This window comes from Schistocerca piceifrons, chromosome 2 (assembly GCF_021461385.2).
Source record: "Schistocerca piceifrons isolate TAMUIC-IGC-003096 chromosome 2, iqSchPice1.1, whole genome shotgun sequence".
Classification (NCBI taxonomy): Eukaryota; Metazoa; Arthropoda; class Insecta; order Orthoptera; family Acrididae; genus Schistocerca; species Schistocerca piceifrons.
In genome coordinates, this window is record NC_060139.1 from 63,685,542 (window position 1) to 63,757,630 (window position 72,089).

Consider the following 72,089-nt stretch of genomic DNA (forward strand, 5'->3'; position numbering starts at 1 on the left):
TCTTAATGCCCACAGCACAGCAGAAGTACGTATTAAAGCAACAACATATCTGAGAAACGTTATAGATAGATACGATGTTCCTATTTTGACGACACTAAACTCAGGTAGACATATTACGCCTCCAACTTTGACATCTAGTTTGCAAAAAGGTACATCTTTTTGTAGCTTCACAGCTGGATGAAGTACTGACTACAGCACATCTGAAAAACTGAGGAGTAACATAGAACATAAGCACCTTCACGGGTCATGCAGTCCTCGCGCGGTCCTGATGTTTTCTTTCTTACAATAATTATATCATGAATACGCTGATAATTTTTATCTTTACTGAGGTATTAACTGGAACAATGCGTGTTCGGCTGTTTCAGGCAACGTAATTCCCATACACTTGGTATCAAACGCAGCGGGAAACCAAAATTAAATACTATTCCTCAGTAACTTTATCAGCGTTTCCACAAAGCAACATCTTCCTTTCAGTTTTCCTTACCTCAGTCAATAAAAAGGAAACTGTTGTGACTTGGCAAGACAGCCGAAAGGCACGCGTATAAGCTCACGCAGGCTGACATGAGGTCTGGAACCGTTAAAGGAGTTGAGTCTAGTAAAAAAGGTACGTAGCTTCTGGAATACTTAACTTTAATCCGTAATTGGTGAACATCGGTCTGACGGTACATGCATCACAAGATAAATAGCAAATGATAATGGCGCCTTGCTAGGTCGTAGCAAATGACGTAGCTGAAGGCTATGCTAACTAGCGTCTTGGCAAATGAGAGCGTAATTTGTCAGTGAACCATCGCTAGCAAAGTCGGCTGTACAACTAGGTCGAGTGCTAGGACGTTTCTCTAGACCTGCCGTGTGGCGGCGCTCGGTCTGCAGTCACTGACCGTGGCGACACGCGGGTCCGACGTATAGTAACGGACCGCGGCCGATTTATAGGCTACCACCTAGCAAGTGTGGTGTCTGGCGGTGACACCACATTCCTCCCCCGCAAATCGGCGTACGGTTGTGGTATAAGGCTTCCGCCCGCCGTGGGACGGACCCCATGTTGACGTATGCGACGAGGTGGGGAGCCTAACAACAGGCAAGGCTGTGCCACCCGCACCCGGCCATTCGGTCCGAGGGGAGCTAGGAAACGCCTGAAAACCTAGTCCAGGGTGCACGCCAACACGCGGTGTACGCGCCCGTAGAGAGAGAGGAGGGGCCGAAGGGTCGACCTCCATCGGGTCGGGGCACCCGACGGGCGAAGACGACAGATGGTCCGGAGCGGGCAAGAGGTCCATGGCGGAGGAGAACTGGTCACGGGAAGCGATCGGCGGCGCGTGACCCATGGAGGCGCCCGGCGGGTGCAGCGACGCGTCCACTGCGGGTGTCGCCGGCGGGAGAACAGGCAGCGGCGGCGGCGGCGGCGCGTCGCCATGGGGCAAAAGGGAAGGCATCGTCGGTAACACCTGGGGATGAGGCGAGCCAGTAGATGGGTCCCCAGGGCGCTGACCGGACGGCACCGTCGCTGAAAGCAGACGGGGAGCGGCAGAACCCGTGCGACGACAGAGGCGCAGCTGATTGAGATGCCGACGCACCTCACCAGAGGCCCCCAAAACCAGATACATAGCGCGGCCGAGGCAGCGAAGAATGCGTCCTGCGAGCCAACGCCGTTAACCTCGATAGTTGCGATAGTATACAACGTCGCCTGGGGCAACAGCAGGTGTCTGCCGCTGCACAGGAACCTGATGCGGCGGATGTAGCAATGACATCAAGGTTCGATGAGGGCGACCGTGAAGCAACTCAGCCGGCAAACGACCATCTCGGGGCTGAGAGCGATACGAGGACAAAAAGAGCAATAACGCGTTCTCCCGAGAATGCGACTCTTTCAGCTTCAACATCTGTGACTTCAAAGTCCTGACCAATCGTTCAGCGGCACCGTTTGGCTGTGGCGAAAACGGCGCGGACGTCAGATGTTGAATACCATTGGCCTTGCAGAATGACTGAAATTCTGCGGACATGAATTGCAGGCCATTGGCGGAAACAATAGTCTGTGGAAGACCTTCAATGCGAAAGATAGCGGATAACGCTTGGATGGTTGCAGATGACGTCGTGGAAGACATCCGGACAACAAAAGGAAAATTACTGAATGAATCTACCACAACCAACCATCGAGCATTCCAGAATGGACCAGCAAAATCGATGTGTAAGCGTTGCCAAGGGGAAGTGGCTTTTGGCCATGCAAAGAATTTCCGCAGTGGTGCGGATTGTTGTTCGGCACACGCCATGAAGAACACATATTCGTAATCGCAGCATCGATTCCGAACCAAGTACAGTGCTGACGAGCAAGTTGTTTCGTTCGCACTATACCCCAATGTCCTTGGTGGAGAAGCCGTAAGACAGAGGACTGTAACGAACGTGGGACCACGACTCTGGACTGATCATTATCAGAACGCAACAGCAAAACACCACGTCGTACAAATAGTCTCTCCTTGTGAGCAAAAAATCGGCGAACCAACGGATCCTCGATCCGTGAAGTTGACAAGGGCCATTTCGTAGCAACAAAACGCAGAACGGTAGCAAGGACAGGGTCGGCAGCTGTGGCTGTAGCTACACGACGAAAATTAATCGGAAACGATTCGACCACGTCATCGGTTTCCGAATCAATGAACATGCAAGCAAGTTCGGAAGAATCGAATGCTCTATCCTCAGCAACAGGTAAACGGGACAACGCATCGGCGTTTCCGTGCTTAGGAGTGGACCGATACAAGATATCGTAGCGGTACTGCCAGAGGAAAATTGACCAGCGAATGAATTTCTGCGTTGTACGTGGAGGTACAGGCTCGTTCGGATGAAAAAGCGATGTCAAAGGTTTGTGGTCTGTGATGATGGTAAAGTGACGACCATACAAGAAATCACGAAACTTAGTAACACCAAATACGAGAGCCAAAGCGTCTTCCTCGATCTGTGAATAATTTCTTTGCGCAGACGAGAGCAATTTGGACGCAAAGGCAATAGGGCGATCGTGCGAACCATCTTTGTGCGCAAGCACAGCACCGATCCCGAAATCCGATGCATCCACCTTCAACAAAAGGGGTTTCTGGGGATAGAACGGCGTAAGGCAAGTATTGGAAAGCAACGCGGATTTCACCTGGAGAAAGGCGCGTTCGCATTCCGTCGTCCAGACGAACGGAACACCTTTACGGCGTAAGCGATGAAGCGGAGCTGAAATGGAAGAGGCGTGGCGCACATATTTATGATAGTAATTGATTTTTCCAACCACACTCTGTAACTGCTTGAAATTCTGCGGCGAAGGCAAGTCTTGTATGGCACGGAGGTGCTCTGGACTGGGATGTATTCCTTGGGCATTGAGTACATGGCCCAGATAGGGTAAGTCACGAGCAAAGAACACACATTTGTCCTTCCGCAAGCGAAGACCATTTTGTCGCAAGACCTGAAATAATGTTCTGAGATTGGCTAAATGTTCTTCTTCCGTCTTTCCGGAGATCACAATATCGTCCAGATAGTTTCCTGCAGTAGGGACCGACGCACAAACAGTTTGGAGATATTGCTGAAACAATACAGGGGCGGATGCACACCCGTATGGCAGTCGTTTGAATCGGTACAAACCAAGATGCGTGTTAACCACCAACACGCGCTGGGAATCTTCGTCCACCGGTATTTGCAAGTACGCATCTGCTATGTCCAACTTCGAAAAATATGTACCCGGGCACAGTTTGTCAAAAAGATCTTCCGGCCGGGGTAAAGGAAAAGTTGCAATCACTAGTTGTAGATTCACTGTTGCCTTGAAGTCCACACAAAGTCTCAATTTTCCGGAAGGTTTTGTCAAAATTACTAAGGGTGATGCCCAGAGAGAAGCCTGCACACGTTCAATCACACCTTGGGATTCCAAATCGTATAATGTTCTTGCGACCTCATCACGCAATGCGTGGGGAACATTGCACGCTCTGAAAAATTTCGGTTGCGTGTTTACTTTCAGTTACAAATGTGCGTTATAGTTCTTAGCGCAACCAAGGCCCAGTGCAAAAATGTCTGCAAACTCTTCACATAGACGAGAAACACTGTCTGAAGGCACAGTCTGGTTCACCGATAGGACCTTATTGACTATAGACAAGTTAAACAACTGAAATAAATCTAAACCATACAAGTTCACTGCAGAAGAAGAACGAAGGACGTACAATGACACAATTTTTTTTGTCCTTTGTATGTTGCAAGAAGGCTGCACTGTACTAACACAGGGATAGCTTGTCCTGAATAACTACTTAACATTTGCGACATGCAACGAAGGTGTGCCCAGCTGTTTGTACGTGTCCTGATTGATCAGTGAAACTGCAGCTCCGGTATCGAGCTGGAATGGTATCACGTTGCCATTAATGTCCAAGTCTACAAAAAGTTTATTGTCCTGCTGACGACAAGAGCGACTGTCTCGTGCAAGTTGAACTGACACTGGTACAGAATCACTTGCGACTTGATGGGATTTCCGGCCATGTCGACGCACACTATTTGTGGGACGAACACAGTCACTGTTAGAGAGAGTGGCACTGGGCGGAGTGGAATAACTACATGAATGTCCATGGGCGAAGGTTCACGTGCCTGAGTAGCCTAGGTTCGATTCCGATTCCGGCGCGAAGCAAAGGGCCTGGAATGGTTGTGAGTGTCCGATCGGAGCTTTTTCTGGCAAACACTTTGAACATGTCCTTTTTTATTACAGAAAAAGCAAATAGCCTGGCGTGACAGGCAATTCTCACGCGAATGTCTAGTAGCACACTGCGGGCATGATTTTAGCACTGCATTTGCTTGCTGGCGCGGTACACATGGCCGAGAGCCTGGTGGCTGCTGCGCTGATGGGCGCGAGGGCAGTTTACTGTTCCGTGCAGCGCGCCCGGCGGGCCAGTTAACCTGACACACGGATGGCGAAGTTGCAAATGATTCCTGAGCAAAGTCAAGTGTGTCCTGCAGATCCAATATGTCTATCACTTGTTGAAGGGAGGGATTGACTAGTTTCAAAATCTGTTCCCGTATACGAACATCAGCAATGTTCTGTGCAATTGCATCATGTACCATAGTATCTGAATAAGGGAGGCCACATTGACACTCAAAAGCACAATCCCTCGTAAGGCCTTGCAAGGTTGCAACCCACTCCCGATTAGTCTGACCGGCCGTACGTTTTGTACGAAAGAAGTATACCGTTTGGCAACTACATTGACTGATTCTTTGAAATATGCATCTAATGCAGACAAAATTTCGTCATAGGACAGAGTTGCTACGTCACGTCGGGGAAACAATTTGACTAACACAAGGTACCTGGACACGCCGACACACGATAATAAGAAAGGCTGCCGCTCGTTACCTTGAATTCTGTAGGTGGCGAGATGGAATCCAAATTGGCGTGACCACTCTGTCCAGCTTTCCAGTGCCGCATCAAAAGGACGAAAAGGTGGTGCAACTGCGTGTTGTGGCTGCGTGAGCGGTGGAGCGGCGGCCGCCGCATCGTTTTGCAGTGCCCGTTGACCCTGGACGAGCTGTCCAAGGGCATCCAGTAAGGCCTGCGTCTGCTGATTCTGTAAGCGATAAAATTCGGGCGGTACATCTGGAGATTGTGGCGAAGCCATTACACAAGTAAACCAGTCTGTAGAGATACGAACGCAAAATCCTCGTCGTCAAACTGTTGTGACTTGGCAAGACAGCCAAGCCACTATCAGACAGCCGAAAGGCACACGTTTAAGCTCACGCAGGCTGACGTGAGGTCTGGAACAGTTAAAGGAGTTGAGTCTAGTAAAAAAGGTACGTAGCTTCTGGAATACTTAACTTTAATCCGTAATTGGTGAACATCGGTCTGACGGTACATGCATCACAAGATAAATAGCAAATGATAATGGCGCCTTGCTAGGTCGTAGCAAATGACGTAGCTGAAGGCTATGCTAACTAGCGTCTCGGCAAATGAGAGCTTAATTTGTCAGTGAACCATCGCTAGCAAAGTCGGCTGTACAACTAGGTCGAGTGCTAGGACGTCTCTCTAGACCTGCCGTGTAGCGGCGCTCGGTCTGCAGTCACTGACAGTGGCGACACGCGGGTCCGACGTATACTAACGGACCGCGGCCGATTTAAAGGCTACGACCTAGCAAGTGTGGTGTCTGGCGGTGACACCACAGAAACATTTCTAGAATCACTTTGTTCTCTGTCTGCCTTGTTTGTTTGTCTGTCTCTCTGTCTGTCCGTCCGACTGTTCAGAATCATTTTTCTTAGAAGCGGGTAAACGTATCAAGTCCAAATTTATGTCACATACTAAGGTCTATGGTCCCTTAGAAGTGCAAAAAGTGTAAGCACCTAAATAAATGCAGTCAACAATACTGCATGTTACACACCCTGATACTCGCTAACTCACTCCTAAAAATCTATAGGATATTTTCTGTTGCATAGAACCATGAAATTTGACAAGAAGCAACGTTTCATTGTACAAGGAAAAGAAAAATGTGAAAAATGTTAATTTTAATTGTCTACATCTACATCGACGTCTACGTCTACGTGATTATTCTGCTATTCACAATAAAGTGCCTGGCAGAGGGTTCAATGAACCGCCTTCAAGCTGTCTCTCTACCGATCCACTCTCGGGCGGCGCGCGGGAAAAACGAGCACTTAAATTTTTCTGTGCGAGCCCTGATTTCTCTTATTTTATCGTGATGATCATTTCTCCCTCTGTAGGTGGGTGCCAACGATTTGATATTGCAATCGGAGGAGAAAACTGGTGATTGAAATTTCATGAGAAGGTCAAGCCGCAACGAAAAACGCCTTAGCTTTAATGATTGCCACTCCAATTCACGGATCATGTCTGTGGCACTATCTCCCCTATTTTGCGATAATACAAAACGAGGCGCCCTTCTTTGATCGTTTTCGATGTCATCCTACAGTCCCGCCCGATGCGGATCACACCCCGCACAGCAATACTCCAGAATAGGGCGGCTGGTTCAAATGGCTCTGAGCACTATGGGGCTTTACATCTGATGTCATCAGTCCCCTAGAACTTAGAACTACTTAAACCTTAGTAACCTAAGGACATCACACAGATCCATGCCCCAGGCAAAATTCGAACCTGCGACCGAGGCGGTCGCACGGTTCCGGACTGAAACGCCTAGAACCACTCGGCCACCGCGGCCGGCAGAGTAGGGCGGATAAGAGTGGTGTAAGCATTCTCATTAGTAGACCTGTTGCACCTTCTAAGTGTTCTGAAATTGAATGGCAGTCTTTGGTTTGCTCTACCCACAACATTATCTATGTGATGGTTCCAATCTAGGTTACTTGTATCTAAATGATTTTGCAATTCGTTTTGGTCATCTGATGACTTTACAAGACGGTCAGTGACACCATCATCTGCAAACAATCTAAGACGGCTACTCAGTTTGTCACCTATGTCGTTCATATAGAGCAGGAACAATAGAGGACCTATGACACTTCCTTGGGGAAGGCCGGATACTTTTTCTGTTTTACTCGATGACTTTCCGTCTATTACTACGAACTGTGACCTTTCTAACAGGAAATCACGAATCCAGTGCGACAAGTGACGCGATACTCCGTAGGCACGCAGTTTGGTTAGAATACGCTTGTGAGGAACGGTGTCGAAAGCCTTCTGGAAAACTAAAAATATGGAATCAATGTGACATTGCCTGTCGACAGCGGTCATTACTTCATGAGTATAAAGAGCTAGTTGCGTTTCACAAGAACGATGTTTTCTGAATCCGTGCTGACTATGTGTCAATACATCGCTTTCTGCGAGGTAATTCACAATGTTCGAACACAGTATATGTTCCAATACCCTACTGCAACTCGACGTTAGTGATATGGGCTTATAATTCAGCGGATTACTCCTATTTCCCTTTTTGGGTATTGGTGTGACTTGAGAAATTTTCTAGTCCTTAGGTACGGAACTTTCCGTGTGCGAGCGGTTGTATATACTTGCAAAAGATGGGGCTACTGTACTAGCATACTCTGAGAGGAACCTGACTGATATGCAATCTGGACAGGAAGTCTTGCCTTTATTAAGTGATTTAAGCTGCTGTGCGACACCGAGGATATCTATTTCTATGTTTCTCATCTTGGCAGTTGTTATTGATTGGAATTCAGGACTATTTACTTCGTCTTCTTTGGCGAAGGAGTTTCGGAGAACGTGTCTAATAACTCTGCTTTAGTGACACTGTAGTCAGTGACTTCATCGTTGTTATCGTGCAGTGCAGCTATTGATTGCATCTTACCACTGGTGAGCTTTATGTACGACCAGAATCTCTTTGGGTTTTCTCCCAGATTCCGAGACAGAGTTTCGTTGTGGAAATAATTAAAAGCATCTTGCAATGAAGTACGTACTATATTTCGAACTACTGCAAAACTTTACCAATCTTGGGGATTCTGCGTTCTTTTAAATTTGGCATGCTTCTTTCGTTGCTTCTGCAAAAGCCCTCTGACCCGTTTTGTTTGCCATGGGGGATTATTGCCATAACTTACGCTCGCCCGATTAGCTGTGCGGTCTAACACACTGCTTTACGGGCGGGAAGTCGCACAGGTCCCCGGCATGAATCCACCCGGCGGATTAGGGTACAGTTCCGGTGTGCCGGTCAGTATGTGCATGTTTTTTAAAGCGGTTTTCCATCTACCTCGGCGAATGCGGGCTGGTCCCCCTTATTCCGCCTCAGTTACTCTGTGTCGGCGATTGCTGCGCAATCTCTGTCTCCACGTAGACGTACACCACAATTACTCTATCACGCAAACTTTTGGGGTTACACTCGTCTGGTGTGAGAGGCTTCCTGGGGGTCCACTGGGGCCGAACCACACAATAACCCTGGGTTCGGTGCTGGGCGGCGGTGGGGTGAGTGGACTGCTGTAGCCTGTTGCGGGGTTGTGAACCACTGAGGGCTACTGTGGGGACGAAATCTCTCCGTCGTTTATAGGTCCCCAGATCAATAGAATAGAATACCATCACTTATTAATTTATGTGACATATATCTCTGAATTACTGTCGATGCTTTCTTTTTGAAATCATTCCACATCTTTTTTGATCAGATCGGAAGGAGTGGAGACTGTCTCTTAAAAAGGCGTTAAGAACATTTTTATCAGCTTTTTTAAATAGATGTTCTTTGCGTTTCTTTTTGATGGTAGTGGGTGTTACGGTATTCATCCTAGCAGCAACTGCCTTGTGGTCGCTATCCGTGTATTCGTCATGATACTCCCTATTTGTCCACGATTATTTGTTGCTAAGAGGTTGGGTACGCTTTCGCAAACATTTACGCTTAGAGTGGGCTCATGAAATAATTGTTCAAAACAATTTTCTGAGAAAGCATTCAGTACAATTTCGGATGATGTTTTATACCTGCCACCGACTTTAATCGTATAATTTTTTCAGCATATCGTGGGTTGATTGAGGTCACCACAGACTATAATTGTATGAGTGGGGTATCTATTTGAAACGAGACTCAAGTTTTCTTTCAACCGTTCAGCAATTAAATCTTCTGAGTCGGGCGGTCGGTAAAACGATAAAATTAACAGTTTTGTCCGATTGTCAAGTATAGCCTCTACCCATGCTATTTCGCAGGAACTTCAATTTCACTACAAGGTAAACTGCTTCTGACAGCAATAAATACTCCACCACCAACTGTATTTAATCTATCCTTTCTGAACACTGTTAGGTCGTTTGAAAAAATTTCGGCTGAACTTATTTCCGGCTTTAGCCAGCTTTCCTAACCTACAACTATTTGATCTTCAGTGCTTACTGTTAGGGTTCCTAGTTCTGGTTCTTTCCCAACACAGCTATGACAATTTACAACTCCAATACCTATCGTTCATACAACTAACGTACTGTGTTTTACCTGCCCCCTTTTAGACGAACGCCTTCCTGTGGTTTCCTGAGACCCTGTAACGTAAAAACAAAAAAAAAAAAAACAAAAAAAAAACCGTCCTGTCCATTCCACACAGCCTCCGCTACCCGTGTAACAGCTTCCTGTGTGTAGTGGGTTCCTGACCTATTAAGCGGAGCCTGGAAACCCACCACCCGATGGCGCAAGTCAAGGAATCTGCAGCCTACACGGTCAGACAACCGCCTGAGCCTCTGGTTCAGACCCTCCACTCGGCTCTGCACCAAAGGACCACAGGCGGTTCTGTCGATGATGCTGCAGATGGAGAGCTCTGCCTTAATCTCGCAAGCAAAACTGGCAGTCTTCACCATTCCAGCTAGCAGCCCGAAACCAGAGAGAATCTACTCCGATCCTAGGCGACACACGTCGTTGGTACCGACGTGAGCCACCACCTGCAGTTGGGTGCACTCTGTACTCTTCACGGCATCCGGAACCACTCTTCCCACATCCAAAATGACCCACCCCCGTATGCACACAGAGTGCACTCTGGCTTCCTTCCCCTCCTTGGCAGCCATGTTCCTAAGGGGCCCCATTACGCACCCAACATTGGAGCTCCCAACTACCAGCAAATATGTAAAAATATGTAATAAACGAACAGCGTACTCGCCTTATTATCATCAGGAACTCGCATTACTCTCTCACTGACGGTTTGACCGACACTCTGATTGTCGTTTTTTATCTGACTTTCTGTCCATCTGTTAATATTCCCCATATTCAGAAATTACAAAAGCAAGTGTGGAATTGCATAAAAAATTTAGACCTAAAATTAAACGATTCTAAAGTTGCAATTTCTGAGACCTATATCTTGCCAGTATTGATATCGATAATACGCAAAAATTGTAGATATTCTCGTTTCCCAGATGAATGAACTATCGACTACATAATTAAGTTTGTAAGGAAACGTGAGAACGCGAGTCCTAGTCGCACTTCGCAGGTTTTTAAATAATAACAAATCCTCTTGAAGTTCACAATTTACTATTGAATCAGCGATCTTGATAGGCGAAAACGCAAATTCTGTCAGTGAAGGAATTCACTCACCACACTGAACAACATGTTGTGTACATATTATCTGCAATAGTAAAACAGAAAATTGTCTAGTTATTAGGTTTGACGAATCTCTTCAGTTCCGTTGAATAGTTCCAGACAAGTATTGAAAACTCTGGTTATGACAGCTAAAGTAGACATCTCAGTGAAATGCATGAGCATGTCAGTATCTTTTAATGTCCATACTAGGCCTATGACAAGGAAACCGACGTGATTTCCTCTCTCTCTGTCTTCTTCATCAGTATATGAACCTCTGAACGTCGGATCATATTTCGCCAGGGATCATAGTTCTAGAGACGATCTATTCAGCATGTAATCTGCCGGTTCGTATCGTGCAGTTGTAATAAGACTGACTGAATTTCCTGATTGGATCTGGAAAAGACTCCGTTTGTGTTTTACATTTCTTTAGAACTACGAGTGAAAATCATTCAGTTCTTATACACATTAGATCGACAGAGCACTTGTAATATGCTGAGGTATTCTGAGGTTGTAGGTGACGAGGGAGAAGGGACCGGGAGGTGTAAGGCAGCGTTTTTCTCTGGATCGTGTTTTGATTAGTCTACAGCTGCTCGACATTAGTCAGTGGTATTTTTCATGAGATTGTTTAACTTCTTTTCCTGATGCTAAAGAGAAGTTAATTTACTCCACACCTGCAACTGAAGGAACTCTGTTTTCCATAATTGCAATTTGTTATGCGATCGGAAAGCAATCCATCAATTTATCATATTATTAGGAATACACGTTTATGTGTGACTTCGACGTACTGTGAATTAATAATGTCCAAATTTAGTTGTTTTTTTATTTGTCATGTTCTCATACAACTATATACCTGAACATCATCATCTCAGTTTTGAAGTCATTTCATTCGAAGTGACGCGTCCAGAAAACCGAGAACATTTCTGTTTGATAATGCACAAACTGTAAACGGCAAACTTACGGGCAAAGCTTCGTGACACCAATAGCACAAAACAAATCAGTCAGTGTTTTCCTCTGAATAGCTAAGTAACTGTTGGCTACATTTTTAAAAGGACATATCACATTTCCCAAGAGCATCTCCTTGGCCTTGTTCAATCCGGCTGGGACGACGACATCGAGGACTTTGTTGAGGAGGTCTCCAAAAGGGCCATCACCGATTAGACCTTCCAGATGAAACTGCAAAATAATAAAGCAAAATCTCATGACTGTCGGTATTCTTCTCTATGAAGAATACAAAAAGTAGTAAAAACAAATAATTTTTTGGTATACTGGCTCCATCTTAAATTCATATTTTTGAAAATGAAAACGTGGCCCAAGTAGGCCGTATTCTGCTTGTTATCCGTGTGATAGTCTAATTTCAATCATGGGTCGTTTTCAAGCACATATCTTAAGCTTCGTGCTTTATTTAAAGATCAAATACCTCGCAGGTACATGTAGACAGCTACACAACGTATTTCTGTGTATATGTGGCACAAAATTAATACAATAATGTGTATGATTACATCCATGATTATGTCTCATCAGTCAATATGCCAACAAATAGACGTAATCATGCACACTATTGTATTTTTGTGTGACACATATCGACAGAAGTACGATATATACGTGTCCACATACACCAGCGATTTGTCAGAATGTGGTTGTTGTTGTTGTGGTCTTCAGTCCAGCCGGCCGGAGTGACCGAGCGGTTCTAGGCGCCACAGTCTGGAACCGCGCGACCGCTACGGTTGCACGTTCGAATCCTGTCTCGGGCGTGGATGTGTGTGATGTCCTAAGGTTAGTTAGGTTTAAGTAGTTCTAAGTTCTAGGGGACTGATGACCACAACAGTTAAGTCCCATAGTGCTCAGAGCCATTTGAACCATTTTTTCTTCAGTCCAGTGACTGGTTTGATGCAGCTCTCCATGCTACTCCATCCTGTGCAAGCTTCTTCATCTCCCAGTACCTACTGCAACCTACACCCGTCTGAATCTGCTTATTGTATTCATGTCTTGGTCTCCCTCTACGATTTTTACCCTCCACGCTGCCCTCCAATACTAAATTGGTGATCCTTTGATGCCTGAGAATACGTCCTACCAACCGATCCCTTCTTCTAGTGAAGTTGTGTCACAAATTTCTCTTCTCCCCAATTCTATTCAGTACCTCCTCATTAGTTATGTGATCTACCCATCTAATCTTCAGCATTCTTCTGTAGCACCACATTTCGAAAGCTTCTGTTTTCTTCTTGTCTAGACTATTTGTCACCCACATTTCACTTCCATACGTGGCTACACTCCATACAAATACTTTCAGAAGCGACTTCCTGACGCTTAAATCTATACTCGATGTTAACAAATTTCTTTTCTTCAGAAGCGCTTTCCTTGCCATTGCCAGTCTACATTTTATATCCTCTCCACTTCGAACATCAAATAGCAAAACTCACTTACTACCTTAAGTGTCTCATTTCCTAATCTAACTCCCTTAACATCACCCGACTAATTCGACTACATTCTATTATCCTCGTTCTGAATGTGGTATGAAGTGTGAAGCTTTTATATATGTGCTAAAAAATAACTTGGCTGAAATCGGTCAACTGCACGAATAATAAACAGAATACAGCCTACTTGGCCCATGTTTTCATTTTCAAACCAGTTGATGCTGTAAGCATCCGCAAAAATAAAATATCAAATTCATTATTTGGAAAAAAACGAAATTAACGCCAATATTCATCAAAATGGTTTCGAATCATCATAAACTTAAACGTCCTTCGATGAAATTTTACACCACTGAGCGCAAAGAAGCTGTTTTAGTTTATTAGATTTGCTGGACAGTTGTTCCAAATGTGCATCAACGGCTCAACAGTATGCTCTTACAATCAGTTTACCGAACATGTACTGTCATTGAACGTCCGGCCCCGTGAAAGGGAAACATCGTCACGTGATGTAACATTCCTGCGCACATGAAAGAACATGAAAATGATTTCGCAGATCTTAACAGTTACTTTCCCCTTCGGTATGACATAAATGCCATTGGAAACTACATGACCACCAAGGCAACTGCATAATCTCCATTAAATTTTTATTTTTGAAGAAGATCATCGTTTGTTCACACATCATCATGTTTTGCAGCACGGGAAAACTGAAAATTAAACTCACAGGAGCCAAGTTAGGTGATTAGGTTGTAGGGATTCCAGTACTAAAACTACTGAAATGTTTTCTCTTAACTCACATGATTTACGACAACAATTCTGTCACAGATGTCTTATTTAAGCTTTCTGTATTGAGATATTCTCGTTGCCATTGTTAAGCCTAGCCAATATGAACCTTTGCTGTCGTTTTCGTAGCAGTGATCTTCTCATTAAAATCAGTGATTCTGTTCATTGCGCTCTAGTCTCAGTCAGTAAGTATAGTTTTTCCTCCACTAGCCGACAAGTTTTCCCCACGAACTTCAGATTCTGCCCTTTGAATTCTTGCCACCTACCTCGTTTAATGAGAATTCCTGGTGTAATAACTTGCGTCTTATAGTTTCCATTTCTTAACATATAAGGTATAATTTGTTATCATTTCATTATCCTGTTAGTTGCATAATATGGGAATTATTTCTGGCCTCTCACCATTCCGTAGACGTTTTCTGAAATTGCAGCTTTCCCAAGCACGCGAAAAACAGAAATGATCTGATGACAGTATGCTGATCGAGTACACGTCGAAAAAGTTTCTTTACGTCTAATCCAGACAACCTAAGTAGCACGTGCGTCTATTCATGAACTGAAAGATAACAAACTGCAGCTGAAACATATACGAGTCTTAGTTAACGTTCACTCTGTGTAGTGATTTTGCGTTACGGTAATTATAAATACATGATATCCTTTTCAGGAATTGGTTCATTTAGGCTCTGTATGCCCATCTTTTTAGAGGTGGTTGCGGGATTCGGCTGTTCGATAGAGGATGTCAAATTAAATACTTTTCAGCCATCAATTTTCAACTTTACTTTGTTTGGCAACCAGTTTCAGGGTTTTACTATGCTATCTTCAGGCCGCTGACCAACGTGTAGGAAGAATCTACCTCGGTTGTGACCAAAATAGGGGCGAGCAATATTAGTATTAGCAGATATTTGCTACAGTGAACCCTTCAACCATTGTTTAGTTCATTTAGTTTATTCACTCGAGTCTTGAACGGCTCTCTGTATGGAATGAGTCGCTACCCTTCTATGGGACTGCAAGAACTGTCGTTAAGTGGACCGTTCGGATTTCCGTCTCTTGGCGAACCGTTATGTGAGCTGCAGTGGAGCTTGTGTACTTGATTCTGAACTCTGCTGTTTCTCAGCGCGGCTGATTCACAATGATTCAAATCAGTAGACTTAACGTACTCCACCATCTTTCGTAAGTTTAAAAATTGTTCTTCGTTATCAGCGAAATGGAGAGCAATTAATAAAATTGAAGTAAAAATTCAGCGCTCATAGATTTGTAACGCGCCGTTTGTTACGTCCAGATGCCTTCGTTCCAAAAGAATTTGCGGATGTTGTCATGGATGCATCAGTAAAGTGGGGTACACACCATCTGCGACGACCGTACATCTCGTAGAGCTGACGAGACTGTAACACAACGCCACGATCACGACACACTAGTGCCGCAGAAGTCGTCCAAAGTTACCATGGGCGTCCGCAGAAATTTGTCGAAGAGGGAGAAAAATTCTAAAATTACCTTTTTTCGACAAATTAGAAAACAGCTCGTGCCCCAAGCACTAAATTTGACAGGTAGTATACAGAACTAATTAGATGTCAAACTGTAATGTCCCCTTAGAAAAATTTATGAATGACTGTGCTGATGAACCTCTTACATTATTTGATTTTCAAACAGCTGAGCAGAACTGAACGTACTCAGACATTTCTGTCTTATTCTCATCATCACTAAACACACAATATTTTTAGCGCAACACAATCCGACTTTCAATAATCCCTACAAAAGAATGGCCCTGACTAACTTTAACCTATACCTTTCACAAATCACTTACATCACAAAAATCTTCGTTACTCGAAGTACTGCAATACAGCGAGCGCCACTACTGCCAGCTAAATAAAAGATTTAAACTACTGAAGGGACTAACTACTGATAGGCATAGTTAGCAAACGAAAGATTTTGATAGCGAACAAACAATGTATTTACCTTAATAGTGTTCAAAAGTCATAATATATCTATCAGTCCATGATATCCAATATTACAAATTTACTCTTTCAGATGGACACACGTCCAGATCGTTCGCTCTCAAAATTCTGCCATCTCTCTCCCCACATCCACCACTGCTGGCGGCTCACCTCCAACTGCGCAACGCTATGCGCTGTTAACGGCCAACTGCCCAACGCTACAATAGCCAACAACAATGCAAACCAGCCACAGACTGCACACAGCCCAGCCAGTGATTTTCATACAGAGCGCTACGTGGCGTTACCAATATAAAAACCCAAACAGCCTACTTACAAAACGAATGATAAGTATCAGTCTAGCTCTTTTAACGTAGATTAATTTCATACCTAAACGGTGTGCATATTTCAGTAATGTACGAAATTTTTTAGTATTCTTGATATACATATTGTGCCGTTTGATGTGACGTGTGATCTTTGGCTCTGTACAGTGGCGCCTCCTGTGTGCAAAGCAGAGGAGATAGCGAAGAGTGGCCGCGAGCGGCGTCGGTCGTGAATCTACGAACAGGAAGGACCTGAGGTAACAGCAAACCGACTGATACAGTTGGCGTGTTATTGCACTGTACACGACGTGGGATGGTGCAGTGACATCACTGTTTACAATGGTACTTGCAGCAGACAGTTGGTTTCCATCCGTTCCGGAATTCGGATTATCGCCAGCATTCTCAACAGGACCCTGGCGCATCTATCTGAGAATACTCGAATTTTCAGGAGCGAATGTGTTGTCCGTAGATGCTCTCTACTCAACGAATCATAGAATGCGAGCTGTACTTTCTTACTGTTATCAACTGTGGACTCCTTATTTGTAGACTGTGTTTCGGGTGGCTTAACTCCCCGCAGATTATGGACTTGGACTTGGAACTGTCATTGTGTTCCGAAGTTTAGTTTCTAGACTCCTGGTGTTTTGGCTCGGGCAAGTGAACTAGAGCGGGTCGCAGCCAGTTCCATTTTGACTTGGTTACAGTCGCTGCTGACGCTACTAAGTGGCCACTGGGGTCAGTGCCGATGGAGCTTGTTCCTGCTGTGAGTAGGACGTGGCCCATTTGTAGAAAGAGGTATGTTGGCCGGACATTTATAGGGGTGGTCTGTACGTGTTACAGTGTTACATTACTTTTTAATCTGAACAAGTATTTGTTGTTATTACTATACGTGACAGGTTATATAACACTGATGTTGTCTTGGAGTTTTGAAGGTTAAGTGGAGTTCCATATGTTATTTTATATAGTGTTACCTTGGGTTGATTTACTTCTACATGCCAGGTAAGCCTTAAACTCTGAGCTAGGAGGGTGTTCTTTAAAGCCTTGTTCTCAAGCACATTCTCATCATTTTATGAAGTATGATTTGGTTAATCACTAGCCTGCTGTCTTTCCTTAAAACTCCGAACATGGAGTATGTTATTGAGATAAGAACTTCTTTAATTATGTGGCTAGGAGGAATTTTACTGTCAAATGTGCGAAAGCGTAGTGGGTCTACGGATTATAACCTTTTGTCGTATCCAAATTCTAATGTGACCTAGTTTGTAGGTCATCAGAATATCCGTTATGTGTAATGTTTTGTGAATGGTTACGAACGACTCTAAGTATTGGCTGAAAGAAAGTGCTTTCAAAGGACTGAAACAAGCCATTGTTGCAGACAATTCATTAAATATGCCACTGCAAAATTTTAATTACTTAATGTTAAGCACTTATTCTGCACTTTATTAACCCAGTTCTCACTCCAGCTGCCAAACTGTGGTACAGTATAGATGCTACGTTTTCTTTTTAACAGTCTACTACTTTTATTATCGTATTATTAAGCTTACTGTTATACTGCTTGACAAAAAATGAAGCACCCAGAAGGGGAGAAACACACGAAATGAAACTTTACTGTTAGGGAGTGTATGTGATATTATTGCAGTTATTTAAAAATCGACTCAAATTTGCAAAGAACTTGGCAGCATGAGCACACTCATTAATATGACGTTACATCTTCTCTGGATTGGATGCATTTTGGGGAATGATGACAGGCACTTACACTGCTGCCACATTTGTGTTGTTCTGAGAGTTCAAATAATTTTCCTCTTATTTACGTAAAGATATTATTTCACATCGCTGCGGTTTAGTGTGCTCAGAGGAGCTAAAATAATGCTTTAACTAGATGTTTATTGATGCTTGATGTATTATTTTGGAACATTTGTTAAGTGAAATGTTTCTCTATTTTCTGATTCTTCTAACAGTCCCTCAATTCCTGTTATACTTTGTTGAATTGATTTTGAGACAGAGCCACGTGATTTTTGTCAGGGTGTACGCAGTGTTACAATTGAAATCTCATTAATATTCATCAAATTTGAAATGCTAAACGTTTATTCCTCATTATCTTGTACTGTCATAAATATTTTTGATTCGTATGAGTTTTTGAAATTTAACGTATTTAAAAAATTCGGAATAACCATGGGAAATAACAAGCAAACCTGGTGTTCCACATATACGAGCACGTCTGTAAAAAGGATTTAGGAAATATGTGTGTTTATGAGGGAGCTAACTGTATTTTGTCCTACCCCTGTGCTTTAAATACACTCAACTGGCGTTACAGACTGGCACCCGATTTGATCGACGTAAAATGCGTGCCTAGAGTTGGTGTGTTTGTGTTTTGATTGAATTTGAAGTCACTGGTGATATACTGAAATGCGGCGCCGCCGAATAGCTTACTTATATATATATATATATATATATATATATATATATATATATTGTTTCACCAGTACTAGTCCGGTTTTTTTCTAGCCACACCTCGTATATATCAACATCAACAGTGCTATATATATATATATATATATATATATATATATATATATATATATATAGCTATTCGGTGGCGCTTGGAGCACTGTTGATGTTGATATATACGAGGTGTGGCTAGAAAAAAACCGGACTAGTACTGGTGAAACAATAAAACGAATGCAATAAGGCTGAAAGTCGCGTGGCCTGTCACGTGACTCTCGCTCCGCCTACTGCTCGAGTTTCATCTGCCTCCTGCACTCAGTCTGCCCGTGGCGTCTGTTTTAAGTAGTTGACGTTTTGTCTGTGCGTCGGAAAATGTTGAGTGTACAGAAAGAACAGCGTGTTAACATCAAATTTTTGTTTCAAACTAGGAAAATCTGCAAGTGAAACGTTTGTAATGTTACAACAAGTGTACGGCGATGATTGTTTATCGCGAACACAAGTGTTTGAGTGGTTTAAAAGATTTAAAGATGGCCGCGAAGACACCAGTGATGACACTCGCACTGGCAGACCATTGTCGGCAAAAACTGATGCAAACATTGAAAAATCGGTAAACTTGTTCGACAAGATCGCCGTTTAACAATCAGAGTAGTGTCTGAGTTAACAGGAGTTGACAAGGAAAGTATTAGGCAGATTCTTCATGAAAGTTTCAACATGAACAAAGTGTGTTCAAAAATGATTCCAATGTGTCTCACAATTGAACAGAAGGAACGCCGAAGAATGATTTGTTTTGACATCCTGGAAAACATTGAAAGTGATCCCACCTTCTTACAAAATGTTATTACTTACGATGAATCGTGGTTTTTTACTTACGATCCCGAAACTAAACGCCATTTGATGCATTGGAAAACTCCTGGTTCTCCACGACAAAAAAAAGCACGAATGTCAAAATCGAAATTCAAGGCAATGATGATTGTTTTTTTTGACATCAAAGGGATTGTGCACATTGATTGGGTACCAGAGGGACAAACAGTGAATCAGCATTATTACATTAGCGTCCTGGCTACCCTACGTGAGCGAGTCCGGAGAAAACGGAACGATTTGTGGAGAAAAAAGTCATGGATCCTTCACCAAGACAATGCCCAAGCTCACAGTGCGTTGTCAGTGAAGACGTTTTTGGCAAAACTCAACATTCCCATCTTAGATCATCCACCCTACTCACCTGATTTGGCCCCTGTGACTTTTTTCTTTTCTCTAAAGTCAAGTCAGCTTTGAAAGGAACTAGATTTGAGACTGTTGAAGCAGTAAAAGAAAAAGCGACGGAAGTAATGTATGGACTTACCGAAAATGATCTGCAGCATTGCTATGAACAGTGGAAAATTCGTATGGAGCGGTGTAGAGACCGAGGGGGAGAGTACATTGAAGGAGATAACATGAAATTGTAAATAATTGTAAATAAATGTTTTTTCCAGCATCAGTCCGGTTTTTTTCTAGCCGCACCTCGTATAAAAGAAAAAGATTTCTCAGTGTCTTCACGCAACAGACGGATCAACATCAACAGTGCTCCAAGCGCTCACTCTTTTCGCTCTTGCAGAGAATAGGGTATTTAATCCATGACACTGACATATTACCTAGTGCAGCGTATCCCTCTTTCTATATTTCTGCTACCCTTGCCGCCTAGATTAAGCTGAGGAAAGACTCTCGCATCGCCAGGATTTTACGCAGCTGCCACCTTACGTGACACTTACCTCAGCACCGCCAACATTGTAGTCAAGGGCAACACACTCCAAAAAGAGTGTAGAGTCATTGTGGACACCAGCATCCAATTCCAGGTATATAGATGTGTCGAGAAGAGAAAATCTGAAAAAGATACACCAAAAACCTATTATACCCTTGTTTACTGATGTCAGTCAGACGAACTGTGATGTTCTTCAAACATTTAGCAACAGTGTGTCGTAGATCAGTACAGCTTACAATGCTGCACTCTAGTTTTAGCAACATAGCAATTTGAAAGATTTCTTTTAGGCAGACCCTTATTCATTTAACTGGGGTAGCTTGCAGATAATGAGTTAAGATCGCAGCAATACATTTTAATGAATCATTAGCGTTCTGAATGTCAGATGTTCGCCGCTTTACCTCTGAAGATGTCTCCCGCAGTCCGAGATGAAACGTTAGGGGAAAGTTTTATGCATTAACCACTGCCTCAGCCCGGAAGTTTTAAGTGAAAACATATAATTTCACGTTGTTTTGCTCACTCTTCATGTTAACACTTCGTATTGGAGAATTATTTTAAAAGTAGTTTCAGAATATGTAACTCTTTACGAATAGATGTAGCAAGTCAATATAAGCAGTTTATTTCTTTGTTTCTTTGTGTAAGTTCATGTGGCCTGAATGAGGGCATGTTACTGTCGTGCACTGTATAAATGATTACAGTCTTTCATCTAAAATATTATGTGACATTTGTGCCATAACGCAAAATTCATTGATATGCTTAGTGAGCACGCGAATAAGTTCTTTGTCTCAGTACTTCATATGTATGAAGGCCTTGAGAAATTTAATTCCGAGAGCAAAAATGGTTCTCTTTCGGAGTGCGTAAGGGGGTCTCTCGTGCTTTCAAGCCAACCTACGAATAATTTTTACTTAAGTAATTGTGGGAGAAATGGTAGCTGTTTATTACCCACGTGCGTAATGCGACGTAATCAAGTCTAATTCATATTAGAAACCCTTAGATACAGGAGGGCATCTATCACTTCATTTATAAAAAAATAACAATTTAAATCGTTTCTTATGTCAGAGATATATTCTGTGAATTACTGATTTCATTTGATATGATTTTAACAATCCTGCAAAAACTACGAATATGTTACCTTTATAAAGTTATTTACAATCACCTTTCCACAAAATTTAGAAATATTTACATAAAACTGGTGTAAATTAGAATTGAATACTTCCTTCACTAGTAATGAAAATGCTATGACTATTGGTTTATAATTGTGATATATCTGTTCTTCAGCTTCATACTTGGCGAGAAGAGATGTGTTATTAGTGAGTCATGTGGAGTTGTCTGTAAGAGAGAGACATGTTAGTGCAATCGTAGGGAGTTGTATTTCTGTGAAAGGTGGTTTAGAATTGCGAAACCGTTTGCTTGTTTACTATGAAAACTACAGAAGACAAAAACTTATGGAAATACTTATTATTTACGAGCAGCAACCACTTTGATTATCCACATTAGACTTGTAGGTATTTGCATCGAACTAGTAAAACGTGTGCCAATAATCATGCCTCCAAAGAGACAACAAAGTCAACATAAAGCTAGTTAAGTATCCGATTTTCAAACTTATAAGCTGTGGTTATGACTGCTTTCAATTTTACGCAAATTGACAAATAAGCTGATTCGTCATTGGAAAGACAGCCTCTATTGAAAGAGTATATCACAGTAAATAGCACCTGTATTTGGGGAGACACCTTTAGGTATAGTTTATTTGTAGATATACATTTAATTTTTATACTATAATTGACAAATTTATTCTAATTTGCGGTTACTGTATAATTAAATGGAAATGGAAATCTGGAGACATATGTTTCAGTACTACAGATGACTGATGCGGTTTTGTTTTAGCCAGTATTCGTGTATTGCTTTCAGCCTACTGTTCCAGGCTAGCAAGATTAGAAGTAAGTAGTGAATTATCCTCATATTCTCCATAATTGTTATGAGATTTCACATGTGGTCGGATATGAAACAATTAAAGCAGAAACAGGGAAGAGTCTGACGTTGTCTGGTATTTGGTTTGGTTACAGAGTAGCGGAAGAATTCAGTTGTAACTCAAAGTTTTATGATTAACCATATCTGGAAGACCGCATGATAATTTTTTTCGGTGGTAAAGAGCGTATATTACATTGTGCACAGTTGTGTAGTGTATAAATTATCAGCTGAATTTTGATGTTAAATTATTTCTGGAGATAGAAATGTGTTTCCTGATGCCGTTAGCTGTTTGACGAATAGTGCAGTAGGTTAAATTTCTTTAAAGGATTCAGATTGGATTCCAGATAGAAGATCTTTTAGTCAGCTGCAACATTAAGTATTAGTTAGGTGGAACACAGAAGTATTATATCAGATGCAATGTCAATTAACAGGCACATTCGTTATCATCTAGAAGAGACTCAAATCACTTTCTGCAAACAACTATCACGTTGACTCACTGAGTAAGGTGGCGAAGGGGGTTAGAGTGGGGTGTTAATCTTTCTACAAAAAATCCAGATTTCGTTGTTAAGTGTTTCCTTATGTAAATTGATGATTCCTTTATGAAGCACAATCGCAACATTTCCCCAACCTTGCCACTGAAAGAACTGGTAAAGTGGGTAGCATACTGGACCTCGTATTCTAGAGGACGACGGTTCATATCCTCGTCTGGCCAGCCAGTTTTGGGTATGTTGTGATTTCACTAAACAGCTCCAGGAAAATTCCGGGATGGTTCCTTTGAGAAAGGGCACGGGCGACTTCTTCCCCATCCATTCGTAATAATAGCTTGTGCTTGATGTCTAATGATGCCGCTATCGACGGAACGTTAAACTCTAATGTTTCTTCATTCTTTCTTTCCCGTCTTTATTATGTCGGTTCCCCAATTCCTAATGTACTTCGCTATCATCAACGTCATAGACTAATTTCTAGCTCCGATGGGAAGAGGGAGAGAAATCCTATCTACATTCATTGGAGGGACCAGACCACCAATGGGGCCAGTTGCTGGAAAAAGATTTGAACCTAGCTTCTTCAGAATTCAGATATATTTATGTCATTCAGCTAGACACTAAAATGAAAACAGCTAACGCCTTTTCAATTTTAATCCTACTTACTGAACCTAGATTGCTGTGGAAGACGATTGGAACGCCGATGAACTATACGGTTTTCTGAAACAGTCGGTTAAGGAAGCAGTGGAGGAGGGAAAAGGGAGAGAAGAGAGTGAATGACCAGAGAGTTGTTGTTGGGTGTGCTTGAGGAAACGAAGAAACTGCATCAGATGTAGTTGAGCTCTGGGTTATGTAAAAAAGGGCTAAGAAATGAACAATAAAGTGTAAAGATGAAATATGAGAAACAATAGGTGGGTAAACAGAGCAATCACTTTTATATAGAAGATCAGCGGAGGTGTGGGGGATGATTAGGAAGATGAAAATGGCTAGCAATCGTGCACCTACAATACAGCGTATACCTGTTGGAAAGTGGAAAAAGAAATTAAGGGGTAAAAAAGAGGCCAGTTGGTAGAAGAATACAAAATAAACAGCACATTGTGTAATACAGAACCTGTGCTAGAGAAGGAGTGAAAGAGATGATGAAAAAGGCAAGACATGTAAAGGAAAGTAGTAGGAAGGACTGTGATAAAATTGTGGGAATATAGGCCCCCTCAAATGGCGAGATTTATATCTAAATTGATCAATCAGATTGCAGGGGGAGTGCAAACGTCAAGAGAGTGATCTATATCATACATATCTGCTATTTGTAAAAAAGGTAACAAGAGCCACCATCATTAGTCAAACCACAAAAATAAACAAGTTGGGAGAAGGAGAGCTAAATCTTGGATTCCAGCACCAAATAGGAGGCGCTGCCTTAATCAGTTTTGAAATTTGTGCTCTGCCACTTAACCAATCTTATCTGATAAACAGCCAAAGATTTTAATGTTCAGCTGTAATTGTGTAAATCAGTATCCTACGTGTACTAATATACCGATAGGGTTCGCATGCTATGGATAAAGATGAATGGAGAACCTGCCTCCTGAATAAGTTAAAATTGTAAGGCATTAGGGATATTGCACAGCAATATATTTTTAAGCATTTAGTTTTCGGAACTTTCACAGTTACATGTTCTGCTCACTGCTGTCTCTAAAACACGTAATTCGAAAAATTTTAAAACTATAGTTTTTTAAAACTACGGGAACGACTGAAAATTTGTTAAAAAAACTAATAAAATAGCACGAACACGTTTCTTACGAAGTCACTCAAGAGGTTAGCTTAGCCCATTAGCCGGCCACTGTGGCTGAGCGGTTCTAGGCACTTCAGTCTGGAAACGCGCTGCTGCTACGGTCGCAGGTTCGAATCCTGCCTCGGGCATGGATGTGTGTGATGTCCTTAGGTTAGTTAGGTTTAAGTAGTTCTAAGTGTAGGAGACTGATGACTTCAGATGTTAAGTGCCGTAGTGCTCAGAGCCATTTGAACCATTTTGAGCCCATTAAAGAGCTGGCCCCATATTAGGAACGGTTTTTGGTGGCGATTGACGTAGTTCGTCTCCACAATGCATTCCGGACTTACTTTAGAGGATTGATATGCGGGACCTAGGATACCACTTCTGATGATGAATCCCTTACCCCGCGAGAAATCGACGTGCGAAAGTAGTTCGATGCAGTCAAGCGTGGTCATGAATCTAGAGGATGTCAGCAGCAACTGTATCTTTGACAAATCGCTCATGTATTCTGTCGTACACATCAAATATCTTTAACATAGCAATTCAGAAAACCGCAGAATCAGTGACAAATGTAATATCTGCAGAAAGTTGTCGTGTTGATATAGTTGCATGCCATCGTGTAGTTGCAGCAGAAATCGCTCTGCTATGGAGTCATTAGAATAGGATATTTGACTGTTTCCTGGATATCGTCTTAAATGGTTAATTATGTCATTTTGCACTCATGCCGTGCTCTTTTCCTTCTTAAACTTCAGTGTTCTTTTGTGAAAACGGAAATGAAATTTAAATAATTTGAAAACCCGAAAGGCCGCTAAAACGCTCTATTACAGTCATGTGATGCCTTTGACGTCACTGGTTAGCTCGCTGCTCATATTGTCGTAAAGGTAATTAACAGTGATGTCTTGTTTTGGAATTTACTTTTCGGAAAATGGAGTACTAACTGTGTGTAATACCACACTGTATGAATAGTTCCACGAAAACTCTTGAAAAATTGTTTTTGAGTGTTTCAGAGAATGCAAAGATGCGTAAAAATCGGTTGCACTCTACCGGCAAATTGCCACTATGTCGATGCCCCAGTCCCCGTACTTAATTAAAAATGGCTTGCACTCTGAAGTTAACATTAATTTACCTCAGAGATACGCTTTCCCGCTATTACAAAGAAGATAAGTGTCCGTCGCCGGAATTACTCTCTTAGTAAAAATTGTCCTTATACCTGATAGGTTGCACGCCATTGATTCCTCAGTTAATATAGCTGTGAACTGTCGAGTATTAAAAATTGATACCCATTGGTCATTGGTTCGAATCTAGCCTGCAACAATATTTTAGCTTATTTAGAAAACAAATAGATAGTTCTTTCATATGAAAACCAGATCACAATTACAAAAACTTCACCACACCCATTGGAAAATAAGTATTATTGTACTTTCCTTGGCGTTAACACGAGCATAGATTTGCAACAGCTGTTCACACAAGTCACATTCAAAAAGATATATCCTAGCTGCTGTGACCAAAAACTTTTTACTTTATTAGAAACAATGTTTCTTTATCTTCATACTGTCCAGCTACGATCCTTGTTGTTTAAGCTTTTGAAGTTTCATCATCTTAAAGAAGATGAACTTTGCTTCAGACACTGACATTTATTTACACTCACGAACCGCACAGCCCTTACGTTTGCGTTAACTGCCTGTTGTACATGGTTTACATCTCTCCGCATTCAAAACCTCACCGTCCTATACCTCGTTGTAGTGTGAGAGTATGGTGATACCTACAATGGAAAGCCAATGAAATTGGTACACCTGCCTGATATCGTCCAGAGCCGCAGCGAGCACACAGAAGTGCCGCGATATTAATTCCCAGACGATAAATGTAAACATTTCCGTGAGAAAGCCGTCAAATGTGACGATCTAGCATCACGTCATTACGAAGACAAACGAAGAAATTGGGCGGTTTTCTTCGGTATTTACTAAACAATAACACTTCTCGCACTTTCTGGTGTAATGTGGCTGCCATACCTCGGTTCATGCTAAATCTTAAGATCCTAGATCAAATGCAAGGCACCAAAAGCGGCCCATAATTGAATTTTCCATAACTAAAAAATGACCTGTACTACTCCTTACTTGTCGATTGCATCAACTTAGATGCTTCTACTTCGTACAGAGTGGTGCGTCTCCATGCCTCGGCGCGCGACATTAATTCCCAGACGATAAATGCACCTCGACGTGGCGTGGACTCTACTAACTTCTGAAGTACTGCTGGAGGGAATTGACACCATGAATCCCGTACGGCTGTCAATAAATCCGTAAGAGTACGAGTGGGTGGTTATCTCTTCTGAACAGCACGTTGCAAGGCATCCGAGGTATGTTCAATATTGTTTATAACTGGAGAGTTTGGTGGTCAGCGGAAGTGTTTAATGTCAGAAGAACGTTCCTGGAGCCACTCTGTAGCAATTCTGGACATGTGGGGTGTCGCATTGTCCTTCTGGAATTGCACAAGTTAGAAAGCACAGTGGACATGAATGGATGCAGGTGACAGCTGTCAGAGTCGTGTCTAGACGTATCAGGGGTTCCATATCACTCCAACTGCACAGGAACACACCATTACAGAGCCTCCACCAGCTTCTACAGTACCCTGTTGACACGCAGGGTCCATGGGTTCATGAGACTCTCTCCATACCTCAACACATCCATTCACTCGATACAATTTGAAACGAGACTCCTCCGACCAGGCAACATGTTTCCAGTCATCGACAGTCCAATGTCGGTGTGGACGGGCCCAGGTGAGGCGTAAAGCTTTGCGTCGTGCAGTCATCATGGGTACTCGAGTGGACCTTCACTCTGATACTTGTTGATGGCCCAGCATTTAAATCTGCAACAATTTGTGGAAGGGTTGCACATCTGTCACGTTGAACGATTCTCTTCAGTCGTCTTGGCTCTAAGCACTATGGGACTTAACATCTGAGGTCATCAGTCCCCTGGACTTAGAACTGCTTAAACCTAACTAACCTGAGGACACCACACACATCCATGCCCGACGCAGGAGTCGAACCTGCGACAGGTCCAGCAGCGCTGTTCCGGACTGAAGCGCCTAAAACCGCTCGGCCACAGCGACCGGCGGTCGCGTTCTTGCGAGATCTTTTACCGGTCGCAGTGATGTTGGAGACTTGATGTTTTACCGGATTCCTGATATTCATGGTACACTCATGAAATGGACGTATGGAAAAATCCCTACTTCATCGCTACCTCGGAGATACTGTCTCCCTTCGCTCGTGTGCGGACTGTAACAATAAGTTCAGACTCACTTAAATATCGACAACCTGCTATTGTAGCAGCAGTAACCGTTCTAACAACTGCGCCAGACACTTATTGCCTTATATAAGCGTTGACGACCGAGGCGCCGTATTTTGCCTGTTTACATATCTCTGTATTTGAATACGCATGCCTATACCAGTTTCTTTGGCGCTTCAGTATATATACAGTACACCTCATCATCGAAACAACTGCTTCAATGAAATCTTGCTAAGGCTGTTTTCATGTTTCGTGTAACGCGTTTACAAATTTATGACCTTCCCAGGATTCAATATGTGTTCTTCCTATCCGTAGACAAATTAATTATCCGTTGCATCACAGACCGGGCGCTTACAGTGTACCTCTGCTCAGTTTCCTGTATAGCGGAAATCATTAAAATTTGCCAAAACTAATTTTATTGCGCTTTATGTCATATTTCACAACTGACAGTCAACAGTCTATACGTAAAATAGGTAGGCATGTGCAAAAGTTCCACAATTTCTTAGTTCTGAGCGCGTTTAATGGTGTTACAGGGGGCAGGGAGAAGATATCCGTCCTTGCACATATTGCCGCTCTAAATGAGAGGAGCATAAACGCATCAATTTTCGTAAGGTTTCCGCTATCAGGGTTCACAAAATTCCTTCCTGTCGTTGGTTGAAAGTTCTAAATGCGTTGTCCGTCATTGAATAGCTAAACTATTTGCAGAAAAAGTGCCTAAGGATCTGACATACGTATAGGTTCGTCGTACTCCTAGTCTATGACGTCACGAGAGCTTCAGCCAGTAACAAGAGTTTCTTCAGTCACATGACCAAATCTTGAAATTTAATGATTTTCAAACTTTAATTACACAAAAATAAGAAATATTTTGTAAGAATATTGACCGTAAATGTGATTTGAGTAATATAATCACCCCGAACAGCTACAATCCAAGCCATACTTTTAACGTAGGAAAATAGCCTATTATTTAGCCCGGTATCAGTCTGTGATCAACGTTTTCTCTGCCTTCGGACGGTGGCTAAAACCTTGATGTGAGATGTAGTGGACTGGCCCGACAGCCAATCCACTATGACTGGTAGCCGAAAGGCACGCGTTAAGCTCACGCAGACTGGCGTGAGGTCTGCAACAGTTAAGGGAATTTTTAGTAGCAAATAAAGTACGTAGTTGATGTAATACTTAACTTTAATCCATAATTGGAGAACATCGGTCTGACGGTACAGGCATCACAAGTTTCTACTGATAATGGCGCCTTGCCAGGTCGTAGCAAATGACGTAGCTGAAGGCTATGCTAACTATCGTCTCGGCAAATGAGAGCGTAATTGTCAGTGAACCATTCCTTGCAACGTCGGCTGTACAACTGGGGCGAGTGCTAGGAAGTCTCTCTAGACCTGCCGTGTGGTGGCGCTCGGTCTGCAATCACTGACAGTGGCGACACGCGGGTCCGACGTATACTAATGGACCGCGGCCGATTTAAAGGCTACCACCTAGCAAGTGTGGTGTCTGGCGGTGACACCACATGAGACTTCGTTGCACATTCAATACCATTTGTATCTCCCACGCAGCAAAATGTCCGGCGGTTATATCATGTGAAACGTGGTCGATTAAGCTATCTTCAGTGTAAAATTCACCGAAAGATTACTTTCGTTTCGCAATGCAAATGAAAATGTGGCTGAACGAGGCATCAAGTAATCGCGTCATGCAGTTTAGATTTTTGGGGGAAATAATGACGGCCATTCACCGTGAGGTTCGCCTACGGCCTTTCCACTTTCCGTCACTATAAGGAACCTTCGGACACTAGAAAATAAAGGAAATTTCGTTTACTTGGGTTCTCTCTCTCTCTCTTCTTCTTCATATCTCGGTGGTAATGGTTTTCAAATAAGCTGATGTCCCACTGCAAGCTGAAAAAGTACCAGCATCATGTAGCTTACTTGTGACAAGCTTTGATAGAACTGGTCCTGTATTTTGGTGCTACTGTTCTGATCGGTGAGTCATTCGATCGTGGGTCATTTTTTACAAATTCCATCACATTTACCACACGTCACACGAAATTTATAAAGTGATACACTTACTTGATGTCTCCCGACCCCTTAACGTACAACTGTCCACCGTTGAGCCATCCATCCAAAGAGCAATGTCCAGTGACTGTGATGTTGGGAAAGTCGAGAGCTACAGGGAATTTTAATCCCACTGGCTCCATAGAGCCATTATAAGGAACATATCCCAACAAATTTTCTACGACAATATTCTGCAGTTCCACATTGAGCCTGAAACAATATAAACAGTTATTATATTAATTAACTTATGATCTTCTGCACAGAAAACATAAAGGATGCAGTCCACGGGAAATGTTGGTAATGGAACGATTTCAACTGTTGTGGTCCGAAGACTGGTTTGATACGATCTCTGTGATAGTATACCCCATGAGGGGCATCTTCATCTCTAGTTATTCTATGGTTGCCTACAGGTATTTGAAACTGCTTACTGTGTTAGAGCCTTGGTCTCCATCAACAAGTTTTATGGCACCACACTTCCTTCGGTTACTGAATTGACGGTTTCTTGATTGCTCAGGATGTGTCCTATCAACTGATCCTTTCCTTTAATCAAGTTGTTCATAAATTTTCTTTTTTATCAGTTCTGTACAGTACTTCGTCATTATTAATTTTAGCTCCCCATCTAGTTTTCAGCGTTCTTCTGTACCACCATATTCCAAACGCTTCTGTCCTCCTCTTGGCTAAACTACTTGTAGTCTATGTTTCAGTACGGTGAAAGGTTACGCTCTAGGGAAATACCTACAGAAAAGACTTCCTTGCACTTAAATTTACACGGCCTGTCTCAGTCCCTACACAACTACTGCTTCCTTTCAATTTCCTTTCGACTCTTATAACTGCATTCTGATTTCTGTACAAGCTGTGCATAACCTTTCCCTCCACGTACTATATCCAAGTTACCGTGAGACCTTCAAAGCGTCAGAAGGTATTTAAAAATACAGAAACTCTATGAATGCAGGTTTGGTTTCTTTAATCTATCTTCTGTCGTAAGTCGTAGGGACATTCTTTTCCTACATTTATGTGAAACCCAAACTTGTCTTCTCTGAGGTCGGCTTATACCAGTTCCTCGATTCTTATGCAATTAGTTCGTGTCGGTATTTTGCAACCATGACTTATTAAACTGATAGTTCAGTAATACTTACGCCTGTGAACAACTACCTTCATTGGCACTCAGTCTGCTGGATACGTCGTAAAATCTGAGGACATATCGCCTGTCTAGAGTTATTCATAAGAACACATGGAGTTTCAGTAAATGATTACATGCCTACAACCCATACAGAAAATACCCGCAAATTCCGCGGATAGAGTATTTCTTCAAGATTTTAACTCACTTTACAGATGATCAGTACGGGCACAATTTATGATGCAACAAACGTCGGTACGTGCATGCACGTCCCTGAAGTCACTGTCACGAATGCCTGGGAAAGCACGGCAGCAGCCCACTTGGAAACGTGTTCATTAGACTGCTTATCGGCAGGTGCCAACTAATTCAGTGCAACAATACGGAGCGCGTAAGTTGTCCATACGTTCTGACATTCCTGCCACCTAGTGAAACTCCACCATGACACGTATTAGGAATACAAGCTTGGGGAGATGCCCTGTCCACTGATAGGCCATTTTTCTATATTTCATGTACAAGGGGCTTTCAGTAACAAATGCAACACTTCTTTTCTTTGTCAGTTCCGGTTGAAAATCACAATTTGTTGTGGGACATCACAGAATCGTACCACTCCAGCCCTTATAGTTTCATGAAGTTCTAATTGGTGACAGTGCTATACGTAGCCTTCAAAATGGCGTCTGTACCGGAAGTTCGTTCCAGGTAGAGAGAAAGTGATATTAAACATAAAGAAAACTATCGCCAGGAATTTCAGTTTGAAGGGGAAAAATGACAATGTTAAATTAAATGTAGATGGCACCTCCATAGACTATGTAACAAATGCAAAATTTCTAGGAATGAATATTGATTCTCAGTTGAAGTGGTGTGAACACACAACGTTACTTGCAAACAGAATGTCATCAGCATGTTATGCCCTTAGAATCCTATTGTTAGTGTGTAACATGCAGTGTCTTTTAGTTACATACTATTCATATGTACACTCAATTCTTACCTATGGCATTCTTTTTTGGGGAACAAACGCACAAAATATGAACACAGTTTTCAAACTCCAGAAAACAGCCATAAGAATAATAACCAAAAGATCTGTTCAAAAAACTGGGGTTTGAACTGCTCCTTGTGAATACATTTACCAGTCAGTTATACACATCAAAATAACTTTGGTAGTAACTGCACAAACAGCTCTGTCCATGACCATGGAACAAGAGATAGACTCAACTTACATTTACCACGAAAAAATAAACATAAAACTCAAAACAGCATTTTCTATCGAGGAACAAAACTGTACAATAAATTATCAAAGGAGATTAAAGAAATTGCAAAAAGGCAGCTAAAAAGTACCTGTTATGCAATACATTTTATACGTTGAAGAATTATTTAGATAAAACAGAGTTGGGGTTTGATGAAAAATGTTTTACAAATAAATAAAAATAATGATTATAAAACATCCAACATTCCACATAACACCTTCGCACTATATTTTTTCCTTCTTTTTTCCTTTCCTAGAAATACTTACCACCAATCTATCTATGCATAGCGCAGTACTAACACCTCTTCCTCTTTCTGAGCTCAACATCTCGCTCATTATAGAGTGATGCTGACTCAGGATTCCAGGATAGCAAATGGGAAGTTGCGGTACAGAAAATGGCCCAGAGATCACCAGTGAGTGTGTGTGTGTGTGTTTGTGTGTGTAGCGAGTGAAGTGTTATGAAACAGTGTGTTTATACTGTGAGCAGTGACTGATAGTGAGATATGAGTCAACAGTGTGGCATTACATTATTTAATAAGTTATTTGTAAAAAAAAAGTATTGTATACAGGGAGTAAATCTAATGATTGTCTCTAACTAGAAGCCTGTAAAGATATGTGTATACGAATTAGCTTATTTTAAATTGGTCTAAACTAGTAAATACTTCGACATGTCCTATATCCTTGTTAAAAGAGATCTACGAATGAATAAAGCTACTGCTACTATTACTAGAGCCGTCATTGAGCTGCTTTGGCGGAAAACCAGAGCATCGCAGATATTCATAATTGCTTCCACAATGTATATGCGGACCTGACAGTGAACAAAATCTCGCTGAGTCGTTGGGTGAGGCGTCTGTCCGCTTGCCTGCAGACTGCACACGGCTGACTCCTTCAACGTTTGGATACTCTTATTTGAGGTGATCGACGGATAACTATCAAACACGTCGCTGCACAACTGGAATTCTCTGTTGGTAGTGCCGAGCGGAGTGACCGTGCGGTTTGAGGCGCCATGTCACGGATTGCGCGGCCCCTCCCGCCGGAGGTTCGAGTCCTCCCTCGGGCATGAGAGTGTGTGTTGTTCTTAGCATAACTTAGTTTAAGTAGTGTGTAAGTCTAGGGTCCGATGACCTCAGCAGTTTAGTTCCTTAGGAATTCACACACATTTTTTTCTGTTGGTAGTGTTGACACACTCACCCACCAGGTGGGGAAGTCAAAGGTGGGGGCCACCGCTGAGTTTCTCGCCGCTAACGAAAGACCATATAGCGCAACGAAGGACCACGTGTGCGAAACTGCTTGCGCGTTACGAGGCTCATCATGACAATTTTTGTCGAACATCGTCAAAGGCTATGAATCATGGGTTCTGCGTTTTGAACCGGAAAGAAAAGGGCAATCAGCGGAGAGGCGCCACATCAACCGTCCTCCGAAGAAATAGTTCAAAGCTGCACCCACAGCCGATGAACTCATGGCGACGGTTTCCCGGGATTGTAAAGGCGTAATTCTATTTGATGACCCCGCTCATGGTGCAACGATCAACACTGAAGTGTACTATGATGCCCTCAGGACACTGAAGAAACAACTTCAGCGCAATCATCTTGATGTTGAAGTTCTTTCGTCTGTGTTTGCTTTAACAATAACGAATTTTTTGAGTGGGGTCCGCCTTTAGCAAAACACAGTTTTTTGTCCCAGACATGTTTCACTAGAGTTGCCTCATCATCAGTGGTTTTTTTAATTATTATGACTGTTAAACAGGAGGAATGTTCTTTACTGTTTAAATACATATAAATATTAGTTTCCGGATCGTAATTACAGGTTTTTGAAGAACACTTAAAATTGTGTATTCGTACCTTCTTACCACATGGTGTGGTTTTTCTGCTGTATTACGTTTTGACAGTGACTTTCTTTACAGTTTGTCACCTGCAACTACATACAACTTAATTTAAGCAAAAATGACGATTTCTAAACTGTTATGGCTATGTCTGAGATTAATAATTCATCTGAAAGGTTGAATGTGTGCATCTACACTACTGGCGATTAAAAATGCAACACCACGAAGATGACGTGCTACAGACGCGAAACTTAACCAACAGGAAGAAGATGCTCTGATATGCAAATGATTAGCTTTTCAGAGCATTGGCGCCGGTGGCGACACCTACAACGTGCTGACATGAGGAAAGTTTCCAACCGATTTCTCATACACAAACAGCAGTTGACCGGCGTTGCCTGGTGAAACGTTGTTGTGATGCCTCGTGTAAGGAGGAGAAATGCGTACCATCTCGACTTTTATAAAGGACGGATTGTAGCCTATCGCGATTGCGGTTTATCGTATGGCGACATTGCTGCTGGCGTTGTCGAGATCCAATGACTATTAGCAGAATATGGAATCGGTGGGTTCAGGAGGGTAATACAGAACGCCGTGCTAGATCCCAACGTCCTCGTATCACTAGCAGTCGAGATGACAGGCATCTTATCCGCATGGCTGTACCGGATCGTGCAGCCACGTCTCGATCCCTGAGTCAACAAATAAGGACATTTGCAAGACAACAACCATCTGCACGAACAGTTCGACGACGTTTGCAGCAGCATGGACTGTCAGCTGGGAGACCATGGCTGAGGTTACCCTTGACGCTGCATCACAGACAAGAGCGGCTGCGATGGTGTACTCAACGACGAACCAGGGTACACGAATGGCAAAACGTCATTTTTTTGGATGAATCCAAGTTCTCTTTACAGCATCATGATAGTTGCATGCGTGTTTGGCGACATCGCGGTGAACGCACATTGGAAGTGTGTATTCGTCATCGCCATACTGGCGTATCACCCGGCGTGATGGTGTGGGGTGTTATTGGTTACACGTCTCGGTCACCTCTTTTTCGCATTGACGGCATTTTGGACAGCGGATGTTACATTTAAGATGTGTTACGACCCCTGGCTCTACCCTTCATTCGATTCCTGCGAAACCCTACATTTCAGCAGGATAATGCACGACCGCATATTGCATTTCCTGTACGGTCCTTTCTGGATACAGAAAATGTTCGACTACTGTCCTGACCAGTACATTATACAGATCTCTCACCAATTGAAAACGTCTGGTCAATGGTGGCCGAGCAACTGGCTCGTCACAATACGCCAGTCATTACTCTTGATGAACTGTGGTATCGTGTTGAAGCTGCATTGTACGCACCATCCAAGCTCTGTTTGACTGAAAGCCCAGGCGTGGTTGTTCTGGGTACTGATTTCTCAGGATCTATGCACCCAAATTGCGTGAAAATGTAATCACTTGTCAGTTCTAGTATAATATATTGGTCCAATGAATACCCGTTTATCATCTGCATTTCTTCTTGGTGTAGCAATTTTAATGGCCAGTAGTGTATTTACATTATGTTTCACTTACCGTTTCTTTTTTCGTCATCTTCTTCATTGTCAAGTTCTCTGTATTGAGTTATCACTGTCACTGCTTACCAGCTGTAATAACAAGATGGCGGACAGAGGAACAGTAGAAGGTGTGAAAACAAGATGGCAGACAGTGGAACAGTGGAAGATGTCACTGGCGGTTGTTTTGAATTTCTCAGAGAGGTGTGTTTGTGTGTGTGTGTGTGTGTGTGTGTGTGTGTGTGTGTGTGTGTGTGAAAAGAAAGAGGGAGAGAGAGTGAGTGACAGAGGGAGGGAGGGAAGGAGAGGGTAGGAGTGAGGATTTATCATTATATATATATATATATATAGTTTTATGTGTGTGTATGTATATGCATGTATGTGTCTGTGAGTATATGTGTGTCTGTGGGGAAGGGGGGGGGGAAACTTCTAAAGGTTGGTTTTATCTAATAATTCTTTCAGGGCAGAGAACAGAGTTCCATTGCAGAGAGCTGTGTATTCATTTATTACTTCCTTTCTTCAACTATGGCTTTTTGTATGTGATAATTTTCTTCAATTATCAATTTTTGTGGGGGGCTGTCACTGCATTTGAGAATTTTCAAATCAGTGTTGATGTCTGTTGGGCTATGTTTATTGTCCAGCGTGTTCGTCGCGCAATAATGCAAACGAACTATTTCTCCATGACAACGCTAGACCTCACACAAGTCTGCGCACCTTAGAGGAGCTCACAAGACTCCAGTGGACTGTTTTTCCTCAGCCACTCCATAACCCAGATCTCGCACCTTGCGATTTCTTTCCGTATGGCCCAATGAAGGATGCATTCCATGGGAAGCAGTATGTAGGTGACTGGGAGGTTATTGATGCAGCAGCATCTGACTTCGTCCAGTAGAGTGGTTCCGTACAGGCACACAGCCCCTCCCAGTAAGCTGGCTTAAGGCCGTCGCATTGAACGGATGGAGATTATGTTTAAATGTAGGGTTTTGTAACCAAAATAGTGAGGACTAATATGGTATATCGGACTCCTGATAAGGCCAATTTGCTTCCATAAAAAAAAAATTGTTGCAATACTTGTTGAATGCCCGTGGTATTTTTCACATGGTCGTCTTCCGAAACTCCAGGGGTACTTATGATTAACCCTGTTTACTGTATACCAGTTGAAACAGTTTTGTCATGGCCGTCCCCCAAGACTATCAATAATTTTGAGGATGTCGTCTACTTCAAAGACTTGACTGCAACTGAAGATGGCGTACTGATCTGCCGAAACTGGTAGCAAAAAGAAAATAAAATACCTTCTTAATTTTCACCGTTGTACGGCGAATTTCTTTGTCAAATATTGACCAGCCGATGCCCCTCGTCCACATGGATCAACACAGAAAGATACATGAAGCTGAGCCATTCCCAGTAATTGTTTTTAAAACAAATTTATAACGAAAAGATTACACAATTATTGCTTGTACTACAGATAGTTATAACATTATCTCAGACCTTGGGAAAGTGTGAATCAAAATATACACTACTAGCCATTAAAATTGCTACACCAAGAAGAAATGCAGATGATAAACGGGTATTCAGTGGACAGATATATTATACTAGTACTGACACGTGATTAGATTTTCACGCAATTTCGGCGCATAGATCCTGAGAAATCAGTACCCAGAACAACCACCTCTGGCCGTAATAACGGCCTTGATACGCCTGGGCATTGAGTCAAACAGAGCTCGGATGGCGTGTACAGGTACAGCTGCCAATGCAACTTCGACACGATACCACAGTTCATCAAGAGTAGTGCTTGGAGTATTGTGACGAGCCAGTTGCTCGACGACCATTGACCAGACATTTTCAGTTGGTGAGAGATCTGGAAAATGTGCTGGTCAGGGCAGCAGTCGAACATTATCCAGAAAGGCCCGTACAGGACCTGCAACATGTGGTCGTGCACTATCCTGCTGAAATGTAGGGTTTCGCAGGGATCGAATGAAGGGTAGAGCCACGGGTCGTAACAAATTTGAAATGTAACGTCCACTGTTCAAAGTGCCGTCAATGCAAACAAGAGGTGACCGAGACGTGTAACCAATGGCACACCATAATATCACGCCGGGTGATACGCCAGTATGGCGATGACGAATACATGCCTCCAATGTGCATTCACCGCGAAGCCGCCAAACACGGATGCGACCATCATGATGCTGTAAACAGAACATGGATTCTTCCGAAAAAATGACGTTTTGCCATTCGTGCCCCCAGGTTCGTCGTTGAGTAGACCATCGCAGGCAGTGTCAAGGGAAACCGCAGCTATGGTCTCCGAGCTGATAGTCCATGCTGCTGCAAACGTCGTCGAACTGTTCGTGCAGATGGTTGTTGTCTGACAAACGTCTCCATCTGTTGACTCAGAGATCGAGACGTGGCTGCACGATCCGTTACAGCCATGCGGATAAGATGCCTGTCATCTCGAGTGCTAGTGATACGAGGCCGTTGGGATCCAGCACAGCGTTCCGTATTACCCTCCTGGACCCACCGAGTCCATATTCTGCTAATAGTCATTGGATCTCGATCATCGCGAGGGGCAATGTCGCCATACGATAAACCGAAATAGCGATAGGCTACAATCCGACCTTTATCAAAGTCGGAAAAGTGATGGTACGCATTTCTCTTCCTTACACGAGGCATTACAACAACTTTTCACCAGGCAACACCGGTCAACTGCTGTTTGTGTATGAGAAATCGGTTGGAAACTTTCCTCATGTCAGCACGTTGTAGGTGTCACCACCGGCGCCAACCTTGTGAGAAAGTCTGAAAAGCTAGTCATTTGCATATCACAGCATCTTCTTCCTGTCGGTTAAATTTCGCGTCTGTACCACGTCATCTTAGTTGTGTAGCAATTTTAATGGCCGGTAGTGTAATATTCTATTATAAGCGCTCAGTCTCTAATAGCATCTTCATTTGCTTCCTCCTTCCTATTCCCTGTTCACGTTCATTTTCTTTGTACATCTTTTGCGTGTCTCTTCAGTCTTTCAGCTTTCCCTTCTTTGTTTAGTACTGGATTACTACCTGAGCCATTGATGTTCATACTGCTGCTGCTCTTTGGTCTGAAGGTCTCTATAACTGTTCTGAAGTTGGCTTCCATCTGTTCACTAATCATGCGTGCTTCTACATACGACCTTCCATATCTCCTCTAGCCAAGTTAGGGAGGGGATATTTGCAGGGGCATGAGATCGTGTACAACTAGCAAGATTCGCATGAATTTCGTCTGAGACCCTGCCAAGAAATTTCAGTTCCTGCCATCAAATAATGCCCCAAGATATATTTATGTGGTACACTCTTATTAAAGAAGACGAGTCCTACAGGATTCTAGCCCGCATCTCGTGGTCGTGCGGTCGCGTTCTCGCTTCCCACGCCCGGTTCAAATGGTTCAAATGGCTCTGAGCACTAAGTGACTTAACTTCTAAGGTCATCAGTCGCCTAGACCTTAGAACTAATCAAACCTAACTAACCTAAGGACATCACACACATCCATGCCCGAGGCAGGATTCGAACCTGCGACCGTAGCTGTCGCTCGGCTCCAGACTGTAGCGCCTAGAACCGCACGGCCACTCCGGCTGGCTCCACGCCTGGGTTCCCGGATTCGATTCCCGGCGGGGTCAGGGATTTTCTCTGCCTCGTGATGGCTGGGTGTTGTGTGATGTCCTTAGGTTAGTTAGGTTTAAGTAGTTCTAAGTTCTAGGGGACTGATGACCATAGATGTTAAGTCCCATAGTGCTCAGAGCCATTTGAACCATCCTACAGGATTTTAAACGTCTACCAATCGCCATGTTCGATAGTAACCGCTAAAGCCTGAGAATATGTTGGTACTGGCAATACGTAAGGTAAAAACGTATAGCTAGAGTTAGCCGAAGCGCGTTCATATTACTGCAGGTTATCTACAAACACGATATTGTATCCTCGCCAAGTAACGACGATGACATTCCACAAACAGACAGCGATATGGAGGTGGCTTCGATTAGTCGCCTCATATTCATTACATATCGTGGCGGCTGATCAGATGGGCAAATCCAGTGGTTCTCGACCGCTTTAAATAAGCTCGTAACACAACCGAAAAACAATTCACGTTCCATACATGAAGCACTGCGTTAGGTATCATTACACTATTGTGCCGGTTAATTCTCTGTGGACTTGGTTCTCGATTTGGATACCACTGGCACTATTCGTGCATTGCTTACGACGGACTTGGTATCCTTTCTGCAATTTGTCGGCTTGAAACTCCCTGGGTGAACTCGAACCTCGCCATCCAGGCTAATATCGTATCTGAACATGTTCCACCTGAGTCTGAATTTTACTCGGGGTATCGCACAGTGAGACTCGTCTATGGTGCACGCGAAGACGGATGCAACTATCACGTTATTGTTACCATCGTGGGAGAGTACATGGTATTCATGCACTACATAAACACCGTGTCCGCCGCTGCACGGGATACTGTGTCAACAAGGCAGTCTGCTGTCACAACATAGGCGGGAGCCCTTTCGTGATACTCTGGCAGCTAGGGTATAGCTTTCAGCCGAACCGACAGCAGTGCTCAAATTCTAAATGAAAGGTTATAAAGTAACTGTAGGGCATCGACTCAGTAATTCAGATACCTTTGCTCGACTTTAGTTTTGCAGCTGTATATTGCGGAACATGATTAAGAGGTTCGCCCTGACGTGTTCTTTCTTATCGTGATTTATCGAGGTATGTCAATTCGCTGAACATCCTACATCGGAGGGCTGAAAATCCACATGATTTGCATCAAGAGCCTCAGAATAGCCGCAGCACAGAGAATATACAGACAGGACAGCAGAGATCGGATCTTTTGATTTGTATGAAGTCAAGTGTTGTACTCGACGCCATACCGAAACTGAGTACATCTACATCTACATGATTACTCTGCAATTCACATTTTAGCGCTTGGCAGAGGGTTCATCGAACCGCAATCATACTATCTCTCTACCATTCCACTCCCGAACAGCGCGCCGGAAAAACGAACACATAAACCTTTCTGTTCGAGCTCTGATTTCTCTTATTTTATTTTGATGTTGGGCTCAACAAAATATTTTCGCATTCGGAAGAGAAAGTAGGTGACTGAAATTTCGTAAATAGATCTCGCCGTGACGAAAAACTTATTTGCTTTAATGACTTCCATCCCAACTCGCGTTTCATATCTGCCACACTCTCTCCCCTATTACGTGATAATACAAAACGAGCTGCCCTTTCTTGCACCCTTTCGATGTCCTCCGTCAATCCCACCTGGTAAGGATCCCACACCGCGCAGCAATATTCTAACAGAGGACGAACGAGTGTAGTGTAAGCTGTCTCTTTAGTGGACTTGTTGCATCTTCTAAGTGTCCTGCCAATGAAACGCAACCTTTGGCTCGCCTTCCCCACAATATTATCCACGTGGTGTTTCCAACTGAAGTTGTTCGTAATTTTAACACCCAGGTACTTAGTTGAATTGACAGCCTTGAGAATTGTACTATTTAGAGAGTCATCGAATTCCAACGGATTTCTTTTGGAACTCATGTGGATCACCTCACACTTTTCGTTATTTAGCGTCAACTGCCACCTGCCACACCATACAGCAATCCATACAGCAATCTTTTCTAAATCGCTCTGCAACTGATACTGGTCTTCGGATGACCTTACTAGACGGTAAATTACAGCATTATCTGCGAACAACCTAAGAGAACTGCTCAGATTGTCACCCAGGTCATTTATATAGACCAGGAACAGCAGAGGTCCCAGGACGCTTCCCTGGGGAACACCTGATATCACTTCAGTTTTACTCGATGATTTGCCGTCTATTACTGCGAACTGCGAAACAATGTCTGCTTAGTGCTGCGGCTCGAAATGGACATTCTCAAGAGAACAAAGTAATCTAACCCACTAAATGAAAGATTTTAAGAAAGGAAACGCTAATGAAACAAGTTGGCCGGCCAGAGTGGGCGAGCGGTTCTAGGCGCTACAGTCAGGAACCGTGTGACCACTACGGTCGCAGGTTCGAATCCTGCCTCGGCCATGGATGTGTGTGATGTCCTTAGGTTAGTTAGGTTTAAGTAGTTCTAAGTTCTAGCGGACTGATGACCTCAGGAGTGAAGTCCCATAGTGCTCAGAGCCATTTGAACCATTTTTGAAACAAGTTGTGATGAATCTTTGCTTACAAACTTATAACAAAATCTTTTAAATTCGTTACTGTTCACATGTGCAAGATGTGAACTGCCACTGCTATTAGCTTCAGATGACAATTAAGCTACTTTGTTTTATAAATATCGGTTTTTTTCTTGCAGAAATTTTATTTGACTTCTTAATTTTTCTTTGCTGGTGCTTTGAGCTGACAGATTAACTTTTCTCCCAACAGAGACAATCTGCAGGAGTTTCTGTCCCGGTATGGTCACTGACCGACTGAACAGATGTTTTCGATCCACGAAATGTCAAGAAAGTTTCAGGGTTTTGCGTGAGTTCAGTTGGCCAAATTTCAGTTTCAAATTAATTGGTTGCTTGTCTCATTGATCTCTTTATGTTCATTTACACTTTTTCAGCATTTGTTTGTTAACTAGGCCGTAATTTCGCTTAAATCTGTGATGAAACACTGTGCCCTTTCGTAGCAACGAACACGGCTATTAAACACGATGGCTTAGCCATCTGTTAAACTTTGCTCAGCACGTACTTATCGAAGGCGTAATGAAGAGCGCTCTTGAATTTTACCCTTTTGTAATGCAGATATTTGTTCTCAGAACTGAATATTTCGTGTTAACTACCCGCATACTCTGTAATAGTGTCCTGTCGCTCATCCTGAGCAAAAGTACTTTCCCACCATTTTTCACACACCTTGTAACACCAAGAGCCACTGATGCTATCACAGTATTATGGTCACTGATATCCTCCTCTGCTTTAAAATTTCCGAAAAATTAAAGTCTGTCCGTTGCAATTATATCTTAAGACGTTACCCTCTGTGGTTGGTTTGCTAAACATCTGCTTCAAGTAATTACTGAAGACATTCAGAATAATTTCAAACAGATCTCCGTCTCTGACAGCATGTTTCTGTGTTACACAAAACTTCGTATACCGATGAAGATATTGTACTATGTGTAACTCGAAATTTTGATGTCGAAATTATTAGTCCAGTCCCCCTGCCTGAGATACGTAGAAGTTCTGCAGTTGTTGCAAGCAGGCAACCTCAAGCCTAAAGACAAAAATTGATGAGTTGAACAGCTGATTCAGCAGGAAACCTGGTTGGAAATTGTTAGCTCACATCATTATAGTAGAGCAAAGGGAAAGGACGGAGAAAGGTGAGTAACAGCCTGGGATAGTCCACTTACGTTTCATTGCCTTCACCGAATGCAGTGGAGAAGTTCCCGATGGCGAGCGGATCGAACGGTGGGTGCGGACGGCTGTCGTCTCTCAGTATTTCTCGGAGCGTCACATTCAAGAACTCGTAGATCTTGTCTTCAAACATTCGGCTGTCTCGTTGATCTACCTGCGGAACTAAATAAGAGAAAATTTCGCCTGAAGCTGTTTTACGTGTTGCGACATAGACGCAGCGAAAGTTTAGAGGGATCAAGGAAAGGGTTTTCACATTTATTCCAGTTACGGGTCACTATATCACAGAAAACAATATTTCAATCACATTCTGCCTAAATATGTAGATGTGGTACAGTCAGAAAATAAACCAAACAAGCTTCGTCGGTTTTATGTAAAAATAAAAGCACCACACACACTATTCAAACATTTTAACTCTACTCACCGTATCAGCAGATGGTCTGTAGAATCAATATGTATGCTCGAATATTGTATGTGGTGCTCATACTTTACATAAAATAACCGAAGCTTGTTCGGCTTATTTTTTGACTATACCATATTTACACATGGTTGCTCGATGTGACAAAAAATTTTGCACTCAGGTTAAAGGATGGTCGTCATAGACCGAAATTAATTGTAGGTACAAAATATTGTGACCTGTAACTGGAGTAAATATGAAAAACCTCAAGTTACGTTCACAACATTTAAAAGTCTGATGTATGTGTCACAGTGTCTGTATGTTGTAGGTCAACAGTTTATTGTTTTTGAATATTTTCCCGCGGGGCGCCGCCTTAACGAAGCACTGGCCGTGCAGGCTGAGTACTTTGCGTGCACAGATGGAGCTGGGAGCTATGTCGATGGTAGCTTGGCTGCTGGTTGGGTCACCCTTGTCGCACAGCCTCTGACTGAGAAGACACACGAAGTGTGTCCTGCAACGACATGTCGTTCCCCTCCCTTTCCTTATCCGAAAGAGCAGATGACTGAACAGAGTAACTTAGAGAGTGGCTTGCTATCCTTGGTTATTCTTTACTCTCTTCTTCACCAAATGGTAGGAAGAAGTCTGAGGAGTGATGAAGCAAAATTAATAGGGGAAGAAAATCGACTGTTTCTGGTACTCAGGGTTGGAGGTCGTGCGATGGACCAGCTCTCGAACCATAGAAAAAGGCAGCCAGCTGAAATACCCAGTATATACCTCGGTTTTCGGATGGGTTGAATGAAATTCGACAGCTGAAATGAAAATGGACTTTGGGTTTTGGTATCTGGAATGTATAGGCGTCCGCTATAAATAAAAAGAAGTTCTAAAGCTTATGAGATAGCACAACATTGACGTAGCTGTACTTTCCGAAACCAAAAGAAAGGTACTGGTTGTATCTGCTGGCCTTTGTGCATAATTTTAGTGGAGTGGACAGGACCAGTAGCGGGAGAGCAGGAGTAGCCTTCAGTCTAATAAAACGGTGGTCAAAATATGTAACTTCATGAGAAGCAAGTAACGAAAGGTTGATAAAGTTCAGTCTGAGAACTAGATCCATGAATACAGTGACGGTCGGAGTGTATGCTCCTACTGAAGACTCGCCTTTTAAGACAGAAGAAGATTTTGTGCAGGTGCTGATAGAGATTACAGAAGCCGTTCCAAGTGGGCATGAACTGATACTGGCAGGAGATTTTAATAGCCGAATAGGGAAAGAGAGAAATATGAGTATGTGGAGGATTTACGAATGAGAATGGTAAAGGGTTGTTGGATTTATTGGATCAGTATGAATTACGAGTAGAAAATATGTTCTTTGCTCACAAGGACTTACACTAACAGCGGCTGGAAAACAAATTTGAGAGTGCAGAGGGAAAGCAAAAGACGAATATGAGCATATAAAGGAGGTCATAGATGAAGCAACGAAAAAGCACTTGGATAATATGAGAATAAGATGAAACTGTTTTGTTGGGACACAGAAATAGCAGAGTGTGAATGACAGTCAAAGTAAAGCTAGTTATAGGCCACTAAATGGACAAGTAAAAAGAGAAGTGTTAAAAAGCAAAGGCAATATATGGGAAGAAAGATATGAATATATAGAGAGGACGGTTGGTGGGGCTCGTAGTGCTGAGATATGGAGAACAGTCAAGTCAATTACACTATCAACTAATGACCATTATGGATCAGTATACTCTGAGCTGGTGAAGTATCGACCACCGAAATTATTAGATATGCTAAGGCGGCTGCTTGGAAGAGCATTAGATGACAAGATGTTCCAGCGGAATGGGAACACGTTACATAAGACCGGTGGATCGTAGTGATCCAAAAAATTATAGCGGATTGCAGGTGATAACGTTAGTTAAAAGACTGTATTCGAAAGTAATGGAAGATCTGGTAGAGAAAGAAACGAGTCACAAGCAGCAAGAAGAACAAGCACGATTCCGAGCAGGAAGCTCGGTAATGGACAACATCTTCTCAATGGAACAAATATGTGAAAACGCACGAAGGTTGGGCTGGAGATGCAGGTCGCATTGATTGACCTAGAGAAAGCATGCGGTATTGTACCACCAACAAACTGTGGGAAAAGCTGAAAGAGGTAGAGTTGGACTAAAGATGATAAAGGCTGTTAAGCTTGAAGAGGGATACAATAATGACAATAATGCTAGTCTGAAGATGAACATGAAGAAGTGGAGTACTTGGCTTTTGTAACGGGAAATGTAAGTAATTTGGAGGAAGGGGAGAAGTAAATGTAGGTGTGGAAGACGCAAAATATCTTGGAGCATTATTTAACAAATAGGGCATAAGCAATGATGAAATCACTTGTAGGATTAGTAGAGGACGACATGTAACCCGGGCAATGAACTCTGTTCTGAGGAACAAAAAGGAAAGAAGAACAACGAAGAAGAGAGTGTGTAAGACTATAGTCCAGAGTGTAGTTTTGCACAGAGCAGAAGCCTAGGACGTTAACAAAAATTAAAAATAACAATAAATTGCTTGTCACGCAGATGGATTACTTAAGACGGAGATCAAAGTGCACTAGGACGGGTATTATAAGCAACGACGTAATCCGACAAAGGATAAAAATGGATATGGATGTCTGTGACGACATCCAACAAAAGCAACTGATGCGGATTGACCATGTGAATAGGATGAGAGAAGATAGGATACCGAATAGGATACTACGATGGATACTAACTCAGCAGAAGAAAAGGGATCGCCCTTGACGAAATTGGTAAAACGATGTGGATAAAGCAATGCAAGCAAGGAATATGAAAGTTGACGAAAGTCAAGACAGAAGAAGATGGCAGCTGGACGTAGAGAACCTGCGCCAGCCTAGATAATTTGCAAGAATAAGAGACGAAAATTTCGATACTACAAAACCATGAAGGATGCAGAAAAATGCCATTAAAACTGATGTGAAATTCGAGATATTTGATACGAAATGTGAAGGATTATAGCGCATGCTCCAATATAACACTGTTTTGTGAGCAGTCTCATTAACTTTAAAAATAAGTAACTTCACTTTTTTCAAGCAGATACCAATTATGAAATTGAGTATGTGAAGATGACTAAGGTATGTCTGAAGTGTTTATGGATGCCAGCGTATTATAGATATTACTGTGTCTTAAGGGTAAAGAGGTGTATAAAAAAGTTACAGACGAGCAATCTTTTGTGAGACGTAAACGCTATCTAAAAGATCAATAATACATGTCGGCAAGAAAGGGGTGTTATTAGACTTCCGTACTAAGTTTGAAGGGGACGAAGGACCGACCTTACTACACTGGCGAACAGTTAAAGTATTACATCATGAAGCACCAGACTGATAATTATCAAACGTTGTGGAGATGTTCGTCACATAATGGATATTGGATGATTAAACTTACATTCCTTTCGGAACTGATTTCCGACATGAACATCAGTGTGATGTGTGGCTCTTCGGGCTGGAATTAATTTTTGCATTCGTATGTCATGGGAGCAAGCAGTCTCAGAATGTCATCTCCAGGTATTCTTGCCATGCCTGAAGCACATGCCGAGTCAGTTCATGAAAATTACTGGCTGGAGGCGGATATGAAAGTATACGTCTTCCCATCGCGTCCCAGACGTGCATTATGGGTGATAAATCAAGAGCCCAAGTAGACCAGTTACGGATTCCTCAAGGCGTTGGTGATGTGAACTACAATGTGGTGTCTTATATTATCGTGATGGAACCCGAGAGTTGTTCAATAAATAATGCCCGACATTTTTTTCTCACAACATATTTATTGGTAAGAGTCAGAATTTGGTGACAATATACATCAACATGTCTTGTCCACGTCCTATTTTTCTACGTAGTCTCCATCACATTCTATGCCCGTCCGCCAACGTTGTGGAGGAGCATATATTCCCTGCTTGTAAAAGCTCTTGTCCTGTAGGCGTAGCCATGTTTTTATTGCATGACTGACACTCTCATCATTTTCAATGTGTGTTCCCCGGAGAGAATCTTGAGGCGGCCCAAAGAGATGGAAGTCCGAGGGTGCCAGGTCTGGGCTGTAGGGTGGATGAGGCAATGATGTCCAACCCCATTTGGTGATTTGTTTGCAGGCTCTCAGACTTGTGCGTGGGCGTGAATTATCGTGTTGGAGCAATATTTCTGCTGGATTCTTGTCCGATCGAACACGTCGGAAACGGTTCTTCAGTTTACTCAGAGACTTCACGTATTCCTCTGAATAGATGGTTGACCCTCTTGGTGTCATTCCACGAGAATGACGCCATTAAAATCCCAGAAGACTGTCACCGTGACTTTTCCGGCAGAGGAGGTTGTCTCGAATTTCTTCTTTTGTGGTGAATGAAGATGATGCCACTCCATGGACTGACGTTTTGGTTCTGGCGCAAAGTGGTGCACCCAGCTTTCGTCCAGCTTCGATCCGTGACAGAAAGGCCTCTCCGTCGGTCTCAGAACGCTCCAACAATTCAAATCAAATGGCCTTTCTTTGAATCTTGTGGTCCGTTGTGGGCATTCGTGGAACCCATCATGAGTAACTTTCTGATTATCCGTGAGTCTCGCTCGTTGCCGACTCACTTCCAATGCTGACCGGCAACTGTAGAGCCAATTGTCGAGTTGTGACGCACCGGTCGGCACGAATAATGGCATCCGCACGATCAGCAGTGGACTTGAAAAGACGTCCCGAGCGTGGCTGATCATGCTCTGTTTCTGCATTTCCTGAGGCTGTAACTTTCTTTACCCAAAGCCCAACAGTACTCCCATGAACTGCAGCGTCGCCATACACTGCACACAAACATTTATGGATGTTCACCACGGTTTATTTTTCCTGCACACAAGAATTCAACGTGAGTCGTATGTAGACGCCATTTTGACGCTGTACTAAGATTACATCATGGTCAGACAGAGATTCCGAAATCAGATACTGGATTGTAAGGCGTACACAGGAGCATATATAGACTCAGATCACAATGTAATAGTGATGCAGAGTAGGCTAAAGTTCAAGTTATTAGTCAGGAAGAATCAATACGCAAAGAAGTGGGATACGGAAGTACTAAGGAATGACGAGATACGTTTGAAGTTCTCTAACGCTATAGATACAGCAATAAGGAATAGCGCAGTAGGCAATACAGTTGAAGAGGAATGGACATCTCTAAAAAGGGCCATCACAGAAGTTGGGAAGGAAAACATAGGTACAAAGAAGGTAGCTGCGAAGAAACCATGGGTAACAGAAGAAATACTTCAGTTGATTGATGGTGAGAGGAAGTACAAACATGTTCCGGGAAAATCAGGAATACAGAAATACAAGTCGCTGAGGAATGAAATAAATAGGAAGTGCAGGGAAGCTAGGACGAAATGGCTGCAGGAAAAATGTGAACACATTGAAAAAGATATGATTGTCGGAAGGACAGACTCAGCATACAGGAAAGTCAAAACAACCTTTGGTGACATTAAAAGCAACGGTGGTAACATTAAGAGTGCAACGGGATTCCACTGTTAAATGCAGAGGAGAGAGCAGATAGGTGGAAAGAATACATTGAAAGCCTCTATGAGGATGAAGATTTGTCTGATGTGATCGAAGAAGAAACAGGAGTCGATTTAGAAGAGATAGGGGATCCAGTATTAGAATCGGAATTTAAAAGAGCTTTGGAGGACTTACGGTCAAATAAGGCAGAAGGGATAGATAAGATACCATCAGAATTTCTAAAATCATTGGGGGAAGTGGCAACAAAACGACTATTCACGTTGGTGTGTAGAATATATGAGTCTGGCGATATACCATCTGACTTTCGGAAAAGCATCATCCACAGATTTCCGAAGACGGCAAGAGCTGACAAGTGCGAGATTTATCGCACAATCAGCTTAACAGCTCATGCATCGAAGCTGCTTACAAGAATAATATACAGAAGAATGGAAAAGAAAATTGAGAATGCGCTAGGTGAAGATCAGTTTGGCTTTAGGAAAAGTAAAGGGACGAGAGAGGCAATTCTGACGTTACGGCTAATAATGGAAGCAAGGCTAAAGAAAAATCAAGACATTTTCATAGGATTTGTCGACCTGGAAAAAGCGTTCGACAATATAAAATGGTGCAAGGTGTTCGAGATTCTGAAAAAAGTAGGGGTAAGCTGTAGGGAGAGACGGGTCATATACAATATGTACAACAACCAAGAGGGAATAATAAGAGTGGACGATCAAGAACGAAGTGCTCGTTTTAAGAAGGGTGTAAGATAAGGCTGTAGCCTTTCGCCCCTACTCTTCAATCTGTACATCGAGGAATCAATGATGGAAATAAAAGAAAGGTTCAGCAGTGGACTTAAAATACAAGGTGAAAGGATATCAATGATACGATTCGCTGATGACATTGCTATCCTGAGTGAAAGTGAAGAAGAATTAAATGATCTGCTGAACGGAATGAACAGTCTAATGAGTGCACAGTAAATCGGAGAAAGACGAAGGTAATGAGAAGTAGTAGAAATGAGAACAGCGAGGAACTTAACATCAAGATTGATGGTCACGAAGTCAATGAAGTTAATGAATTCTGCTACCTAGGCAGTAAAACATCAAAAGCAGACTCGGTATGGCAAAAAAGGTATTTCTGGACAAGAGAAGCCTACTAATATCAAATACCGGCCTTAATTTGAGGAAGGAATTTCTGAGGATGTACGTCTGGAGTACAGCATTGTATGGTAGTGAAACATGGACTGTGGGAAAACCGGAACAGAAGAGAATCGAAGCATTTGAGATGTGGTGCTATAGACGAATGTTGAAAATTAGGTGGACTGATAAGGTAAGGAATGAGGAGGTTCTACGCAGAATCGGAGAGGAAAGGAATATGTGGAAAACACTGATAAGGAGAAGGGACAGGATGGTAGGACATCTGCTAAGACATGAGGGAATGACTTCCATGGTACTAGAGGGAGCTGTAGAGGGCAAAAACTGTAGAGGAAGACAGAGATTGGAATACGTCAAACAAATAATTGAGGACGTAGGTTGCAAGTGCTACTCTGAGATGAAGAGGCTAGCACAGGAATGGAATTCGTGGCGAGCCGCATCAAACCAGTCAGTATACTGATGACAAAAAAAAAAAAAAAAATTGAGTCTGTGCCATCTGCCAGAACGGTTTGAAACTTCACCGGCGCGCAGAACAAACATCAAACGTGAAGTACCAACAAGAACGTTTGTCTATGTATATTAACGCATTAAAAAAAAATGTTGGGCATCACTTATTGAACGATTCTCGCATAAAACTAGGAAGTAGGATTGTGAAGTCCTTGACAACAGGTTTAATCCTTCTTGGTTTTATCCTTCTTGCCACATACTGGCGAGCATTCGGTCTTCCATTAATAATTAACTAAGTCATTCTTGAAGGTATGTGTAATAGCTCTGGACATCATAATTCAAACAAACTGGGAAGTACGGGTCTCGGTAATTTCTGATTCCCGTGACCTGTCACCAGGTCAACAACGGATACGTGGACAACATTAGAATGTTGCTCAACGTTGCAGATGCTCTGCAACAAGCGGTATAGTGTCAACGGTAAAAGAGAAATGACAAATCGGTAACCCACTGCCTGCTACCACTTCCCGATTTTCATGTGTTATCGTCGGTCTTTTCGTCTTCGTTAGTCGAACATTCCTACGATCTTCTCGTGGTATAGTCTTCCCGAAAGCTGACGTGAAAACAGTGCACTACAGCTAACTGACAACGCGATCTGTCGGTTTGATGATCACACGTTGCATAATGGCAACGATTAGACTTCCTGAAAGTCCCAAAGATGGCTACAGTGGAAGAACTGACAGTTTGTGGAAGAACTGACAGCGACGTATAACGGAAGGCAGTAAGATCCCTTGGCTTTTAGTTTGGCAGTATTCGACAGCCATTTCTAGGCGCAAGTAAATTAAGAAAGGCATCGCGTTTTTGTTATCAAGTAACGTCTTCATCAATTACTTTACTTTTAATGTAATCTGCGAGTAATTGCTGATGTTTGATATTAACATGACAAGGACTCCGTACACAGGGAAAGAACCTCTTCTTGGGCAACTACTTCTATAATGGCCAAAAGGCATTAAATGATCTTCAAGCACATGTGTTCCAGCAGCGGTATGAAGAAAATGACAGTAACAATGACGGTAATAATAGAATTATCTGGTAACTTCACACTTCACAGTGGATTTTCTCGCACCAAGAAATTTGCTGAATTAGTGAATATTTCAAAACGGCTTTACATCGAGGCTATGATGCCTAGAAGAGCCTTTACATCCTGCTGACAGGAGAATAGCATAATCTCCACGTCAGAAGATTGCTTCTACTTAACCATTTAATAGACTCGCATTTTTTTCCGCCGTGACCAATTTTGTAAGCTAAGCACATCATCCGTTACAGCACACTCCTGGGGCTGGGAAATGTGGCCACAATGGGCTGGTGGAACGAACTATCACAGGTGCAATGCGTGGGTTCAGGCATTTACTTTTAAGAGGCACAAACAGATTTACTTTACCTCTGGTGAGCTCAAGAGAAAGACGTTATAATCCAGAATCCGCATTAAACATCACGTTCCTTCCTTACCAATTGGACAGAGCCGGTTTACGTTGGGAAATGGCATAGGCGGAAGTCATGGTAAACAGAAATACTGTCTCCAGTAAACTTACTTACATTAGAAAATTTTATTTTATTTGATGAAACGATAGCCATTTAAAGGAACATGGCTCTTATTTTTCTTGTACTTGATTGAACTAAAGACGTTGACAAATTTGGTGTTGGACTATGATTCGAATTCGGATCTCATCTTTCGAGGATCTGAATCTCTCGGAACAGTATAATTCAATCATTTCGTTCCTTTTCCCAAGACTGCAATCTTCTCTAGGTCTCCTCCAAAGGTAAGTATGTGGGTCCGAATCCTGATCCAGTACAAAAATATTCATAATTTCATTTCAAGCCCTATCACGTGCATACCAGCCTGCTAGTGAAAATTAACGTACAATTTTAATGTCTGTTCATGTGTTGCCAACAATCGCAATAGGTGTCTTTATTTCTGGTCAAACACGCACACACTTCTGTTGGTGAGTAAGCAAGTGTTACTTACGCTATGTTCGTGGATGATAAAGGAGGACGGTAGGTGTGCGGTTCGATTGTCGCTCAGGCACAAAAATCTGTATCCTTATTTTAGATTCAAACATCTAGCAGCTGGTAAGAAAAACCGATACGTAACATTTGATTTTACTTAGTTAACAATCCGATTGCAGGCTGGGATCGTATCTCCGTCACAGAACTTCACATCATGCGCTTCATCTTTAAATGCATGAACACTTTGTTCCTTCTGAATGGAGGTATATCACACAACTTTCGTGGTTAGTTAACAGGGACGAAAGGGTCTTTACAGGAGTCCCGGTTTATTACAAAACTGACGTCTTTTTTTTTCGAGTTTAGATTTGGTTACTGATATTGGCGAAAATTTCTGTAATTCGTGCCTCTTCATGACTAGTCAGCAATATGATATGATTAGATTAGATTAGATTAATACTTGTTCCATAGATCATGAATACGACATTTCGTAATGATGTAGAACTTGTCATTTTAATGAAAGATTTCTTTACATAGCATGATTCAGTTTCTTTGCAACAATTTTTTACTCTCTCTCATTATTTTTTACTTTTATCTCTCTGTCTCTCTCTCTGTCTCTCTCTCTCTCTCTCTCTCTCTCTCTCACATACACACACACACACACACACACACACACACACACACACACACACGCACGCACACAGTCTTTTTTATTTTTATTTGTTTGTTGTGCTCGACTATCAGTGAGGCACGAAAATTTCTGTGAATGAGTTCTTAGTTTTGAGTACACTTACGAAAGAAATATAAAAACAACTATGACAGTTACTGACTTATGATGCTTAGTTTGCAGTCAGTTCTGAGTATTATTAGTGACTACGCTCCAATCCCTAATCCTAGTTACAGAAATGCGAATCAGACGCATAACGTATTCCAGGCCGTAGCAGCTGCGACTTTGAGACGCCAGCTATGGTCACTTCCCAGCCCGCTGTAGGATCTACATCTACATCTACATTGATACTCCGCAAGCCACCCAACGGTGTGTGGCGGAGGGCACTTTACGTGCCACTGTCATTACCTCCCTTTCCTGTTCCACTCGCGTATGGTTCGCGGGAAGAACGACTGTCTGAAAGCCTCCGTGCGCGCTCTAATCTCTCTAATTTTACATTCGTGATCTCCTCGGGAGGTATAAGTAGGGGGAAGCAATATATTCGATACCTCATCCAGAAACGCACCCTCTCGAAACCTGGCGAGCAAGCTACATCGCGATGCAGAGCGCCTCTCTTGCAGAGTCTGCCACTTGAGTTTATTAAACATCTCCGTAACGCTATCACGGTTACCAAATAACCCTGTGACGAAACGCGCCGCTCTTCTTTGGATCTTCTCTACCTCCTCCGTCAGACCGATCTGGTACGGATCCCACACTGATGAGCAATACTCAAGTATAGGTCGAACGACTGTTTTGTAAGCCACCTCCTTTGTTGATGGACTACATTTTCTAAGCACTCTCCCAATGAATCTCAACCTGGTACCCGCCTTACCAACAATTAATTTTATATGATCATTCCACTTCAAATCGTTCCGCACGCATACTCCCAGATATTTTACAGAAGTAACTGCTACCAGTGTTTGTTCCGCTATCATATAATCATACAATAAAGGATCCTTCTTTCTATGTATTCGCAATACCTTACATTTGTCTATGTTAAGGGTCAGTTGCCACTCCCTGCACCAAGTGCCTATCCACTGCAGATCTTCCTGCATTTCGCTACAATTTTCTAATGCTGCAACTTCTCTGTATACTACAGCATCATCCGTGAAAAGCCGCATGGAACACCGATCACATCGGTTCGTCTTCTCCCTGCTGGTACTGTAACTGAGATTTGGCAACAAGACAGGGTATGTTTGGCAACAATGTGATCGACGAGTTACTTCCTGGTGTGCACGGAAATAAGCCTCAAACTTCACTTGATTTTACCTTGTCATTTCCATTGAATAATCTGAGTTATTATCGCTTGAGGTGTAATAAAAGATTCTAAATTTACGGTTTTCAGCCCAGGAAAGTCGTTGCACGTGGAAATCGCATCTAATCTCGTCCTTTAAATAGCGGTTTACGAGTTTTAGCTACTACCGGTCTCGTAAGAGGAGATCTAGATGCATGCCTCTTCCCTAGCTCTGTGGAAACGTGCTAACTTGAAAGAAAGCGTCTGTTATGGTTTGCGTTTCCATTCTTGCTGACAGTAACGTTCTTATCCCTTCTGTGAAAGAGCTACAAGCAGTCAGATCACACATCGATAACGAAGTCGCAAGAAAATACATTCGGCTCATAGTGCAATGGTGAAAAACTTACAATGCTGCACAACAGGTAACGCCTATTTCCGCTGCTGACAAACAAATTTTGGGTTTCTAGGAATACATAACTTTATTTATGAAATGCCACATTTGCATACCACTTGAGTATGACACAGCATACCAATCAAACACAGACCCAATCGAAATCTAAGTGATTAGTATTTTACTAACTTGTGCCGATAGAGGCACGCTTGCGTACAGATACTCAGTTTTATTGAAACAGACTTTCGTCGTTAGGTTATCGTGGGCAGTTTTATTTCATTTATTATAATACGGTGCACAATTTTCGTACGGTTTCTTTTAGTGTTGTTAAAACATTATTTAACATGAGAGAGAAATTAATCATCAACGATATATGCGAATTCTCTGATGTTATCTATAGCAGTCTGAAAATGCACATGCAGTTTATTGATTACATTCATGTAGATAACTTGTTCTGAGTTAAAGCTGTCAAACAAGGTTTTATGAAGAATACAATGGCACTGCAACACGACAGCTAATGTAGAAAATACTTTTCTGACGTATTTTGGCACGATGCTCTCTCCCCATACATAATACAAAAGTTTCAGGATGCATCTGCAGCCTGGCCATCTATTAAACCAGAAAAGAACAAAATGTCGCAGAAGTTAGCCCTTTTTCCACATGCGACTATTTTGGGTTGAGAAGTGAAGGGAATTATGTTCAAAGTTCCATTAGATCGATTACTTCAGCAGACAGCAGTACGGCGTTTTAAAAAATGTAGCAGTGAATGTACCCAAACTCGCGACGTCTTATCAACAGTGCGCGACGCTTACCGCTACGCTACTAGCTGACACATAGCTACAACACCTCCAGAACTGAACAACAATTCCTCCAGAACTTGCGCATTGCACAGTGCTGTGAGATAATGCATATGGCCGGATCTAGACTTCCGAGAGACAGACAGTTACAGCTTTTATTTTGCACTGCACGACGTTTTTAACAAACAGATAGCGCAATAGAGTGGCTCAAGTCGAAAGGAACACTTCCTGTTTAAATTTCTGCGTCCTACACTGTTGGCAGTTCTGTGTAGGTGTCAGTTACTTGATTTTATTTCGGTGATTACAAAATAGAGTCGAATGTATGCACTGGGTAGCCGAGGCAGCTAGTTCATGGCGATTCGGTCAACCAAGTAAATGAATGTACTTAACGTGCTGCAAACCACTACAGGGAGCCTGTGTGTTAGAATTCTCATCCAGTGTGGCGCAACATCGTTATGATAGAAAAAATGAGTGATAGAAAAGAGAATTTGGTGGTCTCTTCGATTGATGCTACGTTCATATACTTATAGTCTGGGTTTGAGTCCAATTTCTGCTGATGATTTTTGATAAGGAGAGACAGATTCTGTTCTCTTCTGGCTACGCCAAGTGAAGAAGGTATAATGTCATTGTGGTCTGATATTCATGTTAAACATGATATTCCTTCTCTACCAAGTAGACGTTAGGTTGAACCACAATAAAGTCAGAAGTCGCGACACGTAGAAACTGTATCAACAGTAACCTTTCTTATACTAGTTATCTATTTCTAATGACGAAACAAACGCTATGGAGGGTCACAGGACACTTATTCCATGTTTTATTTGAGCTTCTGTATGTCGATAAAATCGGTTCTGATCTGGGAATGCAACTCAGACAGCCCTTAACGCGGAATTTGATCCCTTCGAAACACTACAGCTCGACTGCTATTTGTTGTTTATTCAAAACTGCAGATTCCTCAACATCTCCCAATATTGCGCGTGAAAGGGTTCGAATCCTGGCCCGGCACTAAAGCTTTCATTATGTATTATCAAGCTCTAGCATGAGAACACCTATGTGCTGGTGGGTAATAATTTAGATTTTTAATGTGTTTTCATTCGTTGTCAACACTAATGGTATCTGACGTTTTTGAGTCCCAGTGAGGCACAGAACTGTTTGCGAAATCATTGTAAATTCAACGATGTTATTCCGAGCTGCTGGTGGAGAAAAATTCGGTAGCTGACGTCTCTTTGTGTGCAGTCAACAACGACATGTGTGGGGCTCGATTCCCAGTCAGCACTGAACTCTTCGTCATATTATTTCTATTTCAAACATGGCCACATGTCGCTGCTGGTGTAACAAACCCATTTTTAACGTTCGTTTTCTCTAGAATATAACAGCGATAGGTGCCAGGTTGGAGTCCTGGGAAAGAAATAATTAATGTTTCGTCTTGTCATTTCAGTTAAAACATTTAGCTACTGCCGAGAAAATCCGATATGTCACGGTTGATTGTGCTGCGATGACAATCCAACTAGGTTCTGGGTTCTAATCCCTGTCCAACACAAAGCTTTATCTCACGGCATTTCAAGTAAGTTACTTGTGAAGAAGCAATATTTAACATCTCTCGTATTTCGTTAACAAGGACAATAGGTGCTGGATAGGAATTTGCGTCCGTTAACAATGTTTACGTTACGTAATTTAAAGTTGATATTTGCTAACTGATACTGTCTAAAATCGAAGTGTATCACTCTCTGTATGCCTAGTCAGGAATGACTGTTAGTTTCCGTCAGTCACGAAGTCTCTCTTAGTCTGCATGACCTGGGTTTGAATCTATATGCAGAACGAGACGGTTCGTCGTGTCATTTGAAGTTCATACATATTCTCAACTAGCTGCTCGTGAATAACTTAAATTTTTAATGTCATTTTGTGTTAAATAATAAGTACGGTATGTTATTTTGTAGAGGAAATCATGAATACGACGAACTTACTACGTGAATTACCTATCTGACGTAATAATGAGAGTGGTAACATTTCATGTATGTCATTTATTGTAATAAATGTGAGCTTACAAGCCTGAAGAACCGTCTTATCTGTGATAAGATGTTCCCTGATATTTGTAGTACCTTGGTATAACTTTACATCTTGAGTTATTGCGATACAGAGTAGTGTTTTCTAGTGGTGACTTGTTGGAACCATTTTCAATAGTCAAATGACTGTACCGAGGAGCGATTAGAGGATCTGCTAGACAGCTGCGCTATGTGGGTTGCATTCGAATCAGGCGAAATTAAATTCAGGTCATTCGTTTGAGCACGACTATACTTATGTATCCGCAAAACTTTTAAACAATGTTTCGGAATGGGCACTAATTTACTCAAGTAGCACAACCGTCCAAGATAGTGTTACTTATAATCCGTCTTGATTGCAATTTTTTTTAAAATTCTTATGACCGGTTTCGGTTCATTCAGAACCATCTTCAGATCTGATATTTCAGTTACAGGAGTAACCCGTTCAAATCCAGCAACTTTCACGTGCTGCGTCAGATAAAAAAAAAAAAAAAATTGCAATCAAGACGGATTATAAGTAACATTATAAAATCACTGATTGCTGTTATCCCATCAGACATTATGTCTGTTTTTGCAACGTCCAAGATAATCTAGTCGTCTACAACATTCACAGATTAAATAAAGCCGATGAATACAAAAAGGAAGCAAAACAAGGTTTGATTCGGAACTAAGATTTAAATAAGAAGTACAGTGAACAATTAAAAGTGACACTGGATTGAACAGAACATAGAGAAATAAAAGAAAAATTTCAAAAGCGCTGCAGCAAACAGTAGTAGCAGTACAGCCGTGTGGCGGTGTGGCTTAGAGATGATGAATAGCTGGCGAGTGTCGCTTGCTGGAAGCATGGAGAGAGCGGACGGATCATTAACTACGAAGTGTCTTGAGGTGAGCAGGTCCCCTTTCGCCGTGGAGAGGTCACGGCGAAAAGATAATTTAAAACAAGGAGAAAAGTACTCATAATGATTAGCTCTGTAACGAATGACATCTTCAACTTTTGTAGTCCTGTATTCCTCAGTTGCGTGTAATATTACACACACACACACACACACACACACACACACACACACACACACAAGCAGAGCCCACAATATATACCGGGTGATCAAGAAGTCAGTACAAATTTGAAAACTGAATAAATCACGGAATAATGTAGATAGAGAGGTACAAATTGACACACATGCTTGGAACGACATAGGGTTTTATTAGAACAAAAAAAAGTACAAAAGTTCAAAAAATGTCCGACAGATGGCGCTTTATCTGATCAGAATAGCAATAATTAGCATAACAAAGTAAGACAAAGCAAAGATGATGTTCTTTACAGGAAATGCTCAAAATTTCCACATCATTCCTCAACAATAGCTGTAGTCGAGGAATAATGTTGTGAACAGCACTGTAAAGCATGTCTGGAGTTATTGTGAAGCATTGGCGTCGGATGTTGTCTTTCAGCATCCCTAGAGACGTCGGTCGATCACGATACACTTGCAACTTCAGGTTACCCCAAAGCCAATAATCGCACGGACTGAGGTCTGGGGACCTGGGAGGCCAATCATGACGAAACTGGTGGCTGAGCACACGATCATCACCAAACGAGGCGCGCAAGAGATCTTTCACGCGTCTAGCAATACTTTGTTTTATTTTTGTTCTAATAAAACTCCATGTCATTACAAGCATGTGTGTCAATTTCTATCTCTCTATCTACGTTATTCCGTGGTTTATTAAGTTTTCAAATTTATACTGACTTTTTGATCACCCGGCATATATATATATATATATATATATATATATATATATATATATATATATATATATATATAACACACACATAGCACAAAAAATTATATCACACCAAAAACACACACACACTCACTCACACACACACACACACACACATACGTACACACAAATGCATACACGAACAGATCACAAATACTACAATAATTACACTCGAAAGTTTGGCAATATCATTCAGTCTTTGGCAAAAATATTTGACAGTCGGCAACAGAAACAAAAACATTGCATTGAATCAAGCGTTCAGTTCATAGTGCTGTGGAAAGGGGGGAAAAACCGAAAATTGGCTTTCATAAGAACACTAAAAATTCAACAGGGGCGTAATATGTAAGAAATTGCCCACGCAGCCTGTAAGTACAGTTCAAAACATTACTATTTAATAGGAAATACCAACCACCAGAACTTTTTATAACCTATAGGTACAGTGACAAAAATATAAATTAAATAGCAAACGTATGTACATATTACAGGCCACTGATGATGCCTCGCAGAAAATAAAGGCGAAACCCGTATGGCACTAAAATTGTGTTTTATTCAGTCGCTGTCAGACAGTCCTTAAGTAAAAATTATCAATCTGTAACGAATGATCTTTTATTTTATTTTGGTGTTTATCTCATGTATGTACTGTCGATTTCAAGACAATATTAGGGTGTATCCTATATTCATGTCCCAGTTGGGAATGATTCATTAAGCGTAAACATCGTAACCGTCTTTACATCAAGGCAGGCGATTTTAAAGCGCCTGCCACATTGTTAGACAATTCGTGTCAGACACCATCTTCTCATTGCGTTGGCGCAAGTTTCATTTCGAGCAGAGAACGGAACCGTATGGCTGAAGCGTTAAAAGCTCCTGCTTGATGGAACGACGGCTACAGTTCTACGTCATTCCGTACGTGAATAATTCTTATTCTACTAACGCTCATCAAGATCAAAAAGTACGTATGTTTACAATACTAGACGAAATGATCAGGATTACTTCTTTTCATATCTGAACCTAGGACTTGCAGAATAATCCCCCTTTCGTTTCTCTTATTTACTAGTTTATGTCCACTGAAGATGCATACCGTCGGAGGCCAAAGTTGGCCTCCATTTGAAATGCACGCTACCATTGTAATATAGATTTTAATTGAAAATCCTAAGAACATTTACGATGATCAGAGAACGTAATTTAAGTGTGTTCATTTGCGGCTACTACAAGTCCTTGACCAAGGTTGGTTACCTCCTGGACACACGTCTTGAATCACCTCGCCGTCGTTTACGCAGGCATACAGAGCATTAGAAGATGTCACCAGGCAGAAGATTCCAACGTAGTGCCACATGGTCCTGCAACATAAGAGAATCCCATAAATAACTACATATGACGCCAGAAAAACGACAAGCTGGTGAGGGAAATGGAGACAGGGAATGTTCGGGAAGGGAACAGTTCGGGGGAGCTGTGTAATTTTCCATACTTCAAAAATGGCGTCTGTCGCTAGCGCCCTACTATATACAAGACTGTTATCAGTGTTGAAAGCTATTCTACAGTATTGATCATTAAAATTGCTGCACCACGAAGATGACGTGCTACAGACGCGAAATTTAACCGACAGGAAGAAGATGCTGTGATATGTAAATGATTAGCTTTTCAGAACATTCACCCAAGGTTGGTGCCGGTGGCGACTCCTACAACGTGCTGGCATGGGGAAAGTCTCCAACCGATTTGTCATACACAAACAGCAGTTGACGGGCATTGCCTGGTGAAACGTTGTTCTGATGCCTCGTGTAAGGAGGAGAAATGCGTACCATCACGTTTCCGACTTTGATAAAGGTCGGATTGTAGCCTATCGCTATTGCGGTTTATCGTATCGCAACGTTGCTATACGCGTTGGTCGAGATCCAATGACTATTAGCAGAATATGGAATCGATGGGTTCAGGAGGGTAATACGGCCTCGTATCACTAGCAGTCGAGATGACAGGCATGTTATCCGCTTGGCTGTAACGGATCGTGCAACCACGTCTCGATCCATGAGTCAACAGATGGGGACGTTTGCAAGACAACAACCATCTGCACGAGCAGTTCGACGACGTTTTCAGCAGCCTGGACCATCAGCTCGGAGACCATGGCTGCGGTCACCCCTGACGCTGCATCACAGACAGGAGCGCCTTCGATGGTGTACTCAACGATGAACCTGGGTGCACGAATGGCAAAACGTCATTTTTTCGGATGAATCCAGGTTCTATTTACAGCATCGTGATGGTTACGTACGTGTTTGGCGACATCGCGGTGAACGCATATTGGAAGCGTGTATTCGTCATCGCTATACTGCCGTATCACCCGGCGTGATGGTATGGGGTGCCATTGGTTACACGTCTCGGTCACCTCTTGTTCGCATTGACGGCACTTTGAACAGTGGACGTTATATTTCAGATGTGTTTACTACCCGTGGCTCTACCCTTGATTCGATCCCTGCGAAATCCTACATTTCAGCTGGATAATGCACGATCGCATGTTGCAGGTCCTGTACGGGCCTTTCTGGATACAGAAAATGTTCGACTGCTGCCCTGGCCAGCACATTCTCCAGATCTCTCACCAATTGAAAACGTCTGGTCAATGATGGCCGAGCAACTGGCTCGTCACAATACGACAGTCACTACTCTTGATGAACTGTGGTATCGTGTTGAAGCTGCATGGGCAGCTGTACCTGTACACGCCATCCAAGCTCTGTTTGACTCAATGCCCAGGCGTATCAAGGCCGTTATTATGGCCAGAGGTGGTTGTTCTGGGTACTGATTTCTCAGGACCTATGCACCCAAATTGCTTGAAAATGTAATCACATGTTAGTTCTACTATAATATATTTATCCTATGAATACCCGTTTATCATCTGCGTTTCTTCTTGGTGCAGCAATTTTAATGGCCAGTAGTGTAATATAAATGTAGGTACTTCTAAAATTATTGATGTGCTTCATGGTCAAATAATTTGCCATAGTGGTCGTACTGAACTTGCCTTACCTGACGATGAAGTTAAGCTCGTGTTTCTTTATCACGAAACAATGTGAATACTTTTTCAAATTGTTGTTGGGTATATTTTTCGGCTTTATTACTTACGAAAAATAGAATAATGTGACGAGAAATCGCATTTTACCTTCGTGATCACCTCAGAAGTGGTTATATTTTTCAGCTATAAGAAAGCGTATTTATATCTACAGGACGTGGCAGAAACATAATTAATTCTTATACCAATAATCAAGTGTTGGAATTTAATCTACAAAATGAAAACTATACCAACGTGTATATAATTAATTTTTGCTTGTTGACCGTTTAACTACAAATGAATGAAACATAATTTTTGTGCCATACGCGCTTCGCCTTTATTTTCTGAAAGGCACCTTCAGTGGCCTGGAATACGTACATATTTTTGTATTTGGTTTACATTTTCGCCGCTTGGAACTCAATACCGATGATCAGCGAAGATGTGTCTGGGGACGCCCCAGATGGCGGTGAGTTGCCAATCTGTTTGCCAATCTGTCACTCGCCATATTACCTGACAACGAAGAGTGATTGTCTGGGTGACGTATCACCTTATAGTGGAACCCCTTTGGTTGTCATCAGTGGCTCACTTATAGCACAGCGGTATGTCGCCGATATTCTACGCCCCGTTTTGTTGCACTTTTATGGCAAGCCATACTAGGTTTACATTTCAACAAGATAATGCCCGATTACACACAGAGAGTTTCTACTGCTTCTCTTAATGCTTTTCAAATCTTACGTTGGCCAGTAATGTCTTCGGATCTCTACCCAATTGAGAAGGTCTGCAGCCTTATAGGCAGTGTCCTCCAACCAGCTCGGGATTTTGATCATCTAACGCGGCAGTTGGACAGAATCTGAGCCGGCCGTTGGTGGCCGAGCGGTTCTAGGCGCTTCAGTCTGGAACCGCGCGACCGCTACGGTCGCAGGTTCGAATCCTGCCTCGGACATGGATGTGTGTGATGTCCTTAGGTTAGTTAGGTTTAAGTAGTTCTAAGTTCTAGGGGCTGATGACCTCAGATGTTAAGTCCCATAGTGCTCAGAGCCATTTGAAACATTTTTTTAACAGAATCTGGCACGATATCCCTCAGGAGGACATCCAACAATTCTATCAGTCAATGCCAAAAACGAAAAACTGCCTCTATAATTGCCAGAGGTGGGCCAACGCGTTACTGATTTCCCCAATACGTCAAGCTCTTTCTCTTGATTAAGCCATCCAAGTTTTCTGAAATTGTAATCATTTGTTTCTCTGTACATGTACATGACATCTACGGATTTGCGATCCGCTCGGATAATTTCTTTGTGGTGCTTCCTTTTTTTTGTCTTATGGTGTATGTAGTTTTTATGGAATGGAGATGATGCTGTGCAACTGACTGCATGCTTAGGTTTGGACCACTGTGAAACAGTACCCTCATTTCTCTACTAACTAAAAATATTTATTGTTGCGATAACGCAACACATATGAAAACTACGATCTCAGATCATGCAACTAAATTGCCGTCACTTTACGTACTAACATTTGAATAAACCCTTGTTCGGGATCTTCAGTTTTTTACGCGCGCGTGCGCACACACACACACACACACACACACACACACACACACACACGGTGACAACATCAAACAGAAAAGAAGCAGATGGTACACCATGACTTACACACATAAATTGACACACAGAGTGGGAAACACACTAAAGATACAGCGCTTCCAAATAACATATAGAACTGAATTTTTTAAATTTTCCCGGCGAATTGACTGTTCAAACAAATTTCGGGCTTGCAGCCGGTCGTCGTTCAATACTTCGCACGATATTTCAACTGGGCACCTGCCAGTCATCTTCAGGTGAGCCGTCGCAGACTGGCGAAAACTTTTTTTTTTTCTTTATCGTATTTCAATTCCCCATCGGGGCGGGCTGGCAGCAGCATAGGCGCTGCTCTTCAGCCGAAAGACATAGAACAAAACAATAGAAGACATTTAAAAACAGCAAAGGAGAGAATAAGGTGAACATAGATATAAAAAAGGGGGAAAATCATGGAAGGCAATAGACAAAAAATGGGGTGACTGTAAAATGGAGATATAAAACTGTTTAAAAGTAGCACACACAAAAAGCCACACACTGCAACCGTTAAAAGAACACAAGGCACAGTACGACAGGAGCATAAAGGTAGCAACGGATGGCATAGCACATAACGTAACACTGACGGCGAACCTCAAGGCAGTACACAATTAAAATCACATCTCTTGATGCACACGAGAAACAGCACTAAACACAACACTGATGTGGCACACTGATGATGATCAATACAGAGGATCTGCCAGGCGCTAGGAGATGAGGGGGACCCGAAGAAGGGTGGGAGGGGAAGAGATGGAGGAGGTGAGCGGGGGGCGCACGGAAGAGGGCCAGTTAGGGAGGGATGTGGGAAGGAGAGAGGCAAGTATGGGGTGCAGGGTCTCAGGGGAGGGGAGGAAAATCCGCTCTGGGAGAAGGAGGAAAGAGGAAAAAGGGGGGCCCTGGGGAGGGAGGGGGGAACAAGGCCAGGTTTTAGTTGGAAGGAAGGATAGATGTCACGGCGAAGTTCGTCATGCGGGAGGGGGAGGCGTTGGAAATTCCCCTGATGAAGGAGATGGAGGGTGTGGAGGTGGAGAGAGGGAGGGATACAGCGATAGAGGCGCGGCAACGGGCGGGGGGTGGAGAGGAAGGAGGAAACCAGAGGGTGGGGGGGATCAAGCCTGCGAACAATGTAAAGGATGCGGAGATGTTGGAGGAACAGGAGGAGGTGGGGGAAGGGGATCAGTTCATACAGGAGCCGTGTGGGGGAAGGAAGGCGGATACAGAAGGCAAGGCGGAGCACATGGCGTTCAAGGATTTGGAGGGCCTTGTAAAAGCAGGTGGGGGCAGAGATCCAGGCAACGCTGGCATAACAGAGGATAGGATGGATGAGGGATTTGTAGGTGGCGAAAACGTCCTCCGTTCCGCAATATATAGCGTACTGTAACTATTCTGCGCATGCGTCGAAAACTAGATAGGTGAACCACACTGCCCGCCGGCAGCGCCCTCGCTGGTGGAATAGTGGAACTCAGTCGCCCTCTGCGTTGCTGTTTGCCACGGCGGTCGCCGCAATCTGTCGTCTTCGATTTGAGCAAATCATGGAGATGATGGGATTCCATGCACTGTTCAGCTGGTAGCCGCTGTCACGGTTTAACAGATTTTCCGCCAGTCGTATTTCTACGGATTCTTTAATAATGGAGTCCCAGAAATTATCAGATAAAAACTATCCCTCTTGCACATGCAGACACATTAAAACAAATACAGACCTTCGTCTCTCTCCCTCTCTCTTCTTGTCACACACACACACACACACACACACACACACAGACAAAACAAAAACTGCCTACTGAAACAAACGCCATTTCACATGCTCACAGACACGTGCATGCCTACACAATCAAATCACAGGTATCTCAAAAAAAATTACACTCGAAAAAAAGAGCAGTCGAAAATTGGCAATAACATTCTATCTTTGGCAATAAATCCGACGTCGACAGCACAAACCAAATCATAGCACCAAAACACATGTTCTAGCATGGTGGGATTTCCAGAATTGTACGTATGGGGAGAAACTCAGGTCTCACAATGTAATTGTTGATTCGTTTCTACATTTTCAGCACGTTTATCGATTTGCGTCCCTCTCGGATAATTCCTTCGTGATCCTTTATTTTGACTTTGCGAGTATTTATTTTTGTATGCCTCATACTGCAATGTACTTTCATAGTTATTGATAAAATTTCGTTATTTGCTATTCTTCTCGGTCTTGCAACGTTTATGTTCAGTATTGTAAACATCAGATTGCAATCATACCAGACTAGTACTGGGGTGCCTTATACACCAGAAATGCAAAATTAAATAAAACATTGAGCACAACTTAAGATTTCCAAGTAGACTAAAGCTCTGTGTCCGAAAGTGACGTCATGCCTCTCATTGTTCGGATTCTGTTTGCGATCCGTACATATAACTTTTGAAACAGAGAACAGTCCACTGCAGGGCAAGAGATCAACTGTAGACAACAAACTGTAACGTAAGATAAAACGACGTTTTCCGTTGACAGGTATTATGATAATCTCCCCATGGTCGATCTTTGTTTGAGCTAGCTTCATCTGAAGGAGAATCAGTACCTCAGGCTCTAAAACTTCGATAATGTAGTCGTTACTGTTCAGATTGTTTTCAATATTCGTGAATGGAGAACGCTTGTTGCACTCAATGCCGCGGCAAATACAAACCATCACACGAATGTGCAGATTGCAAATCGGCGCTCAATGTAGAACAAAGTTTGGACCACCATACATCTACTGATATACGAGAGTCACTACAAAAGAAATGCACACTATTTTTTTTAAAATCCATCTTTTATTCCACATGTTTGAAAGTTTTACAGTGTGTAGATACATCCTTTCGGAAAAATATTTTCGTTTATCCACATACTTTACATCCCTCTCAACTGCCTTACACCATCTTCGAACCAGCGCCGGTATACCCGCACGGTAAATTTCTGGACCAACCTGTTGGAGCCACTGTGGTCTTTTGTTCTTGCGTGAATTTGCATGATGCCACTCCATTGATTGCCTCTTCGTCTCTGGTGAAAAATGATGGAGCCATGTTTCATCACCTGCCACAATTCTTCCAAGAAATTCATCCCCACCATTCTCGTACTGTTCCAAAAGTTCGCTGCATACCGTTTTTCTTGTTTCTTTGTGAGCCACTGTCAACATCCTGGGAACCCACTGGGCACAAACCTTTTTTAACGCCAACTCTTCCAGAATTCTGCAAACACTTCCTTCCCCTATCCCAACGTAGCGTGACAATTCGTTCACTGTGATGCGTCTGTCAGCAGTCACCAATTCGTTAACTCTCTGCACATTGTCTGGAGTGTGTGCAGTACGAGGCCTGCCGCTGCGATGACAATCCTCAATATTGCCGTGCCCGCTCTCATCACGTAACCTGCTTGCCCACCGACTAAATGTACTGCGATCGACAGCAACATCTCCACACACCTTTTTCAACCTCTTGTGGATGTTTCCCACTGTCTCGTTTTCACAGCACAGGAATTCTATGACAGCACGTTGCTTCTGACGAACGTCAAGTGTAGCAGCCATCTTGAAGACATGCTGTGACGACGCCACTCACGGGAAGATGTTGAACTAAGTTTGAAAACACGCGGGAAGGATGTATCGACACACTGTAAAACTTTCACACATGCAGAATGAAAACTGTATTTTTACAAAAATAGTGTGCATTTCTTTTGGAGTGACCCTCGTAGAAAGTTCGTTAAGTAGTGTCCATTTTGTCTGTACCAGCGGTAATCAGCTACTGATATTTCGTATCCTTGTCTGTACCAGCGGTAATCAGCTACTGATATTTCGTATCCTGTGAAAATCTTTTCAGAGTAAGATGCATCTCACTACCACTACCCTTTGAAGTAGGTGGGATTGGAGATCGAAGTCCAGCCCTACCAAGATGACAAGTATACTTCTAAAAGCATTTCAACCAGAAATCCAAGTAACAACTGTCAGTGTTGGCAAAATAAATTCAGCACTCAACTTTCTCAGGACCGACATAGTCGAGAACAACTATGTAACCCAGAGAAACAAAATGTGCAATGAAGTAGGGCTCCCGTATCAAGAAAAGTCCTAACGGATTGGAAGCTTAATACTTTCATGACAACTGACCTGACAGGTGAGGTGCGGAACAATACTCATAACAACCAACTTGTATCGGATGCTAGGACAACATAGCCTTATGTCATCCATATTGGACTGTGGTTAGGAAACTATCACTGTTAATGACAATAAAAGATAAATTAAAATGATACCCTGTATCAGTCACTTTTCATTTACTTCCACGAAGCGTTTCGATGGCTTACCTCCTCCTTTTGAGGTGGATCAGTGCATTACAAAATGGTATTGTAATCCAATGATCCCCCTGAAGCTTGGGGTGTAAGTCCTCGAAAGGTCTCGTGGAAATAAATGAAAGTGATTGATTTGTATGATGGCTTTTATTTATCTCTCATTAGAACAGCACGGTACAAAGTCGTCAGTGAAACGATTCCAACTTGAACAAAGCCATACTCTATCCAAATTGGGGATGCGCCAAATTATGACAAGTGTAATCCCCGCCACTGCCTAAATTTTTATAAATAATCAGCATTGGCGGCCGAAGACTTCCGGCATAAGAAGTCAGCCTCATTCTGCCAACGGCCTTGTCAAAGAGGGCGGAGGAGCGGATAGAGGTTCAGGGCACTCTCTTGTCCTAGGGGTGGGAAATTGCCCCTAAAGGCGGAAGAATCAGCAATGATCAACGACATGAGGATGCAGAAGGCAATGGAAACCACTGCATTAAAGACACGTAACGTGTATCCACGGGACATGTGGCCTGTAATTGAAGATGTGTCATGATGATCTCTCCATTGGCAAAAGATTCCGGAATAGTCCCCCATTCGGATCTCCGGGAGGGGACTGCCAAGGGGGAGGTTACCATGAGAAAAAGATTGAATAATCAACGAAAGGATGACGTTCTACGAGTCGGGGCGTGGAATGTCAGAAGCTTGAGCGTGGTAGGGAAACTAGAAAATCTGAAAAGGGAAATGCAAAGGCTCAATCTAGATATAGTAGGTCAGTGAAGTGAAGTGGAAGGAAGACAAGGATTTCTGGTCAGATGAGTATCGGGTAATATCAACAGCAGCAGAAAATGGTATAACAGGTGTAGGATTCGTTATGAATAGGAAGGTAGGGCAGAGGGTGTGTTACTGTGAACAGTTCAGTGACTGGGTTGTTCTAATCAGAATCGACAGCAGACCAACACCGACAACGATAGTTCAGGTATACATGCCGACGTCGCAAGCTGAAGATGAACAGATAGAGAAAGTGTATGAGGATATTGAAAGGGTAATGCAGTATGTAAAGGGGGACGAAAATCTAATAGTCATGGGCGACGGGAATGCAATTGTAGGAGAAGGAGTAGAACAAGAGGTTACAGGAGAATATGGGCTTGGGACAAGGAATGAAAGAGGAGAAAGACTAATTGAGTTCTGTAACAAGTTTCAGCTAGTAATAGGGAATACCCTGTTCAAGAATCACAAGAGGAGAAGGTATACTTGGAAAAGACCGGGAGATACGGGAAGATTTCAATTAGATTACATCATGGTCAGATAGAGACTCCGAAATCAGATACTGGATTGTAAGGTGTACCCAGGAGCAGATATAGACTCAGATCACAATGTAATAGTGATGAAGAGTAGGCTGAAGTTCAAGACATTAGTCAGGAAGAATCAATACGCAAAGAAGTGGGATACGGAAGTACTAAGGAATGACGAGATACGTTTGAAGTTCTCTAACGCTATAGATACAGCAATAAGGAATAGCGCAGTAGGCAGTACAGTTGAAGAGGAATGGACATCTCTAAAAAGGGCCATCACAGAAGTTGGGAAGGAAAACATCGGTACAAAGAAGGTAGCTGCGAAGAAGCCATGACTAACAGAAGAAATACCTCAGTTGATTGATGAAGGGAGGAAGTACAAACATGTTCCGGGAAAATCAGGAATACAGAAATACAAGTCGCTGAGGAAGGAAATAAATAGGAAGTGCAGGGAAGCTAAGACAAAATGGCTGGAGGAAAAATGTGAAGACATCGAAAAAGATATGATTGTCGGAAGGACAGACTCAGCATACAGGAAAGTCAAAACAACCTTTGGTGACATTAAAAGCAACGGTGGTAACATCAAGAGTGCAATGGGAATTCCACTGTTAAATGCAGAGGAGAGAGCAGATAGGTGGAAAGAATACATTGAAAGCCTCTATGAGGGTGAAGATTTGTCTGATGTGATCGAAGAAGAAACAGGAGTCGATTTAGAAGAGATAGGAGATCCAGTATTAGAATCGGAATTTAAAAGAGCTTTGGAGGACTTACGGCCAAATAAGGCAGAAGGGATAGATAAGATTCCATCAGAATTTCTAAAATCATTGGGAGAAGTGGCAACAAAACGACTATTGACGTTGGTGTGTAGAATATATGAGTCTGGCGATATACCATCTGACTTTCGGAAAAGCATCATCCACACATTTCCGAAGACGGCAAGAGCTGACAAGTGCGAGATTTATCGCACAATCAACTTAACAGCTCATGCATCGAAGCTGCTTACAAGAATAATATACAGATGAATGGAAAACAAAATTGAGAATGCGCTAGGTGAAGATCAGTTTGGCTTTAGGAAAAGTAAAGGGACGAGAGAGGCAATTCTGACGTTATGGCTAATAATGGAAGCAAGGCTAAAGAAAAATCAAGACACTTTCATAGGCTTTGTCGACCTGGAAAAAGCGTTCGACAATATAAAATGGTGCAAGGTGTTCGAGATTCTGAAAAAAGTAGGGGTAAGCTATAGGAAGAGACGGGTTATATACACTCCTGGAAATTGAAATAAGAACACCGTGAATTCATTGTCCCAGGAAGGGGAAACTTTATTGACATATTCCTGGGGTCAGATACATCACATGATCACACTGACAGAACCACAGGCACATAGACACAGGCAACAGAGCATGCACAATGTCGGCACTAGTACAGTGTATATCCACCTTTCGCAGCAATGCAGGCTGCTATTCTCCCATGGAGACGATCGTAGAGATGCTGGATGTAGTCCTGTGGAACGGCTTGCCATGCCATTTCCACCTGGCGCCTCAGTTGGACCAGCGTTCGTGCTGGACGTGCAGACCGCGTGAGACAACGCTTCATCCAGTCCCAAACATGCTCAATGGGGGACAGATCCGGAGATCTTGCTGGCCAGGGTAGTTGACTTACACCTTCTAGAGCACGTTGGGTGGCACGGGATACATGCGGACGTGCATTGTCCTGTTGGAACAGCAAGTTCCCTTGCCGGTCTAGGAATGGTAGAACGATGGGTTCGATGACGGTTTGGATGTACCGTGCACTATTCAGTGTCCCCAGTGGTATACGGCCAGTGCAGGAGATCGCTCCCCACACCATGATGCCGGGTGTTGGCCCTGTGTGCCTCGGTCGTATGCAGTCCTGATTGTGGCGCTCACCTGCACGGCGCCAAACACGCATACGACCATCATTGGCACCAAGGCAGAAGCGACTCTCATCGCTGACTACGACACATCTCCATTCGTCCCTCCATTCACGCCTGTCGCGACACCACTGGAGGCGGGCTGCACGATGTTGGGGCGTGAGCGGAAGACGGCCTAACGGTGTGCGGGACCGTAGCCCAGCTTCATGGAGACGGTTGCGAATGGTCCTCGCCGATACCCCAGGAGCAACAGTGTCCCTAATTTGCTGGGAAGTGGCGGTGCGGTCCCCTACGGCACTGCGTAGGATCCTACGGTCTTGGCGTGCATCCGTGCGTCGCTGCGGTCCGGTCCCAGGTCGACGGGCACGTGCACCTTCCGCCGACCACTGGCGACAACATCGATGTACTGTGGAGACCTCACGCCCCACGTGTTGAGCAA

General features: G+C 42.7%; 1 protein-coding gene across 1 annotated transcript; it reads right to left on the bottom strand.

Annotated features, from left to right (window-relative positions):
* Positions 1-11,867: 11,867 nt before the first annotated feature.
* LOC124775148 lies at positions 11,868-43,267 on the bottom strand. Its single transcript, XM_047249988.1, has 4 exons — positions 43,131-43,267; positions 30,080-30,274; positions 20,531-20,642; positions 11,868-12,086 (listed from the first exon to the last, which is right to left on the bottom strand). Exons 1-4 carry the CDS (start codon positions 43,265-43,267, stop codon positions 11,868-11,870), a joined length of 663 nt encoding a protein of 220 aa, XP_047105944.1.
* Between the last annotated feature and the right edge of the window lie 28,822 nt (positions 43,268-72,089).

Excerpts from the sequence above, each read along its gene's own strand:
- LOC124775148 (XM_047249988.1), bottom strand. The coding sequence starts at position 43,267 with ATGTTTGAAGACAAGATCTACGAGTTCTTGAATGTGACGCTCCGAGAA. Across the intron at positions 20,643-30,079 it reads AAGGGGTCGGGAGACATCAA|ATTTTCTCTTCTCGACACAT; the intron begins GTAAGTGTATCA and ends TATCTTTTTCAG. Across the intron at positions 12,087-20,530 it reads ACAATGTTGGCGGTGCTGAG|TTTCATCTGGAAGGTCTAAT; the intron begins GTAAGTGTCACG and ends ATTATTTTGCAG.